Source organism: Carya illinoinensis, chromosome 7 (genome assembly GCF_018687715.1).
Source record: "Carya illinoinensis cultivar Pawnee chromosome 7, C.illinoinensisPawnee_v1, whole genome shotgun sequence".
Classification (NCBI taxonomy): Eukaryota; Viridiplantae; Streptophyta; class Magnoliopsida; order Fagales; family Juglandaceae; genus Carya; species Carya illinoinensis.
In genome coordinates this window covers 6,813,411-6,885,499 of record NC_056758.1, presented here as the reverse complement: position 1 = coordinate 6,885,499, position 72,089 = coordinate 6,813,411, and the positions used below count along the sequence as shown (strand labels likewise).

The 72,089-nt window shown below is 37.7% G+C and overlaps 3 protein-coding genes and 2 long non-coding RNA genes across 8 annotated transcripts in view; 1 reads left to right on the top strand and 4 right to left on the bottom strand.

The window, feature by feature from the left end:
• Positions 1 to 6,364: 6,364 nt before the first annotated feature.
• LOC122315260 lies at positions 6,365 to 8,920 on the bottom strand. Its single transcript, XR_006243979.1, has 2 exons — positions 8,680 to 8,920; positions 6,365 to 6,633 (listed from the first exon to the last, which is right to left on the bottom strand). It is a non-coding gene; the product is annotated as an uncharacterized LOC122315260 (long non-coding RNA).
• A 15,188-nt stretch (positions 8,921 to 24,108) lies between these two features.
• LOC122315259 lies at positions 24,109 to 25,234 on the bottom strand. Its single transcript, XR_006243978.1, has 2 exons — positions 24,928 to 25,234; positions 24,109 to 24,454 (listed from the first exon to the last, which is right to left on the bottom strand). It is a non-coding gene; the product is annotated as an uncharacterized LOC122315259 (long non-coding RNA).
• A 10,190-nt stretch (positions 25,235 to 35,424) lies between these two features.
• LOC122315554 (probable methyltransferase TCM_000336) lies at positions 35,425 to 37,017 on the top strand. The gene is made up of 4 exons (XM_043131529.1): positions 35,425 to 35,627; positions 35,724 to 36,128; positions 36,200 to 36,472; positions 36,588 to 37,017. The coding sequence occupies exons 1-4, from the start codon at positions 35,544 to 35,546 to the stop codon at positions 36,921 to 36,923; spliced, it is 1,098 nt and encodes a 365-aa protein (XP_042987463.1). The 5' UTR covers positions 35,425 to 35,543; the 3' UTR covers positions 36,924 to 37,017.
• A 1,086-nt stretch (positions 37,018 to 38,103) lies between these two features.
• Positions 38,104 to 57,030, bottom strand: LOC122315553 (GPI ethanolamine phosphate transferase 2). 4 transcript variants are annotated; one of them, XM_043131525.1, is made up of 17 exons: positions 56,732 to 57,030; positions 56,490 to 56,583; positions 55,704 to 55,745; positions 55,410 to 55,577; positions 55,243 to 55,327; positions 55,053 to 55,159; positions 47,857 to 47,937; positions 46,798 to 46,850; positions 46,615 to 46,717; positions 44,479 to 44,622; positions 44,251 to 44,347; positions 42,586 to 42,811; positions 42,396 to 42,489; positions 41,208 to 42,212; positions 39,122 to 39,214; positions 38,700 to 38,983; positions 38,104 to 38,403 (listed from the first exon to the last, which is right to left on the bottom strand). In XM_043131525.1, exons 1-17 carry the CDS (start codon positions 56,854 to 56,856, stop codon positions 38,283 to 38,285), a joined length of 2,922 nt encoding a protein of 973 aa, XP_042987459.1. In that variant the 5' UTR covers positions 56,857 to 57,030; the 3' UTR covers positions 38,104 to 38,282. The 4 variants fall into 4 exon arrangements, with proteins under 4 accessions (XP_042987459.1, XP_042987461.1, XP_042987460.1 ...); XM_043131527.1 differs by lacking the exon at positions 56,732 to 57,030 and having other exon boundaries at positions 55,410 to 55,555; positions 56,490 to 56,587; XM_043131526.1 differs by lacking the exon at positions 56,732 to 57,030 and having other exon boundaries at positions 55,410 to 55,582; positions 56,490 to 56,586.
• Positions 57,031 to 70,545: 13,515 nt separating this feature from the next.
• Positions 70,546 to 72,089, bottom strand: part of LOC122315285 (kinesin-like protein KIN-14B) — a 22,816-nt gene continuing 21,272 nt past the window's right edge. The window contains exons 21-23 of the mRNA XM_043131112.1: positions 72,017 to 72,089; positions 71,765 to 71,923; positions 70,546 to 71,195 (exon numbers count right to left, since the gene is read on the bottom strand). The exon at positions 72,017 to 72,089 is cut by the window's right edge and continues 68 nt beyond it. Coding sequence (XP_042987046.1) covers positions 70,740 to 71,195; positions 71,765 to 71,923; positions 72,017 to 72,089 — 688 coding nt within the window. The 3' untranslated portion in view covers positions 70,546 to 70,739. The remainder of the gene's footprint in view (positions 71,196 to 71,764; positions 71,924 to 72,016) is intronic.

The following is a 72,089-nucleotide window of genomic DNA, read 5'->3' as shown; positions in this document are numbered from 1 at the left end:
CTTGGAGCTCAAGGACTTCACCCTCCAAAATCTCCATGTCACCATGCAAGGAGTAAAGTAGCCTTCTGACTGCTCTAGCAGTACCTTTAACTCCTTCTGCTTCTACTCCAGAGCCTCCAACTCCGACCAGTCCGCCCGCCATTTCTTGAAAGCAAGCTTGGTGACATAGCATAGCTTTCGCCACTCTCTAACCTCCTTCTCAAGACAAGCCCAGTCCGCCAAGATTCACACTGCTAAACCATTAATTCCCTATGAAATTTTTTAAAAATTAAAAAAAAAAAAAAAGAAAAGAAAAAAAAGGTGTGCTCAAGTAAGAAACTCCATGCGACTTGGAAAGAGAAAGAACAGGTCAGTTACTAATGATATCTTAGAAAGCCAATCCCTTAGGCAGCTAGCAAATGGGCTGAGAACTGTTTGAAAACAAGGCTTAATAGGAAAAGAGCCCATAGCAAGGTATGCAGAAAAAATAAAAATAAAAATAAAAATAAAATAATTACATTATAATCATAAAAGTATTCTTGAAAAACTGTCAACATAAAATTTCCCACACCATGAAGCGAATGGAATTAGCGGGGTAGCTAGAGGGTACATTTCATATTAAAGCCAAGTATAAAGGTCCTTTATAAGTAGGCTTGAATTGAAAGGCCCAAAAATGATCTACATACTACACGCCACCTTATTCAGGAAGAGATAAGTTTTATGCACGTACGTACTTCAGTTATGTAAGAATAAACTCGGCACAAGATAAGCATCACAAGATAGTGATCTCGTACGAGGATGATCTAGCCCAACAGATTTCCCCTATATATACCAGGTAACTCCCAAGAACAAAATTAAGTTGAATGATACATACTGTTAAGAGATGTTGAACTGATTTAAGTATCGGAGTATTCTCAAGTAGACCCCACCAGAGTTCTCTTACCATTTACAGGTAAGCGGTTGCATAGACAGTGGTGGGACACGTTCTCAACACATATATTTGGTTAGATATCAAATTAATTAAAGATTCTTGTGAGAAGTTTCTCTGATCAGTTAGCTGCCCCACCATCCACTCATTTATTAATTAATAGTCTGCAGGTACATGAATTCCATATGGTTTTGAGATTAGAGCATTATTAATGGATTATGCATATGTAAAAAATATTTTTGATGCATGTAAGATAAATTTAGATTTTAGCTATTTCATTTACATAAATCTTCATATTAAAATATTTATTTTTTTATTATATAACAATATAATAATATAAAATGAATTTGATTTTGGCTATTCACATCAAATCTCTACATTAGATTATCTATTTATTATAAAGTAATGAATAATTAATAATTTAAAAAATATTTAATTTTTTTAATTATTAATTTATTTTATATTGTCATATTTTACTATTCTACCTATTATATATTAATTAGTAATAATATTCTAATTAAATTATATAAATGTTTGTGAATGTAAATGGAGAGAAGAGAGAGTGTATAAAAAAATAAAAAAATTAATATATGTACATTATCTATCAAATTTATTTTTAATTTTAGATTTATTATAACTAAAAATTACTGTAGCTAAACTAGAGATGAAAACCGACCTCATCGACACTGTTTTTGGGTAAAACCAACGCCGACCGACAAGATGAAATAGGGAGAAGCAACCGACTATAACCGATCAATGGAAGGAGGAAAACCGTCCATATCGACTCTAGCAGTCCACGGTCGGTTCTCAATTTCCCTATAGCACTAGTTGTCTAAGAAAGTAGAGAGAGAGTTACAAAGGAGAGAGAGAGAGAGAGAGAGAGAGAGATGGAATTGAATAGCCGAGAAGAAGAAGAGAAGGATGAAGAAGATATAATAATCAAACAACACCGTTTGGTTTTAAATCCAACGGCGTCGTTCTACTTTTTTTTTTTTTTTTGGTACCTCATAAATTAAACGACCCTGTTTGATTTAATACCAAATGGTATTATTTATCTGTGTTTAAAACATAACTACAGGCATAAAATGACGTTATTCCACTTAAACTTAAGTTAAACGAAATCGTTTTAGATGGGTATAAATTAAAAAATAATAATAATATATGTGGTCGGCCGGTTTAGCAGTTTAAGCCGGCCTCAAACCACGACCAAACCGATGTCCATCGATTTTGTTAAAATTCTGTCGTCCGCCGATCGGTTTCCTGTCAATTTTTTAAATTTTTGTACGCCCCTAAGCAAAATCTTAAATAATTCAATATGATGATTTTTTATATCCTATTAAATATTCAAAAATATTTTTTTAATATTTGACTACAACATTAACAATGCTCTTACCTGAACAGCTTCATTTTCCATATAAAAATGTACGTGTTTATCGCTAGCCGTTGGAATCATCGTTGAGAGAACTCGACCTGCTGAGAACTAGAAGAAAGATAACTGATTAATGAGCAATGATTAGGACATTTGTATTATGACTAATGATACATAATACTATTCATAATTTTTTTATAATATATAATATTAAAATGAGGACATTTTTATAAGATGATGTTATTTTTATATAATATTTTACAATAAAACACCTCATTTTAATAAAATATTATTACATTCATTCATTTAACGAATAATTATAACTTTTCATCTGAAAAATACAAGTAAAATTTTAACCTTTTTTACCTCTCCAACCCATAAATTTCTTTGCAACTGATAAAGTTTTGTCCAACGCCTCTAGACTAACCATATGAGAGATAAGCCTCCAGACTAATCGTCTGAGAGACTCAACATAGCCGGCACAATTCTCCCTCCCATGGAGTGGAGTACAAACTCTACGGACCTTAGGTTTTAAAGACAATGTTTCCTAATACTACCTACAACAAACTAAATGAACGAAAATACATGAAAACTACTCAAAAATACACAATAGAAAAAATGAAACACAAGAGCTAAATAAAACACGCTGGGGCCAGCCTAAACAAAAATCCAACCTATTGAGACGGCCCCTTAAGGTTTCATCTCTTTTTCCTGTTGCTCTCTCTCCGTGCGGCACCCTCCCTCCAAGCAAGTGCAGAGAAATACTTCTCCTCCACATCTCACGTCGGAATGCAAGCATCGCTCATAGCAACCAAGGCACACTTGTCCTTCCTTCCATGGGCAAACACAAACTACTCTCGCGGCTCCAATCTCCTCCATGCCGTCTAAAAACCACCGAATACATGCATGCTCTCCAGGGGTCCTCCGCAGGCCACATAGAAAAGTGCTCTGCTCTCTGGTATCCAAATTAGAGAAACGCCGCCTTATGACTATAGGGCAACCTCCTCTTCATTCCATTGCCATTCACTTCTCCAACATTTCATCTTCGTTCTAACCAGCATTAGCTCGTACACCGTGGGCCAACTCATCTTCATTCCATCTCCACCAACTTGTATGTTGTGGGCCATATCCAAAACAGAGTTAGGAGCCAGCTCAGGTCTAGACCTCTCTGGTATCCGAGCAAATCTGCTCTCTTGTTCATGAAGCAGACAGGATCATGCCTTCAGCCCCCACGCTATGGCCTCAAGAACAGGCACCTCCATCTGGACCTCAACCCCCGAACGCCTTATTCAAGGAATATTAAAACACATAGAACCTAAAAACTAATAAACAAGAGGGGAGGCTCCCCCCTCCAGCACGGGGGAGTTGCTGTTTAGAACCCTAGAGAGAAGTAGAGCTTCTCTCTCTAGAGAAAAATGGAAAGTGCAATTAAAACATGATTGTGAAATATATTATGAAAAGTATTGTGTATTTATCATTTTTCTTGTATTATAACTTTGTGTATTTTCATGATAGTAGTACTACGTATGTACACAATTGCGAATAGCGTATGTTTTGAACGCAGTAATTATGGAAAAAAACTAGGGATCCTACTCTAAGCTACCGCTCAACCTTTTTTTTTTTATAATTACTTAGTGATTAAGAAAATATTATTTATTAATATTATGAATTTTTTTATTTTTTTAAAAAATATTTATAAGTGTTGCAAAATTATATGAAAAAAAAATAAAGAAAAACAAAATTTACCTAACGGGACCTCCAACCGTGGGTGTAGATAATTATAATTAGAGAACTCATGTTTTACGAAATTCAGAAAAAATATTTCAGGGAGAGCCCGTTCTCTGAATTTTAGCTCTGAAAAAGCTATTATGCTAAAGTCTAATATTCTTTCCGCAAACGCCACACCATTAAAATCTCTGAGACGTCAATTCTGAAGTTAATCTTCAGCATTCCTTTAGTCCTGTCTTCTCATCCTCTTCCTTCCAATCTTCTCATCTAGATTATATTGCACGTTTTATATTATTAGTGATAAGGTCTTTATGTCGACAAAATTATGATTTTCTCGAAGGCTCATTATTAATAATAGAATAAATATTGGCATCAACCACTGTTTTGAAACATCCAAAAACACACTATATGTGGCACTAGGTAAATGACGAAATTCTCCCCAGCTACCCCCAGCTGCTCGTTCCCTCCATCAGAATTAACCCATTTGATTTTGGGACAACAGAGCGCGAGCTCCCCTCCCCCCGAACCCTGTGAATTTTTTTTTTTATTCTTCATGTCGAAACCCTGAATCCCATCGTGACCCCTTCTTCTTCGCGATTTCCCCCTCTCTTCATCCGCTTCACGCCAACGTTGGGAGTCCAAACACTACGAAACCACCACGTCCAGAAATCTACAAGAGAGGTAATCTTCTTCAAACCGACCCCTTCTTACTCCTTGTTTCTCTATGATGCTAGGGTTTAGGAATACATTTTTGGACTTCTGTGTGTTTTCTCCTCTATTTTTATCTCTAGGGTTTAGGTATATTAACTGTAAATTAACTAGGGTTTGGTTCAAGGTGATGGAATTGGTTTTGGAAAATAATGGAATTTACATCTGGGTGATGCATATCTCGCCACTTTCAATATTGGTTGATGTGTTCTTGGTTGATGACCATAATAATTTCTTCCTTCACATTCTCAATTGAAAATCTCGCCACCATAGGGTAGATGATAATACAATTTTAGCCTGAACCAAAAAATACTATACATGTGAAATCTGCTTCAAAAATTTTAAATTTTAGGACAGTTTCTTCAAATTTGTTAATGGGATCACTTCCATCCCAAAGCATATGTTACTGAATCCAAAAGAAACATAACAGCTAACAAACCTGATGAGGGAGACACGACAAAGTTGAGAATTTCAAAGCATTCTTCTCAATAGCTTTTTCCAGGATAGCATGTAGTTCCATCTCTTCTTGTAACTAACTGCTGCTGTATAAATGGTTTGAAAATTGCAAACTACCATTTGTTTGCTTCTGTGCCTTATAATTGCATACAAGCCATGCTAGATTTATATTGTGGTCTTTGTTATTCATAATTTTGTTATGTAGCTTGTAGGAGTGCGTTCCTCATCTAGCTCTGGTAAAGGAAGAAGCAATGATGGGGTAATAAAGTATGGTTTGAGCCTAGTAAAAGGAAAGGCTAATCATCCGATGGAGGATTATCATGTTGCTAAATTTATACGGAAGAGACATTAATTAGGGATGTTTGCCATATATGATGGCCATTTGGGAGATACTGTTCTTGCCAACCTACAAAAACATTCGTTTTCCAACGTCAGCCTAAAGGAGCTGCAATGTTATTTTGAATGATGAAGAGATCATTGTAACTTTCAGTCTCACTAAGTTCCATATTAACTGTAATGGTCTACATGGCCTACATGGTTTTTGTATGGATCAACTGTAATGGTACTCCCCCTATGTAATGTAGTATTTATATGTTGTTTGCAGTTAGACAACAATTAAATCATGATGTAGCAATTAACAAGAATGAAATGCTGGTTTTCTCATGTTTTCTCATGTACACAATAAGTGTACTTTGGGCTATGCATATTTTAGAATGAAAAAGATCTTTTACTTATAAAAAAAATATATTGCAAATGTAAGCAAGTGGATTTTCTATGCTAGAAGCTATATTTTGGTATATGCCACTTTAGAACACTGATTTGCGCTTATCATAGTTTTATAAAGTTCAATAAAATGAAAGTGGAAGCATAAATCCGAAAAAGGAGAGTATAAGTGTAACATCCTGAGGTTCTTCATAATTTGTCCCAGTTGAACGGCAAACATGACTTCCTTTTAGTCCTCAAAACAAATCCACCAAAAAGGATACTCAAATGTTCCAAAAAGGACCAAGATGGCATGGTAATAACAATACATGGAAAAGAATAATTATTCAGGGCGAAACCCCCATGTCCAAGTTATCTCTGTTACTAGGAATAGAGAAGTGCCATAACCTACCTACTTGTTTCTTAAGGTACCCATCACAGAGAAGTCCATGTCATGTACGTGACAAGAAAATTATTGCAGGAAAACATAAAAATTTAGAGCTAAACCAAAATAACAGAAATTCATATAAAGCTGTTATATCCATCAGTCTGAATTTCAAGTACATATAAGTATATACACAAGGTACACATGGTGGATGTAATCATAGTCAATGAATCCTTTGACAACCCTTTGGATGCAACCCCACCAAAGACAAATACAACTCCCATGGCCACTATTTGGCTGCAACTATTTCCATAAATCTTTAATTCTGAAGGTGTCCAAAGTGTTGTCCAATCTCATTTTCGATCTCCATCATTATTTCTGCAAAATTAAAAAAAATAAAAAAAACATATATGAGGGATGGATTAAACTTCAATTAATTCATCTGGTTTGGCCAATAACAAACAAAAGAGCAAAAATGAAACATTAATGCATTTACAAGTCTAAATAACTTGAAGTTCTACAAGGGGTACTTATATTATAGATAGTAAAAAGGAAAACAGAATAGGCTGTGAACTTAATACCAAAGAAATAGTCAGAAATGGTGCAATCAAACTTTTTAACTAAACTAAAGTTATACATGAACTAAATCTGTAGTGTTATGGCAATTAATTTATTTGTTATTGTTATATGTGATCTGACCCCTTTTCTCTTTGTGACATTGAACGAAATAAATAAGTAGAAGATTCTGGATTGATGAAGTTTAAAAGCCTGAGTTGGTGATCACGTGTTCAGCACGTGACTCGTAAGCAGTATCAAGAGAAGTTAAACTTCAGCCGTAGGATCTGTACACGTGGAGCCATCTGTGTCACCATATATATGTATCGCTATGGGTCTTTCTGCAGACCTAATCTTCATTTTGTGTATGTTCAGCCGATTGAGAGAGAGAGTCTTCGAGAGAGAGAGCAGTGAGGAGAAACTAGGTTTTCACTGTTGTGAAGGAAATCTGTGCGATTCTTACAGTGAGATCAGAGATTTGTAAATCTTTGAGTGTTTCTGAGGCTTCTCTGTGAAGGACACTGATTATCAATAAAGATCTGAGGCCATTCCTGCCGTGGACGTAGACCATTAGGGTCGAACCACGTAAATCGGTTGTGTTGTTCTTTTCTTGCTTATTTCTTGTTTATTTCTGTCATTTCTGTTATTCCTTTGATTATTGATCTTGCTACGGTTTAGTTTCTTGTTAATCTTGTTCTGTTACAATCTGTAAATAATCTGAATCTATCTGTTAGGTTGAATATTTTGTTAGACTGAATCTGTTTATGGTCTGAATCTGTATATAACCTGATACTGCTGTTAGGTCTAATCTGTTGATTAGTTTTGAATCTGTTTGGTTCATGTACGTGGATATATTCTTGTTAAATCTTGCTTAATATCTTTATTTTGAACTCTGCTTATTAGAATAGAATAAAGATAATTTCTAACAAAATCTATAGCATATGAAAATCAACATCTTGTCTTTGCTTCCAATCTTGTTAATTTTAGCCAATCTGAAGCCATTCAAAATCCTCGGTGGAATGTTTACCAAAATTCAAGACCATATCTAAAAATGATAGAAACAAACAAATCATATCATGAAAGTCATGATGAGGAAAATCTATCTAATGATAAACAGAAAAATTAGTAGTCTCTTGCTTGTGAAGGGAAAAAAAAGGAGTAGTTATGTCATTCAATATAGAATTTGGAAGGGAATCATTGTATGTTTTGTTGTTGTCAATCCCGAATAGATTTTAAAACTAGGATATATTTTCACAGGTTTGATATGAATAAAAAATAAAAATCAAACTCAACTCAAATACATTTGACTCCAATTTATTGAAGTCATCTATATGATTTTTATTTTTATTTTTTATTGAAGTCATAGAGCTATGAAGCATATATGAGGCTGTTAAGGGTCATGTACCAGAGGAATGAGATATTACTAGAGTTGGTGTTTTAAGGGTTAGACTGAGCACTTGTGATAAATTAATATAAGAAATTGAACAAGAAACCGAGATAAAGATGGAATTTCCCTTCAAAACGTGATTTACCACAAGCGCAACACAACACAAGCTGCAGAAAAAAGAAAACAAAATAAATCCTTCCCGTGAAATGCGCATCTATAGCATAATGCGCAAAGAATCTCTTTAATTATAGTAGGCAAAAATCCCACCAGCAAATCAAAGGAATAAAGTTTGACAATGATTTTTTGTCAAATCGATCGACATTTTATTCTCTTTATTTTTGAGATAATGGCCTTTTCATTTTTCTATAATTTGCAAAAGCTCTATGAACAACAAAGAATCTTCCTCCAAATTAAAAAAGTTGCAAGGAATCGGATGAAGACACAGTATGGGCAATGCAGAAACTTATCGGATGGAAATTTACCGAATTCTTGCAAAGTTGTTTGTCTTGCAGAGGATGATCGACGACGACACAGGGTGCTGGGTTGAGGATGTGCGATGGCGACGTGGGACCTAGAGTAGAGAAAGGGCAACGGCGGGTGCTGGGCACAAATGGTGACGCGTGGTGGCACTAGGCAAAGGGAGGGCCGTCGCGGGTAGGCAACGCAGGTGCTGCAGACGTGGGATGAACTTAGAATTCGAAATGCATCGGGTATTTGGGTAAAGAGAGCATTTTTTACTTTTTAAAAAATATATATAAAATTTTTAAAAAAAAAAAAAAGAAAAGACATGTGTGGTGTGCTACGGATTAGCCGTGAACAGTGGCTGATCCGTAACAAAACTCTTAATAATAATAATAATAATACATAATTAAAAAATATAATAGTTGAAAAAGATAATAATAAAATGATCTAAAATAGAGAGGCATTTTGGAAATAAGCAAAAGACAAGAAAAGCAAGCAAAAGAAAAATAGCCGGGCCGTATTTGTCAGCCATAACGTCTGCCGCTTCCAAAAGATGTGGCTTTCTCTTTAGTTTTGGTGTTCCTCTTTGTGCGGTGCATATGCCCACGTACTGATTATGATATTATTGGAAATTGACAAACGTATAAGGAAACAGTCCACCCTTTTGTTTGTGCCCTTCAGACTAACTCTTCAGAAGATTTACAAAAAATAAAGTAAAAATGGTAAGGTCACTACTGGTACGTACACAACTTTGGCACAATCACATAATAAATATTAATTTCTTTAAAATTTTGTTGATTATTTCTTTTACTTTGATATGCTTAAATTAAAAAATATTATTTTATTGTAACGGGCGACATGCTCTCTCTAGGAAATACAATTACCAAACTGTTGGAAGCAGCACGTGAAGTTCCCACCTAATGATTGAATGAAGGGTACAAATATTACAAGAAAATTAGATAGTTATTAACACTTATTTTCTATAAAAATTATCTTTCCTGCTAAATAATAAAAGGAGAGAAACCTAAAGCTACGCTCATAATCTTCCATGCTTTCTTCTTTTGAGTAATAAAGAAAAATATCTTTGACGGCATCGTAAGTATCAGAGGCACCCCCAGGTCAAGGAGGCCAAGCTCACCTTTTTTTATTCCAAGAACAATTAGATTGTTTCAAAATAGGCGGAACGCAGTTGTTGTTTTGCAAAACATATCCTTAACAGTTAGTGTCGCCTATGGAATTGACGAATTCAAACGTGCTTTTTGCATGCCTAAAGCAACATCCCCGCTATCAAGAAGCTACCGATACAGGCGAGCAAACGAACGACATCATGGATAGGAGATTTGTAGAAATGGAGGAGAGGCTAAAAAAAAATAACCTTAGAGATGGAGAACCTCCGAAAGGAGAACCAAGCTTTGAAACAAAGAGATGAGGGGTTTGGGGAAGATGTTGTGTCAAGCCTTGATAAGCAGAATGAAGCCAAGTCCTAGGGTGGGGCAAGATAACCTTGGATGACTATGGAAAGAGGAAGATGTATGATGTCTTACGTAACCTCATGGATAAAAAGATAGGCTCATTCTCATCAGTCAACCATTGACTTAGTACCAAGGATCTACCTTACTGCATAAAGATCATGATGGTACCACTACCACCTAAGTTCAAAGTCTCCCAAATTGGGCCATATTACGAATCTAGGGACCCTGTCGAGTACCTGGAGATGTTTGAGAATTAGCTTCCCTACATCAAAACACCACCTCCATTCATGACTACTACAACCAGATTAAACAAATCTGGGATGAACTTACTCATCTCCAAAAATGCAGTGATCTCAAAGAATTTCAACAACAAGCAGAGGATGAAAGAGTTTACCAGTTTCTTCTTGGCCTCAATGATTCCTTCTCTCAACTGAGAACCCAGATTCTAACCATGGAACCCCTTCCCCCCATCACCAAAATTTTCTCTATTTTATTTCAGGAGGAACAGCAGCGGCTCCTTCACCTTCGGCCCACCCCCGAAATCACCAATTTTGCTGCCCACTCTAGTGGCCCCTCGAAACCACTCCTCCGATGCTCAAAATGTGGACGGAACGGCCACACACGTGACCGGTGCTGGCGCATCATCGGCTACCCTCCAGGCCAAGCACCTCGCCCAAAGACCCAGCCTTTCCTTCTTGGTAAACCACCGTCGGGCCCCTCACCGATGGCTCATCAGGCCTCCTCGTCCACCACGAACTCACCGGTACCCGGTCTCACCCCTGAGCTCTATCAAAAGCTCCTAGATTTGCTCAGCCCACTGAATCCCTCCAGCAATTTTGTGGGTAATATTTCTTCCCCTTTCTCTTCCACTTCCGGCCGAACATGGATTATTGATAGTGGAGCTAGCCACCACATGTGCCATGATCGGAATTTGTTCTCTGATTTTTCCTCCCTCTCCAATCCTCCGAATGTTTGCTTACCCACTGGTTCATCACTTCCCATTGAAGGGATCGGCACCATCCCTTTGACCGATTCTCTCATTTTAGCTGATGTCTATTTTGTCCCTTCCTTTCATTTTAATTTACTTTCTATACCTCAACTCACATCAACTAATACTTGCCTTGTTCTTTTTTCTTCCACTCAATGTATTTTTTAGGACCCACAATCGACGAAGCTGATTGGAGCGGGTGAGCTTTGCAATTGACTTTATGTATATCAGCCTCCATCCATCACGGCTTTTTCTACTCAGACTCTCGCTAATAAGATCCTATGGCACCAACGCCTAGGTCACCCTTCTCGTTTAAATATTCCCACTCTTTTTAATAATAATCCTTGTATTATTTCTGATTGCGATATTTGCACTCGTTCAAAACATACTCGACTTCCTTTTCTATTAAATGCTAATAAAAGTACTTTTGCTTTCAATCGCATTTTTTGTGATATATGGGGTGGTTACCATACTTCTTCACTTTGTGGTGCTTATTATTTTCTCACTATTGTCGATGATTTTTCTCGTTCCACTTGGATATACCTCATGCGCCATAAATCTGAAACTTATACTCATCTCCTTCATTTTTTTGCACTTATCCAAAATCAGTTCGATACCATGATTAAAATTATACGAACTGATAATGGACAAGAATTTCTCTCCCATAAATTTCAAAATTTTCTTCATGACCACGGGATCTTATTATTTTCTCACTATTGTCGATGATTTTTCTCGTTCCACTTGGATATACCTCATGCGCCATAAATCTGACACTTATACTCATCTCCTTCATTTTTTTGCACTTATCCAAAATCAGTTCGATACCATGATTAAAATTATACGAACTGATAATGGACAAGAATTTCTCTCCCATAAATTTCAAAATTTTCTTCATGACCACGGGATCATTCATGAACGTACCTGTGTCAAAACTCCACAACAAAACGGTGTTGCGGAGCAAAAACACTGGCACCTCCTGAATGTCGCTCGTAGTCTCCGCTTTCAAGCGCATTTACCCTTAAAATTTTGGGGCGAATGTGTCCTCACTGCTGCTAATCTTATTAATCGCACCCCCAGTCGTATTCTTCAAAATAAATCTCCTTTTGAACTTCTCTTCAATATCTCACCCAATTACGCTCACTTACGCGTATTTGGTTGTCTTTGTTATGCTCAAACCCTTCATGCTTCCCGTGATAAATTCTCACCTCGTGCCTCAAAATGTGTCTTTCTTGGATATCCTAGTCATCATAAAGCTTACAAGCCTTATAACCTGGATACCCACACTATTTTTTATTCTCGTGACGTTACCTTTCATGAACACATATTTCCATTTCAAACATTCTCCCCCCCTCCAGATCCCTCCCTACCTATTATTCCTCTTCCCGTTCCCGAGCCCATCTTACCACCACCATCTCCTATTTCTTCCCCCTCTATTTCCGAAACCCCTCCACCACCCCAATCTTCTCTCTCTCTTCGTCCTAGATGCACCATCACTCGACCTGCTTATCTACAGGATTACGTCTGTCCGACCATACATATGGAGTCCACTGCATCCTCATCCGCTGCATCAGTTTCAAGTACTGCTCATCCTTTATCTGCTTTTCTTTCCTATTCTCATTTTTCTCCTTCTCATCTTACCTTTTTAACTGCTCTCACAACGTCTGTTGATCCTTCCTGTTACTCCACTGCCAATCACCACCCTCATTGGCGTGAGGCCATGTCTGCTGAGCTCCGAGCCTTAGAGGGCAATGCCACCTGGACCCTCGAACCCCTTCCTCCTGGTAAGAAACCCATTGGATGAAAATGGGTCTTCAAAACTAAACTCAAGGCCGATGGTTCTATTGAGAGGTACAAAGCTCGGTTAGCTGCCAAAGGATACACTCAAGTTGAAGGTCTTGATTATTATGAAACTTTTGCTCCGGTTGCCAAAATGACCACTGTCCGCTGCTTACTAGCCGTCGCTGCCACCAGAAATTGGGTCATTCACCAACTTGATGTTCACAATGCCTTTTTACACGGTGATCTTGATGAAGAGGTCTATATGACACCCACACCTGGTTATTGCCCTAAGGGGGAGACTCGTGTGTGTCGGCTACGAAAATCATTATACGGTCTAAAGCAAGCCTCCCGCAACTGGTTTTTTAAACTAACCACTGTGCTTCTTGATGCAGGTTTTCATCAGTCTCAGGCAGACCACTCTTTATTTACTCTTATTTCCCCCACTAGCATCACCATGGTTCTCGTTTATGTTGATGACATCCTAGTTGCTGGCAACGATATTTCTCAGATTGCTATTTTCAAACGCATTCTCTCTACACATTTCAAAACAAAGGATCTTGGTTCTCTCAAATACTTCCTTGGTCTTGAAGTTGCTCGTTCTCAGACTGGCATTTTTCTCAACCAATGCAAGTATACCCTTGATATCTTGACTGATAGCGGCCAACTTGGTGCTCGGACTGCCCTCTTTCCCATGGAACAAAACTTGAAGCTCACCGACCATGATGGATCTCTTCTCACAGACCCGGGAGCCTATCGCCGACTGGTTGGTCGCCTCATCTATCTGACCATTACCCGTCTTGATATTGTTTTTGCAGTAAATATTCTCAGTCAGTTCATGCATGCTCCTCGTGATCCACACATGCAAGCTGCCATTCATGTTCTACGCTACCTCAAAGGTAGTCCTGGTCAAGGCATTTTCTTCTCCTCCTCCAGTCCTTTACATGTTACCGCCTACACTGACTCCGATTGGGCCAGTTGTCCTTCCACTCGCCGATCCACCACAAGTTTTTTTTATTCAGCTTGGCACGAGCCCCATTTCTTGGCGCACAAAAAAACAAACGACAGTGGCCCATTCCTTAGCTGAAGCCGAATATCGCGCCATGGCTGTCACTACTTGCGAACTCATCTGGCTTAAACAACTTCTCACAGATCTCGGTGTCTCTCATCCCGAACCTATCAGTCTTTATTGTGACAATCAATCCGCTCTCCACATTGCTCACAATCCAGTCTTTCATGAGCGCACTAAATATATTGAGATTGATTGTCACATCGTTCGTGATCAAATTCGGGCCGGCCTTCTTACAGCTGTTCACACATCTTCTCATGAGCAAATTGCAGACATCTTCACTAAAGCCTTGGGACAGGAACTTTTTTCTCACTTTCTCTGCAAGTTGGGCATTACGGATCTTCATGCACCAACTTGAGAGGGAGTATTAACAGAATCATATCCCACCAAATTAGCCATTCCATGATCTTAGCATTTTATTATACTTGTAAATTATTTCATTCCTTTTATAATTGTTACCATAGAAAGACAAGGCATGTACTATATATTTTATACAATCCTACACTGTAAATACATTTTAGAAATATTCAATTCAATTCTTGACATAGTGAAGCAACAGGAAGATAAAACCCTGAAAACATACCTTACAAGGTTTAATAAGGAGCGCATGACAATGGATGATTAGGAAGAGAAAATTATACTAGCATAACTCCTAGGAGGCATCTGGCCCAGAAGCCTGTTCATGGCAAAGTTACAGAGACAAACTTCTATGACATTGCAGTAGCTCATGGATAGAGCAAACAACTTTGTCAATGTGGAGGATGCCCTGAGTACCCCGACCACCCCAAGGAAATTCGAGCTATAGCAAGTAGAAAAAATATTGACAGAAGCCAAAGGCAACAAAGGTCATGAAAAGGCAAGGAAGTATTCATACGAAAGCAAGAGAGATAGCAAAGCACCCTTCAGCGAACAAAGCTCTAACAACACATGCGAACCTAAATGTACAAGCGGGAAGTGGGGAGCACCCACGAAAGGGTGGCAAATGAAACAAGCATAACGGGAGAGGCTACCGCTTCTGTGCCTATCACAATACAGAAGGGCACAAGGTAGAAGATTGCATCTACCTCAACTCAAGTGGAGGATAGAGGCAATGTGAAAGAGTGGGGAATTTTAGAGTACTTGGACACCCAGCACACCTCACCCCAAGGGCAACTAGTGGTCAAGTGAGCAAGACAACCCCAGGGATCCCAAAGAAGTGAGAGTCCAAAGTAAAGGAAGATGATACGAGGGAGCGCCAAAGGGAATCCTCGCCAAAGCCCTGTTCGAAACGACACCCATTATGGCAATATCTGAATAATAGTAGGAGGATTCGATAGGGGTGGGTCAACCTCTTATAGTAGGAAAGCGAATGTGCAAAGGGCGAGATAAAAAGAAAGTTTCATTGTAGAAAGACCACTGAAGAAGATAAAAAGGCCCAAAAACCCATCATTAACTCCTTCGATAATGGAAAGTGTGAGGGAATATAATATCCACACGACAACGTTTTAGTGGTGACGATATTAGTTTCCAGCTACAACATCCATAGAATCCTGATTGATGATGGGAGTTTAGCATACATCTTCTTCTAAGACACTTTCACAAAAATGAAAATCGACCCGAACCGTTTGCACCCATTGTCAATACTATTAAAGGGCTTCTCGAGAGAAATGGTTCAACCCATAGGCACTATCACACTACCAGTCTCTATGGGAGCAGGGTTGTACACAGTTGCCACCATGGCAAACTTCTTAGTATTTAAGGCCCATTCCTCCTACAATGAGATCATCGAGCGCCCAACTCTAAACAACTTAAAAGTAGTCAAGGTCCATGGCAAGCAAGTACTGGCACGTGAATCTACATACAAGAACTTAGGAACGGAGGAAGGCATGTGCGTGTAACGAAGACAGCAAAGAAAGCAAGCTTTGACGAAGCATTGCCGCCCCCTCCCCCCCCCCCCCCCCCCCGGCGGCGGGGGGCCAAACTCATCAAGCACAAGGTCAAGATGCAAGATGAGAGAAAATTGAAGTAAGGCGAAGCTGACAAACTCTTGGAGCTCATAAGCTTTAGATCAAGACCTTCCGAAAGCAACAAAGAGGATTGGGATCAGAATGAAGGCCATCGTCAGGTGCCAGCTACAGCGACTCTTAATCGAACACACATATATATTCACCTGGAATCATGAGGATATGCCCGGCATCGACACTAAGGTCATCTAGCATTGTCTCTCTATTGACCTAAAAGCCAAGAAGATTTGCCAGAGGTGGAGTTTAGCACAGAGAAGTACAAGATGATAGAGGAGGAAGTCGAGCGCTTCCTGGTTGTGGGGGAGCGCTTCCTAGTTGTGGGGTTCATCAAGGAAGCTCATTATTTGGAATAGCTCTCCAATGTGATCCTAGTGAAAAAATCAAACAAAAAATTGGAGGATCTACATCAAATTCATTGAGTTGAACAAAGTGTGCCCAAATGATAGCTTCCCTCTGCCTTACATCGACCTGATAGTCGACTCTATGGTAGGCTACCAGATGTTAAGATCCATGAACACTTGCTCCTACTATAACCAAATCTAGATAAACCCAGACAATAAGAGAAATACCTTATTCATAACGAATAGGGACTATACTGCTACCAGGTAATGCTTTTTGGGCAAAAGAATGTTGGAGGCACGTACAAAGGCTGGTAAATCACATGTTCAAAGATCAAAGTGGGTGTAATATTGAAGTATACATGGACAATTTGCTTGTCAAAAGCAAAGAACCTGAACACGACATAGCGGACATGTGTGAAGCTTTTGTCCTTCTGTGACAATACAAAATGAAGCTCAATCTAGCAAAATGCGCATTCAGTGTAGATTTGGGCAAATTTCTAGGTTTCATGGTCTCCAAAAGAAAGATTGAAGCCAAACCCAAAACAATAAAGGCAATAATCAATATGAAGATGCCTGGAAATCTCAACGAAGTATAGAAACTGATCGGCATGATGGCACCTCTCAATAGGTTTGTATCTAGGTCAACATATAGATGCTTTCCCTTCTACAAAGTGTTGCGAAAGGCCCACTCCTAGAATAGCAAATGCGACGAAGTGTTTTGGCGATTAAAAGAGTACATGTCCAATTTTCCCCTACTAAGTGAAGCAAGGAAAGGCGAAGCTCTATACTCGTATATGTCGGTCTCCTTTTACGCCGTCTTGACCACTTTTATGAAGGAAGAAGAAAGCACCCAAAAATAAATGTACTACACGAGCCGAACCTTGAGGGGACTCGAAGCCCACTACTCAGACATGGATATGTTGCCATTTGCGTTAATAACGACAACCCGCTGGTTGAAGCCTTACTTTCAGGTCCACCTTTTCAAGGTACTAGCAAAAGCTCCCTTAAGGAAGGCATTGTGGAGGCCCAATACATCTCGGCACCTCATGAATTGGTTGATTGAGCTAAGAGAATTCTTTATCGAGTATCTTCCTTGGAATGCCATGAAAGGACAAGTAGGGATTTCGTGGCAAGATTTACTAACTTCCCTGAGGAAATACGAGTGTCGCTTATAGATAAGCGTTGGAAAGTTTCCATCAATGGCTCCTCCTGCCACACCGGCCAAGGGTTAGGGGAGGTAGGCATACATGTCATGTTGGGAGCTGTTCTGACACAGAGACGATTCTAAATAAAGGAGGGACAAAATTTAACGTGGTCCGGCAATTGCCTACGTCCACAGCTGCTGTAATTTCACTATAAAAATAATTTTTACAAAAATCTCTCTCTCACCCACTCTGATGCACTTCTCTGCTGCACTCAGTCCGTACACACACTCACCTCATCACAACACTTCTATTTATAATATTGATTGGGAGTAGTCGATGAGAAGGTGCAGTTGAGAGAAGGTGCAGCCGCACCTTTTGAATTTGGTGCATTCGGTGCATTCGGTGTCTTTCGGTGCATTAAACAAACACATGCCACCCACCACTTTTGTCTCCATCCGCAACAATCTCCCACTTGGAGACAAATGAGTCTAAATATAGCAACCATCACAGCAACTTCAAGTCATGCCTTTAAGTACGAAGTCCAATTGAAGCTATACACAGCTTTAGTTTGTCAGCAATAACTACTTTTGTGAACATGTCTGCTGGGTTCTCTGTTCCTTGAATCTTCTCAAGTATCAGCTGTCCACTATCGAGAAGAGATTGGATAAAATGGTATCGTAACTGTATGTGTTTTATTCTGAAATGAAAGGCTGGATTCTTTGCAAGAAAAATAGCACTCTGACTATCACTGTGCAGAATACCTTTTTCATTCTTCTTTCCCAATTCTTCCAAGAATGACTGCAACCAAACCATTTACTTCCCTGCTTCAGTTATAGCAACGTATTCCGCTTCTGTAGTTGAGAGAGCAACAATCTTCTGTAACTTAGAAGCCCACGATACAGCTGTACCACCCAGCGTATACACAAATCCAATAGTACTTTTTCTGCTGTCAACGTCACCTGCTAAATCAGGATCTACATATCCCTGTAGTTTTAAACCTGCTTTTGTAAAGCATAGCGATGTATCTGAAGAGCCTTGTAGATATCTTAAAATCCACTTGACTGCTTCCCAATGCTGCTTTCCTGGATTACTCATGTACCTGCTCACAGCTCCCACTGCTTGTGCAATATCTGGTCTTGTACAGACCATGGCGTACATAAGACTACCAATAGCAGATGCATAGGGTATTCTGTTCATGCATTCTTGCTCTTCCTCCATCTTTGGCGACTGATCCTTAGTTAGTCGAAAGTGACTAGCTAAGGGTGTGCTCACTGGTTTCGCCTTGTCCATGTTAAACCTTCTGAGCACCTTCTTCACATACTCCTCCTGCGAGAGCTTGAGAGTATCATTAGACCTGTCTCTAATAATTCTCATACCAAGGATTTGTTTTGCAGCACCCAAATCCTTCATCTCAAATCGCTTTGACAATTGCTTCTTCAGTTTATTGATCTCCTTGATGCTTGACCCTGCAACGAGCATATCATCTACATATAACAGTAGGATAATATAAGAGTTGTCAAAGTTCTTCATATAGCAACAATGGTCAGCCTACAGTCTTGTAAATCTATTACTGCACATGAAGTTGTCAAACTTTCGGTACCATTGTCGTGGAGCTTGTTTTAGGCCATACAAGCTCTTCTTCAGTTTGCAAACTAGATTCTCTTTTCCCTTCACTGAGAATCCTTGTGGCTGGTGCATATAGATGTCTTCCTCCAAATCACCATGAAGGAATGCAGTCTTCACATCTAACTGCTCAAGATGTAGATTCTCTGCAGCCACAATTGCCAACACTAGCCTGATCGTTGTCAATTTTTTACAACTGGAGAGAAAGTGTCTGTGTAGTCGACACCTTCCTTTTGTTGAAACCCCTTCACGACCATTCTGGCTTTGTAGCGCTTGCTACCATTGTGCTCTTCCTTAATTCTGTACACCCATTTATTGTGCAAAGCCTTCTTGCCTTTTGGAAGCTTAGTTAGCTCCCATGTCTGATTTGACATCAGTGACTCCATCTCATCTTGCATGGCTTTCTCCCACTTGATCGAATCTTCAATTCGTAGAGCTTCATCATAACTTCTCGGTTCACCACTATCTGTTAGCAAGATGTAGTATAGAGATGGTGAGAACCGCTGTGGTGGCCTAATTGTTCTTGAAGATCTTCGAATAACAGTGAGTGGTGTACGTTGTTCGATCTGTGTATCATCATTTTCTTGATCCTCGTTCTGATCAGTGTTGACTCGAGTAACATCAAAATCAACAACCTCAGGTTTCTTTGGTTGTTCCTCAGATTCAGCTTGTGACTTAGCTTTGTACAGAATCTGCTCATTAAATATCACATTTCTACTTCTGATGATTTTGCGATTTTTATCATCCCAAAATCGATAGCCAAATTCTTCATCACCATAACTGATGAAAAAACATTTTCTAGATTTGGCTTCTAACTTGTTACGATCAGTAGAATCTATGTGAACATATGATAAACAGCCAAAAACTTTCAAATGGGAAAGATTTACCTTCTTTCCGCTCCAGACTTCCTCTGGTAGATCGAACTTTAAGGGAACTGAAGGTCCCCGATTAATCAAATAGGCTGCAGTGTTAATTGCATCAGCCCAAAAACATTCAAGCAATCCTGAATTCAGCCTCATGCTTCTGGCACGTTCGTTGAGAGTTCTGTTCATGCGTTCAGCTATACCATTCTGCTGCGGTGTCCCGGGAATAGTCTTCTGAAATCTAATCTCATTTGCAGCACAGAATTCTTTGAACCCTTCGTCGATGTACTCTCCTCCATTGTCTAACCTCAGACATTTTAACTTCAAGCCTGTTTCATTTTGAATCATGGCTTTCCACTTCTTGAAAGTATCAAATGTGTCAGATTTATTTTTCAAAAAATAAACCCATACTTTCCTGCTTGAGTCATCAATAAAGGAAACATAGTACCGCGATCCTCCAAGAGAAGCGACTGGGGATGGCCCCCACAAATCTGTGTGCACCAACTCCAACTTTGTAGATTTTGGAGTTCTACCATTTTTCAGGAAACTAACTTTTTTCTGTTTCCCAAAAATGCAACCTTCACACATGTCAAAATCAGTTGATTCTAACTTTGGTAACTTCCCCTAGTACTTTCATTCCTTTCTCACTCATATGACCAAGCATTTGATGCCATAGGTTGGCATTTGCATCAGCAATTGCAATAGTATCTCTAATACTTGAAGTCATGTATAGAGTACCTGTTTTTGTGCCTCGAGCTACTACCATAGCTTCTTTTATTATCTTCCACGTGCCACCGGTAAATAGTACCGAATGCCCATCAGCATCAAGTTGTCCTACAGAAATCAAGTTCCTCATGAGCTTAGGAACATGTCGCACCTTCTGTAGCAACCATGCACTTCCATTGGGTAGATTGATTGGTACATCTCTCATGCCTTCGATTTCCAACGCTTCACCATCTACTAAGTACACATTCCCGAAATCACCAGTGACATAATTCTACATGATTTCTCGGTGTGTTGTAGTGTGGAACGAGGCTCCTGAATCTAACACCCAAGATTCAATTTGGTTGTCGACTGAAAGGAGTAAGGCATCTTGGAGATCTTCTGTTGTGGCACTAACAGAGTCATGCTCATTCTTCTTCTTTGTTTCCTTGCAATTATTTTTGAAGTGGCCAATCTTGCCACAATTCCAGCACTGTACTTGTTTTCCGGACCTAGATTTACTTCTGCCTCTTCGGGACTTCGATCTGCCCCAATTTGAACTTCTACTAGCTCCTCTACCTCTTGTCTCGAGGTTTAAGGCAGAACTGGAAGTTGATGCTTCTCCTGTATCTCTTCTGCGAACTTCCTCACTAAGAATATGGTCCCGGATATCTTGATACTTCATCTTTGTTTTGCCATAAGAATTGCTAACAGCTGTTCTCATGGCCTCCAAGCTTTTTGGCAATTGAGCTAGAGCAATCAATGCACGTACTTCATCATCAAATTCAATCCCTACTGAAGCTAATTGATTGATGATGGTGTTGAACTCATTCAGATGCTGAATAACTGGAGTTCCTTCTGCCATTCTCAAGTAGAATAGCTTGTACATCAAATGCACTTTGTTATTGGCTGATGGCTGCTCGTACATGTCCGATAGAGCTTTCATCAAATCCGCCGTAGTCTTCTCCTTTCCCACATTGTGTGCAACTGATCTTGACAATGTTAGTCGAATGACTCCCAACACTTGTCTATCAAGGAAACTCCAATCTTCATTGCTCATGTCATCTGGCTTTCTTCCTAGGAGTGGAAGATGTAGTTTCTTCCCATAGAGATAATCCTCTATCTGCATTCTCCAGTAGGCAAAGTCTGTACCGTCAAATGTCTCGATACCAATACCTTTAGCTTCTTCTCCAGCCATAACTTTACAAATAAGTTCAAATTCAAACAAACAAAGATCACCGTTGCGTCCGAAACACTCGAATTAGCTGGAAACGAGTCTGGAATGATCCAAATAGTTTGTCAGCACTATTTGATCGTCGCGATGGAACTCCAACTGGCGTGATCTAGCCCAAAATGATCTGCAACACGTGGATGGTTCAGATCCAATGTACTGATGCCAAATCTCAAAATTTTGACTATACGGATGAGTCCGGAATGATTCAAATTGTTAGAAAGCACTATTTGATCGTCGAAATCAGACTCCGAATGGCTTAGATCTAGCCAAAAACAGATCTAAAAAATGGACGGTTCTGATCTATCTGGCGCGTGAGATACACGCGCTGCACAGTGCGCGTGGGCAAACGCGTGGGCGCATGTAATACACGCGCTACAATACTGTGTGCGCGTGGGGGAGAGTGAGGCGCGTGTGACACACGCGACGAACCTCTGTAGGGCGCGTGGGCGCGTGTCCTTCACGCGTCTTCTACCTCTGGAGCACGTGAGGGCGCGTGGGCGCGTGTGGTGCATGCGTCTTCAACCTCCGGAGCGCGTGGGGGAGCGTGGGTTGCAGCAGATGCACGCGCCGATCTTCTAGGGGCGCATGTAGGCTCGTCCGACCTCCGTTTTCGATTCCGTTTGCGGCAACGGATTCGTCTCGACGCGAGGAATATTGTGGAGTTGTCAAAAATTGATTTTGAATAACTTGAATTTTCGGACAGCTCGAACCAGTGCTCTGATACCAGTTGTTGGGAGCTGTTCTGACACAGAGACGATTCTAAATAAAGGAGGGACGAAATTTAACGTGGTTCGACAATTGCCTATGTCCACAGCTGCTGTAATTTCACTATAAAAATAATTTTTACAGAAATCTCTCTCTCACCCACTCTGATGCACTTCTCTGCTGCACTCAGTCCGCACACACACTCACCTCATCACAGCACTTCTATTTATAATATTGATTGGGAGTAGTCGATGAGAAGGTGCAGTTGAGAGAAGGTGCAGCCGCACCTTTTGAATTTGGTGCATTCGGTGCATTCGGTGTCTTTCAGTGCATTAAACAAACACATGCCACCCACCACTTTTGTCTCCATCCACAACATGTCAAAACCGATGTTGGAAATGAAATCTATTTATTCGAAACTCGCATTCAAGGCCAGTTACCAACAATGAGGCATAGTATAAGGTGTTTCTAGCAGCACTCATCGTGGTGGAAGCATGAAGGGCAAAAGAAATCAACATGAGGGCAGATTCTCAAGTTGTAGTCATCCAAGTAACGTGAGAATATTTGGCAAAAAGAGAAAAACTGAAGATGTACTTGCAACGAGTATAGGCAAGGCGCAATCACTTCCAGTATTTCGACATGAAGTAAATAATGCGAGAAGATAACTGGGAGGCAAATAAATTTGCGCAAGTGGCCTCAAGAATGAATGAGTCAACCTTACCATGGGAAGTGACGACCCAACCGCTAGAACCCCTCAGTTGGACACAAGGTCAGGAATAAGTTTGGGAACCCCCGAATGGGCTCTCGGTTTTATGAAGTATTTGAATAGCGACGAGCTCCCTGACGAGAAGTCAGAGTTGATAAAAATAAGGAATGGAGTAGCTCAATTCACTCTCGTGGATGGGATATTATACAAGCAGAGCTACCTCTTTTAAGGTGCATCTCGTTAGAAGAACCGTAGTACGTGATGGCAGAGATATAAGAAGAGGTATGTGTAAACCACTTTGGCATAAGGGATGTTGTGAAATTTTAATTGTACTCACACACGAACTGTACTGAAATTTAGTCTGAGCAATAATGAGGTTGAACTCACAGGGATTTGTAAAAATGTAGGAAACCAATCAAATATAAAGCAAATAAATTCTAACTTAATTTAGAAAGATGAGTTGTAAAATAAAATAAGAAATTAAGAACTAAACAGTCAATTAATTAAAGTAAGAAATAATTATCCGACCTGGATTCTAAAATCTGGGCAATTATCCTCCTGGATTAATTGAGATTGAATCCAAGCGAATAACCAAGTTCAATCCAGATTATAACTCAGATTAAATCCGGATTTGATATAACCGGATTAAAATGTGCTATAACTGGATTATTAGTGTATTCTTTTAAAGACTTCTTAAAACTTTTAAAAATTTTATAGCACTTTTTTCTTAAAAAAAAAAATCTGATATCATGTTTAAATTGCCTAAATTTTTTTTTAAAAAAATAATTTAAACACTTTTTTAAATTTTTTTAATCAAATAAATTAAAGAAAAAAATAAATAAAAATGTAAAATACATAATATTGTTGTTTACATCACAATATGCAAAACATAAATTTATAAAGAACAAAATAAATATTAATACATCATAACTAATTAAACTAATACAATGCTACTACTCTTCACATCTTGAATTTTAAACATCGCATCCATCCCCAGGGTGAACATCAGAGGTCAAAACAATATTCAAACCCAATAATATTTGCTCACTTCCAAGATCTCTGCCTCCACCAGTAGGATCGGTTGAGAACAATTCATTTACCATCACATCAGGTTTAGGTTCATCTATTTTAATAGATAAAGAATCAGCATCCCCTCTATTTATCTTGCCTGTAGGTAAAAAATCAGCTATTCATTTAGTTAAGGACTTTCTTTTCAGACACCCGGTGCCAATAAATATATATATATATATATATAATAATTGGAGAGTTTGGATGAGCAATAAGAATGGAACTGAAGAACCCAACTACAAAAAGATGATCAAAAGGCCATTTTGAATAATGATTACAAATGAAACCCTAGGTTCTGAATTACCAGAGATCACATAGTGGCGATTTTGAGACGATTCACAGAATTTATGAATCAAGCTTGCCATCACAAGTCCCAAAAGCACAATAAATGACATGATGGATTCAACATGAGCACACACCAAAACGATGAATAAAGAAGAAACATCATTCTTTTAAGTCCCAAATCCCCACATATATCCTACAGATGCAGGTAGTTTACTTTCTATAGATGCACTAATGGGGAGGTGGGGAGAGAGAGGAAGGGGCAGAATTATTGATACTTAAAGTAATTACCTCTCTGTCTCAAAGCTATCTGTACATCTCCCAGCAATTTCTTTCTGCGATTTTTCCCAGTAGATGAAATATAAGAACCGTTGGGCAAATCAATAGAAATATCCAAGTCACCCCATCTTGTGAACAGACTGGAAACAAATGAACCAAACGACTCCACTGTTGCACCTTTTTGAGCCAAATCATGATTTCTAGTTTTACTCTAAAAAACTCTTACCATGGGGCAACCTTATCCCTCATGATACCATGCTGACTCAACAAATGAAATGTGGGGAAATAAGAAACGAGAATGAAAATTCACTTGTTGATGTATCTAAAGGAATATTCTCTGTTTGTTTTTTTTTTTTTTTTTTTTTTTTTACTAGGGGACCAAACTAGAATAACCCCATCCTGTCCACCTTTATCAAGCCAGAAAAGGGATCTCCCTAATGGATGACTGAACTTCAAATTAGTGTGCCAGCCAGCTCAAGACATTCTAATCTCTATGCATATTGGGGTGAAGCTTCCTTACCAAGAGCAACATTTATAACTACTATAATTCCTTTAAGAAAAAATCAGGTCATCAAGACTGAATCACAAAATGGCTGGAGACAAGTTACATTAATTAAGAAACAGATTCATTCACAAAAGAGTAAAAGTATAGGTTCCCAAGAATTCTGCGTATGCAATTTAAGTGTATAAAGTTCTAATCAACAGAAGAAGTTGTTCAATTTTCCAAGTAAAAGAACAAAGTCATTATTACTTTTGGCACAAAAACTAATCACTGTGATTGTAAAAAAAAAAAAAACCAATAAAAATAAAAATAAAACTTTCTTGCCAGCTCCCTCTTCATGCTTCTAAGATCCAACTAAGGATCCAACAAATATGATCATAAAGGTATGTGCTTATATCAACATTATTGAACTCAAAACAGCATTTCAACATCTTAAAGAAAATCATAGTTCACCATATTGTCAGTAAAATATGGTGACTATGATTTGAGTCGGTAAAATAATACCAACCTTAGGATTCTGCAACTTGAACTGGTCTGCAACATTTTTCCCTTAAACTAATTTCTGAAGTTCTAGCACATTTATCTAACCGTTTCCCGCCAATGAAAGTTTGGCTTTAAACACAAAAAGTATACATGATCAGTCAACTCAACTTATATAAATTAAAATCCCGCACGAAGAAATTTGGGAATTGATACAAAGTAAAGTCTTATACCATGATTGAATATGGAGTGTATGCAAAGTCAGAAGCTCCAAAGTTCACACCATCAAGAACAAAAAGTTAAGTTGCTGAAGTTGAAGGAAGATGGTTACCTTAAGAAGAAAAAAATGTAAAGGTTAAGTTAAATGGATAAACTAGCAATAAAAAATCAAAATTAACAAATAAAAACATTTACCTTCAATATCAACGTCTTTTACATACTCCTCCACCTTCCAAGAACTAAGTAGTTCACAACTCAACTAATTTTGCTTGCAGATTAGTGCTTGGACAGTCTCCAGCGCTAATGAGCTTTGGTATGGGTCTATTACACATGCACTGGTGCTGAATGCAGAATCAGATGTGACAGTGAAAATAGGGATGACCAACATGTCACATGCGATCTCCATAAGGATGGAATATCTAAATGAGCTCCTCTTCCACCAATCCAAAATCTCAAGTCTAGGTACTTTTAGTTCAATCACATCCAACATATACCTCTCTAAATTTGAGCTAAATATCGAATTATTTTACCCCTCAAGATATTGATCTAGAGATGTATCAAAATCTTCATAGTCCAAGTCGTCAACAATAATACTTGAGGAACTTGAAACTTGTGCCGTATTTGATCTTCTACTATCTAGCCCATAAAACTTGTGGTATTGCTCAATCAAACAATTCATGAGCAATCTTACATTGGCCTCAATTCTGTCTTCATATTCATCCCATTTGTACCTTTTTAACCAATATGACAAGGTTGTAATTTTATATCGAGGGTCAAGGATAAAAACTACATAAACAATCATGTTCATTTTATTCGTGTTCTCCCAATATTTATCAAACTTAAGTTTTATATTAGACGCCATCCTCCTCAACATATCATCCTCATTCTGACCCATTTTGTTCAAATTGTACTCAATTGTAGAAATTTGTTGAAATATCATATTAGATGTCACGTAAGATGAGCCAGAGATTTTCAAAGTGACATCATAAAAAACTTTTAGAAACTTAATAAAAATACAAAGCCTTTGTCAATCTTCAAATGGAGGCGCCGCAAGCTGTGACTCTCTCACTCTTATTAGCACAAAAGTTTTTTCGTATTTTTCAGCAATACTAAGCATTAGATATGTGGAGTTTCATCTAGTGGAAACATCTAGACACACCATTTTTTCACACACAATATTTAGCTCATTTACACATGTTTTAAACATATCAAAGCTTGCCGGTAAGAATCTCACAAATCTTATTGTTTCTCTAATATTATTTAATAGTATCATATATAATTTTTAAACATCACATACAATAAGGTTTAAAATATGTGCAGCACATCGCACATGTATAAACTCGCTTTCCAAAATTGTAAATTCCTTATCTCTTATGTTCCTTCTCAAATGATCAATAGCAACATTATTAGAGGTGGCATTGTCTACAATGATCATACAAAGACGGTTAATCTCTCAATCCATCAAGCAAGACTATAACATCCAAACAATGATCTCACCTCTATGATTAGGAATCTTGAAAAATATTATGATTTTCTTGTGTAATACCCAAATTTGATCAGCATAAAGCCACGTGACACAAATATAATTCTTATTTTGCACTAATGTCCATATATCGGTGGTCAAACAAACTCTTTGATTACACAACAAAGCTTTCAACTTTTGCTTCTCCTCCTTGTATAAATCAATATACTCTTTTTGGAAAGTGGTTCGGGATGGCAAGTTGTGTCTAGGCTCTAACTAATCCAAGAGTTTAACAAATGCCGGATACTCTATAACCTTGAATGGCAATTCATACTAGATAAACAAATTAAAAATCATCACCTTTAATTTTTCACAGTCATATTATCCTTATATTTGAGGACTAGATCCTCTACCATCCATTCTAATTTCAGTGTGTGATGGTGATTTATCTTTCTCAAGATTTTATCCTATCTAATGGGAGATTCCAAACAAGAATATCCTAGGTGGTGTGACATTAATGAAGTACCATTTTTATAATGACATCCATAAATCTTAAAACAATAATTGCATTAAGCTTTAGGTGCAATAGGATCAACAAGTTCAATCTTTGTAAAATGATCTCATACATGAGATTGCTTGGTAGCCTTCTTGGCTCTTTTTAGCTTTGGGGGGAGAGATGTTGCTGGCTTGGAGTTTGGGGTATTCATGGGGGAAGACACTAAAGGACTAGTGTCTTCTTTCATGGCTAATGAAATATGAGCTGAACTAGAACCACCAACATTATCACTAAAACTACCTTTCATCTATTTTAAGCATAAGAAAATATATATATATATATATATAATAAATATTTGTCAATTTAGAGCTTTAATAAATATTATGCAAACTTTGGTTCAGCAAATATATATGAATACAGAGAGCAAGGGAGCTAGCCACAAATGAGACATCATACTCTGGGAAATTGGTCCCCTGAGATTCACCCCTGGACTGGAAATTAATAGCAATGGATGTGCATACAAATTAGGCAGGACGGCTAGACTTCCACATCCACATTAAGAACAAAACAAGAACAAGAAAACATAGCAAAGGATATGCACAAATGTATTTAATAATCCCAATGAAATTAGGCTTGGGGACGGCTTATTATTCTACATCTACAAATTACAGACTTTCCATAATTTCCATCTAGCTACACCTAGAATTTACACTTTTACAACAAGGGTGCAGCACATTTATTTTCACAAGGCAACCTCTGAAGAGGAACTAATATTCCAACGAACAACAACTATAAACTCAAACCCATTACAACACTATAAAGCATTCTTCTCCCACTAATATATCCATAACTAGAGAATATTATCTTCGTGAGATTTTTTCCTTTTTACTTTAAACTCGAACCCATTACAACACTACATCACATCACCCATTACAAACAGGTTCATTACACCAGCAGGTATTTTACTTTACCAAATGATGGGTACGAGACCAAAAGTAGAAAAAAGCATAATATAAACCACAAAAATACTAAACCCATAACATCAAACACAAACCCAAACAAACCCAATCAAAAATTAAACACAAATCCAAACAGACCCAAGCAAAAATCAAACACAAGTTCAAAAAAAATGAATCCAACTAAATCGAGAGAGAGAGAGAGAGAGAGAGAGAGAGAGAGAGAGAGATTAACATAACATAGGTTTTGCAATTGCAATTGCACGGCTAGGGTTTGGATTCAAGAAATTTCCCTTCCTTTTTTTCACGTCTCTCTATCACCTTTTACTTCTTATTTCTTTAGGTTCCCACTTTCCAAGCCACCACACTTCCCTTTCTCTTTTCAACTCTATCCAATGTTTGACATTATGGCCCATGCTATAGATCTTCACATTTTATTCTTATTTCCGTCTATCTAATGAGCAGTGCCATTTTGTTTCTTCTATCTCTTCCTTTTACATTCACCTTCAAAACTTAATTTTTATTATCCTTGTAGGAAAAATAAATATTTCAAAACTAATAAAAATATAAAATTTAGTACTACAAAATTATTATAATGTATTATTTAAGCTAGTAAAATCATGCACAATTCAGCTACTATCAAGGGATATGGCGGGAAATGTCTTGAGGGCAAGCTACTATAGGCCATACACCCATAAGAATACAAAAGAATTCGTTAGGAAATGAGTATAAAGTGTCAACTGCACGCACTTGTACCCTATTGCCCACAAGAAGAGCTGGCATCGATCACCTTACCCTAGCCTTTTGCACAGTGGGGGATTGGCATCGTGGGACCCATGCCCGCAGGCAAAGGAGGAGTAATGTTCACTATCATTGTTGTAGAATATTTCACAAAGTGGTTGGAGGCAAAAGCTTTGTCAACAATCATGGCAAACAACATCAACAGATCTCTCAAGAAAGCTATTGTATACCAATTTGGAATATTTAGGAACATAATCTCCAACAACGGACGGGAGTTCAATTACGACCATTATCACGATTGGTGCTTAGAACTCGAAATCAAGGTCAGTACTCCTCTTCAAGTAGTCCCCAAGCTAATAGGCAAGTCGAGGCCACTAACAAGATCTTGCTTAGTAATCTAAAGAAAAGGCTAGAGAGTAAAATAGGAGCATGGGCCGAGGAACTCCTAGGAGTCTTGTGGGCATACAGGACAACTACGAAGACCCCAACAGGGAAAACCACGTTCGCCATGGCCTACAAAAGATAAGTGCCTAAGCGGGCACATTGAACAAGCACACCAAACTGAACTCTGCATGAATGGTGGAAAGGTCAGACGAGCGAGCAGCCTAAGGGTCTGTCACTTAAAGATAAGGGAATGGCTACCAGGGGAAAGCGATAGACCACCTCCTCACAAGAACACGTTGGCTGGCATGCAGAATGAACCTGCCCTTATTAGGAAGGACTCACCAACATCCTTAAAGGGCACACAGCATTAAATGCACCACCCTCTCAAGAGGGCAAGTCTGGGATAGGTAGGAATGGTCTTGAGGCTCGAAGGGGTTACCGTAGTATATGCAATGGTATGATCTCTCTGGGAAGTAAAACTACCAAAATGTTGGAAGCAGCATATGAAATTCCTAAGATAAGATGGGTACAAATAAGAAAAATAGAGAAACCTAAAGGCATGCTCATAATCTCCTATGGTCTCTCCTTTCAAGTAATCAACAAGAGTACCTTTGGTGGCAGTTAACTTAGGCATCCCCCAACCAAGGAGGCCAAGCTCACCTTTTTTATTTCAGGAATAAGTTGATCATTCTAATCGACGCAGATGCAGTTACTGGTGTGTGAGATACGTCCTTAACAATGTCTTCTAGTCTTTTGATTTTATTTCTCTTTGCTCCCTTCTACCAGAAAATAAAACTTATCAAATCTCTGCACAATCTTAATAAAGATATAGTACGGGACAATGCTCAAACCCGAGGGCTAGCAAATAATGCTTGCATGGAAAAATGATGGGAGAATATAAAATAAAGGTAGGACGGGAAAATGAAGCTCGGATGAAAAAAGAAAACAATGCTTGCCAAGAAGAAAATAGTGCTCGCTTGATCGACTAGGGGTTGAGTGCTTGGGTCAAACAAAGGCAATGTTAATCAAAAGCACCCATGGCCCTCCTTTGTTGCTCGAGATGGCGAGCAAAGATTGCTCAGTCAAACTCATCATAATCCCCACATTCGAGGCCATAGAAGCGAATAATAGTGCTTGTACCCTAGAGGGGCGCGAAATGGAGCGAAGGAAGATTAGAAAGGCAAGCAACAAAGTCTCACACCCAGCAATGTGCTCTAACGCCGGGGCGAGTTTCAACCACATGACCCTAAGCGAGCAAGCTCGTACCCCAGGGAAGCAAGCGCACTCTTCATTCTAGGGGTGAGCAATGAGAGTCCTTAGCTCGGGGCGAGCAATAGAGTTCTCAACCAAAGACTTTGGTCACAACCCTGGGGAGGTAGGTGCTCGCACCTCAGAGAAGTAATGCTTAGACCCCAGGCGAGTAATAACAGCTCACACCAAAAAGGTGAGCATACTAGTCACCCAAAATGACACATAAGTGAGCACGAACCCGAGGTGAGCAACAACATACCCACTCAGGGGAGATAATTCACACCCCATGCAAGCATGGGGTGCTCAGACTCCAATTATAGCAACACTATGAAGATAACAATGCTCACCCAATTGACAAGAGCGAGCAATAGCATCTCGTACCCTTGGGGCAAGCACTTTGCTCGCATTATTTGTTTAGGAATCATGTCCAATCAAATTGCTCGAATTATATAAGAGCTCGACTCTAGAGCATTTTTACATGGAAGCTCAGCTCCCAAGAATCGTACCCAATCAAATAACTCAGATTACATGGATGTAACATAATCCAATCACACCCACGGGAAGCAATGCTCGAAATCCGAGCGAGCAATAACAACTCACACCACGAGCAAGGATAGAGTGCCCCTACAAAGGGGCAAGCAACACTACTTGCATAAAGGCAAGCACAAGCCCGGGGCAAGCAACAACATACCCACCCCAGGAAGATAGCTCGCACTTCATGTGAGCATGGAGTGCTTGAACTCCAGGTATAGCAACACCATGAAGACAGTAGTGCTTGTTTGAGCTACCAAGGCGAGCAATAACACGTTGCTTGCATTAGTTGCTAGAGAGTCGTGCCCAACCAAATTGCTCAAATTATATGAGAGCTTGGCCCCTGAAAATCGTGCCCAATCAATTGCTCAAATTACATGAGTGTACCAGTATTCGATCCAGTCCAAATCTAGTAATGTCGGCACTGTTGTCCATCTCTATTGTGGCTAGGGATGTAAATGAACCAATCTGTTCGATAGCTCACTTAGTACTCGCTCAGTTAAACTCGAATCCAACTCAACTCGTGAAAAAAAAAAAAGTTCGTTCATTAAAGAAAATACTCGCTCGATTTGTAAATGACACATACTCGACAAAACTCAACTCAATTTGACTAAAACTCGTTTAGGCTCGCTCGTTTATGCTCGAGTCAACTCGTTAGCTCAACTCGATTAAAACTCATTCATATATTAATAAATATATACATACACCTATGCATATATATATATATGTATTAGCTAATAATATAAGCATACCACTTTTATAATTAAATATATAATATGTATTCTAATTGCTTATGTCTATATAGTAAATATACTTTATAGGTATATTTTATAATTTGTATAATAATTAATTAATAAAATTTAATAATTTTATATATTAATATGTGAAAACCATATATGAAATAGATATATTCTATCATATTAAGTGTATGTATTAATAATATATGTAAGTATATATAATATATTGTTATTTTGAATAAATATCAATTAGTTAGATATTAATTATTTATAAATTTTTTAAAATTTTATAATTAAATAAAAATTTTACTTGTTAGTTGTATAAATTTAATATTAGTTCTTTTTTATTTATTTATTTAATTTATTAATTATTAATTCTTACTCTAAAAATTCAAGCTCGAACTTATTTGTAGGGCTGAACTCGATTAGAGCTCTAATCGTGATTCGCACCATGGTCCATCTAGATGTATAGAGGTGCCCTGGGTCTATCCGTAAGTTGATATCAACACGTGGCGTTGTATTGTCATGGGACTCCACACCAGAGACCCAGGTGCTACAAGGGTCTACACACCAAAGACACATAGCACTGCCGTTGGTCTGGTTTGATTGGGCTGACACACGACACTGTCTTGGATCACTTGTTCTTGTACCGACGACACCACTTCGTGTTTGGTCTTGATGGTTCTAATACGGATAATATTACTAAGGGTGTTTATGTCTTATTTGATCCGTTGTAGGGATAATTTAATCCGTTCAAATATATAGCATAGACATTTTAATCTAATTCGAGAACTGTAACAAGTGCAAAGTGGTCAATATATATCAGGATATTGCAATCCAACATGAATATGTGGAGGAGTAATTTGATCCAGATCATCACTTGAGTTCCTACATTCTAGTCCAGAAACTCACTCTCTTATCATGTAAAAAAATAACATGGAAATTCGTAAAACAATACCACTTGATCGAAATTCATAGGTAGGCTAAATAGCTTATATATAGGGACATTCATAGGTCAGTTGTGTCAGAGAAAGTTAAATGATGCATTTGTACTTAACCTTGGGGCCCAGCCGCTAGTCCCACTTTAACAAACAACTTTAACACGTGTCGATGCACTTGTGATTTGGAGCCCTGCATCTACAGTGTTTGCTTGCTTGACTTGTATGTGCGGTGAATATCTTCAATCGAGAAAAGGCCAAATTTGAGAGGTGGAATAATTACTTAAAACTGTAAAAATTATTTTGTATGTAGGAATATGAGATAAGTTCATGCACATAGAAAGTGGAAATGTTCAAATTGTGGTGCCCACAAATCCACTAAGCGGTCCTTCAGACTCATATTCCCTAAGTTGACATGTAGCTACGTGGATGGGCACTGCACCACTCTTATGCTAATGCAAGAAAATAGACAAGAACCGAAGAATCTCTTCTTCTTCTTTTTTTCTCTTTTTTTTTTTTTTTTTTTTTCCACCTAAGCCATTTTCCCTGATAAGATATACTCAAAGTTGCTTTCGAATGCTGGGGAGAAATGGAGACAAAAGCTGACAGATTACAAGAATCTCATTTTTCCAACGCAGGGTAGACTGATTTGATCAACTCAAAGTAGCTTTACTAGATCACTAGCTAGCAGGGAAATCGAGACAAAAGTAGTGCTGTTAGGGGTGCGAAAATGTATTGTAGGTTTTTGTTTTTTTCAAAGAAATGTCCATTCGTATAATGAATGACGAGAGTTAAAAGGTCTTAAATGAGCTAGCTTGGATAATAATCGATCCATTTCAAAAGTATAAGATAGCTTGGATTATCTTCGATAGATCTCTTTAGGCAGTACAAGTCGTTAAAAGGTCTTAAATGAGAAGATATTCGTTACTTTAACGTAAGCTGGAATATTGATATGAAAGTAAGTGATTATTTATGATAAATACGTCATCTCTTATATAATAAAATAAAAAGTTAAGATAGAAATATAATATTTAATATTATTATAAAAATAAAAGATACAAGGTACCTACCTGTGGCGCCCCAATTTACCACAGTTTGTACTGGAGTTTTGTTCATTTTTATACGTCTCTTTGCGCACCAACGTAATTAGTTCTATTATATAATGAAACTCGTGAGAGTGATCAATCTATATCAACTCGTCAGAGAGCACCCAAGAGGCCACATTATAAACGCCAGCTTTCTCCACCAATGAGCTCGAGACAGACCCCAAAAATGGCCGACAACAAACTTCATGACTTGAGAACTTCGGCGTGTGACACAATTTGTAGGGGTGAAACGCTTTGAGTGGAAGATTATCTGCCAATTCATGAGGGATTAATCTTAACTCAGATGGTAATTTGGAATACCTCAGATTGAGCAAGTAAATAACTATGAGCAAAAGAAAAGAAAATATATTAATTATTTGTGCCTGGAATTCAAATAAGAACGTACACGTACAAGAAGTTCAGCTTCCATGCTAGCTAGTTTGCATCGATGACCAAGCTTAGACAAGCCAAAACTCAAACTAGCTAGGTTGTGAGCTTGCCCTCAATGTCAACCGGCAGTGGATATCCAAGATCAAATTGTAGAGTGGATAAATGTGTAATTTTCTTTTCAAAAAAATAAATAAATATAAAATTGATATAAAAATTAATTAATTTTTTAATAATAAATTTTATTTATTTTTTAAATGATTACGTCACACTTACCCTATAACATTCGTATTTATATGGCTCATACCCGGCCACGACAGTACTGTAATTGTTATGACACTCAAATTAAATGTATGAAGTGTAGATCAAGCCTAAAGGAAAAAGAAAAACGTCATTGTTGTTTGTTTTAAAAGGACGCCAATTCGCACCAAGTTGAAGACAAAGCGAGCCAAACCCTTGATGGTACACATGGATGTGGAGAAAGTCTTCCGCATGAATGGAGGAATTGGTGTCACTAGCTATGCAGAAAATTCCTTCCTCCAGGTCTACCTTTCTTTTTCTTTTCGTTTTTTCTGTCATAGTTATTCTTTTGATTTGTACCATTATTTCCTTATCTTTGTTTCCTTTCTTTGTTGACAGAAGAGAGGATCTGATATGGTGAAGCACCTAACCACAGGAACAGTACAAGAAATTTTTCTTTCCACCACTCCAAAGAGCTTGGGGATAGCTGATTTGGGTTGCTCTTCTGGACACAATTCCTTGACCATTATCAAAGACATCGTGGAAGCTGTTCAAGGGACAAGCAGCAACATGTTGCACCCAACGCCAGAGTTTCGAGTTTACCTTAATGATCTTCCAACAAATGACTTCAACTCAATATTTAAGGCCTTGCCGGAATTCTATAAGGGTTTTGACAGAGAAAAAAATGGTGGGGGTCCTTCTATTTTCATAGGTGGCTACGCTGGCTCTTTTTATGGAAGACTTTTCCCCAACAATTGCTTGCACTTTGTCTATTCATCCTACAGTTTGCACTGGCTCTCAAGGGTGGGATTTTGTACTTCACTATTGAGGGAATGCTCATCATGAACTAGAAAACTAACTACCATTTCATGCAGGTTCCCCCAGCCCTTTACGATGAACAAAACAGGTCCATAAACAAAGGAAACATTTACATATCTGAATCCAGCCCTCCACAGGTTTCCGAGGCATATTATAAGCAATTTCAGGATGACTTCAATGATTTCCTTTGCTCACGGTCTCAGGAGCTAGTTGCTGGAGGACGAATGGTGCTAATCCTGCTGTCTAGGGAAAGTCAGGATCATGTGGACAGAGGCAACTCTTTCTTGTGGGAACTTCTCTCAAGGTCCTTCGCTGAATTGGTCTCAAAGGTATGCTCCATTAAATTCTAAATTAATGGTATCACTGGGAGTATATTGCTCCCATTTTTATGTATAAATGGAAATTGTGACAATAATGTTTCCTTTTTTGGGCTAATTTTTGAAGGGTGAAGTTGAAAAAGAGAAGCTCGATTCTTATGAGGTGCATTTCTATGCACCATCAAAGAATGAAATAGAGGATGAAGTGAGAAAGGAAGGTTCTTTTAATGTAGACCGAATTGAAATGTTTGAAATAGAGAGGGATCATGACAGGGATGGTCGGAGCTATGGGACAGCAATCGCCATGACAGTAAGAGCCATCCAAGAATCAATGATTTGCCACCACTTCGGAGAAGGGATTTTGGACAATCTGTTTGAGATTTACGGAAGAATGGTGGATGAAGAAATGGCTGTGGAAGAAATCAGACCCATCACTTTTGCTGCTGTTCTAAGAAAAGTATGATATAAATGTAAGGTAATGTAATGAGTTTATGTTGATATTACAGCACTAATGTAGCCAATTGCCTCCAATATTCAATGGTAGTTAATTTATCATATGCTTTGGTGGTGTGCTCATTTTCCGTCAATGGATCTTTTATTATTGAGCCAATTCAGTTATTGTAATAAAACCTGTATACGTTGGCGTTACTTTGACTAAATTCAACTTCAACCAACGCGAAACCGAATCTCTTTTTTTATCTTTTTAGCCCTGTTTATATGTTGAGTTATACGAGTTTAGCTTTTTTATAAATAACAGTGAGTTAGATAGGAGAATAAATTTTATAGAGTATATTTAAGATAAATTTAGATGTATTTAAAGTAATAAGATAAATTTAAATATATTTAGAAGAAGTTAAAAAATATTATAGATTTCATATGTAAAGAAATTTTTAGCTCATTTGTTTTCGTAAAATTTTTATTTCATCTCATCTTAGGCGTCATAATTTTTTTAAATTTATATATAAAATAAAATAAATAATTTAATTTTTTTAATTTTAATATAAAAATAATATATTTTAATAATATTTTATTTAATTTATCTCGATTTATCTTTTTTTTTTTTTTAAAATAAACGGAATGTTTGAATATTAAATTTAATTTAAAATTAATTACCAGCTATCATTACAATTGCAACATTTATAAATATATATATATATATATATTATATATGGAAGAAGCTGGCCAGAGGTCTCCCACCAAAACTCAAGTTGTATTTCGTAGTAAATCTAAAACTTTATTAACGACTCTTAAGCAGTGGGCATTAATCATAAAAATCAAGATTAGTCTAAATTTAGAGATTCGAACGACCATCATGTCCTGGTATTTCTCTGGCTCAAATAACCAAAGCAGCTGGTGGGTAGGAAAAAATAGATGAGCAGTTTCTGGCCACAAATAAGAAGGGTACAATTCTTTAATAAGTTTTCTAACACAAACTCTTTTTATAGTGAAAAATATTTTAACCGAGATTTTACAGAAATAAATTATAAATAAACGTAATTTGATATATTATATTAAAATAAATTATAAAATCATATTTATTATAAAATAAATATAACGTATGATATAAACTACATCAATTTATGAATTTCTTTGTAATTATAATACTTTATCTTATATAATTCAAAGAGATATAGACACCGTCCTTGCAAGTTCTACTAAAACTTAAATTTCTCAAAAATTCTCAAATCTAATTCCTTGACTTCATTGTTGATACCATATATAGTTTTAAAGTAATGAAACAATGGGAACAAATTGTAAATTGGTTTTTTAAGCATCAAAATTGGGTGTTTTCTTGGAAGCCAAGTTCTATCTTGCGTCAGTATTAAGATGAGCACTGCATGCGTTTCCGGAAGGCCAGTACCAAATATGAATAGATCACAGTTAGAGCCACAGAAGATACACCTATATAGACGCATACAGTTGTAGCGCAGACATAGAGATACCTGCAGGAAAAATGCACACAATAAGTTTCATCAAGGCAAATTTAAAAAACAAAAATAGAATGGAAAGAGCTAAATGTAGACATTAAACAAGCAAATCAGTATCTGACTTTTTATGCCAAATAAAAAGGTCGGGAGGCGCAGAGGTAGTAGTAACAGAAGGCAAAAGGATGGGATGAATTTCAATTGGGATAATGGAATGAAACCCAATCCCTTAGCCCATGCTTACTACATGCCAAGGTTCACATTCACATTTCAATAATTTATTCACGATCAGGTTGGATCCGATGAAAACTTACTTTGGAGAAAAGACACTCCAAACAAATAGATGATTCCTCATCAACAGCAGTAGGATGGTGTATGCAGTCAAGAGAATGGAATTCACGCCCATTGGAACCAGACAAGGCAATGCAAGCATGATCTTGAGAAGATATCCTGAATCTGCACTCTGGGTAATTAGGAGATAGCTTGTGTCCTTCACTGAGATGTACATCACCATGCTAATAAGAAACAAGATGGGGGACGCATAGGTTATGATGAACATCAAGATGCCAGATAGCAGTGTCGAGTAACTTGACATGCCCTGGCAATGGAAAATTCAATTAAAATTAGATGTTCATTGCCTCTTGGATCACAAACACAGTGCAGACAATAATGTTTGTACACGACAAAGTACTTGTTTCTCCTTTTAGTAAACTGCATAGACAAGAAAGTGGCATACAATGAAAGCTCCAGCAACATCAATAGTAGCCAAAGAATTGCTGTTCCCGAGGGCAAAATGGCCCGCCATTCCCAAATAGTAAAATGCAGCAATCTAGGAGGAAAGAATAAAATAGCACAGCATTAGTACCTGAAATGTATTTCTTTAACATAAACAAAATAGTGTATACATTTTATCATCATATATACTTTTGGAAACAAGACGCATTGCTTGTTTTTTCAGCTTCATGATCAATTACCCCATTATGTGATTAAATGAAAATTAAATAATACATGTAATCAAATTAAAGTTCTTAAATGCAAAATAATATATCAAGTTACTAATCTTCATTCCAAGTTAATAGTCTTTTAATTTTCCTTATCCGTGTCTTTTTGGTCTCAAAAGTCAAACCTCATGTCTTTTTAGTTTTGTAAGCAATAGAATTTTTTTTATAAGTTTTTTTAAGCAATAGATTCATAAAGGCAACTTCTATGGAGACAGTAAGTTATGACTCTTGATAGTCAGGTAAATAGATCTTGTTCTCTCTATAGTGTCTCCACTCATGCAAAGTTTGTGAAACAAAAGGGAGAGGAAGGAGAGAAGATCAAGATGCTCAACCAAATTTTGAAAATCACTAGCATTGAAGCTCTTTCAAAAGTTACACCTAGTTTATGGTGCTCCAAGCTATGCTAACTTGGTAACAGTATTCTGATTTGATAAATTCAGCTATCCTTGCACATCACACAAGTTTGGTAACACATAGCATTCTAAATTTAATAAATTTAGCAATTCTTGCACATCACGCAAGTCTGTGACTAGATACAACGCAATACTGCATCTAAGCTAATTTGCAAGAGTGGTACAAGTTCAATTATGGCATCAATCTCAAAGCCAACCCTCGTATACAATAAAAATACTAGATACAAGAACGTGACAATGCTACAATTCCTCCATTGAAACCTAGAAAGAGCAAGGTATAAACACAAGCACACAACTTCAGATAATAATACTTACGTATACCAAATATTCCAACTTTTGTCACCTTAATTTATATTCCCTTCCCAACTTCTGAATTTCAAATATATTTACCCAATTCATTCTAAAAAGAATGACACATATGAAACCTATATTTTTTCTGTGTATACATTATGAAGCCATATACAAGCTAAATTGTACACCCTAGAATGCAAATTTAACATTCAATCATATATTGATATTAGGAGAAACATGATTACATATAAAACTTATCTAAATTGGCCCTCAATCTCTCTTTATAATTCCAACTTTTCTGGAAACTAGAATTCACATTTAAGAAAAGATATCATATATGGAACCTACAAAGTGCTTTCGAGGAAAGAGGGGCGCACACAATAACATTTTCAAAGATCTTACAATGCCTCCATGAATGACACATTTGTTAAGTTGAAAGCCTTCTTGATCAGGAAAAAAACAAAAACCTCACAATTAGCACCATCATCCCTACCTATCAATACCATTAAACTAGCAGGGGCCCCATCCCAAATAAAGCAAGATTATCAGCTCTCAAGAAATTGAATTTTTGGTGAAAATGATTTACACGTTGAACTCATCTTGATTGCTAGGTTTGAGTTTCAACACTCTGATTGAATACTGCAATTACTTGCATTTTATGGTGTCGCTACAAGTCAAAAATGCAGGCATTCACTTGGCGGTATGAATTCAATCAATATGTAGAATCTATCTAAATGTTAGTAATAATGCATTTTATACTTTTTTTTCTTTTTTTTTTCTTTTTTTTTTTGATAAATAATAATGCATTTTATACTGATAAACCCCATCAACATCTGAACCTGGATTCTTAGTCCTTGTTCTGAGATAAGACCCATCAGCATAGCTGTTTTGAATACCATACAACTCTAAATTCTCTTAATTAAACCTTAAGAAACTCAAAATTTGAATATGTCACCCTTAAGCCTGCTCCTTCATATTTCTCCCCTTAAAAATTTTCTAGCATGATTACCTTTATTGATTGAACAGTCTATCAGCACCAACAATAAAAATTTGATTTCAACATATACAAGAGAGGCAACCAATATGTACTCATTAACCAGATGATAACATAACTGACCTCAACCCACTGCTTCTGATGTAGACCACTATAAGAAGAATAAATCATGCTTGCCAGAATTTGCATCAGAATTAATAATATAGGCACTGCATTAACTGGTTGTTGGAGCATTAGCTGCAGAAGACACCAGTAGCCAATGTATGTCCATCCAATCACATATAGAGAATCTTTTAATTCCACTAGTGGATACTTGTATTGAATTTCAATAGGATCAGGAGTTGACGTGTGGCTATCATGACTTGAGTGCTTCTTAGATATGCTAATAGGCATAACCAATGGCAAGGCGATGAAAGTTCCAATTGGAGTAATGCCAAGAACTGCAAAGATGATTTGTACCATTAAGGTAGCAGTAGAACTTGATTGCACAATAGTGTTCTCCTGATATATCATGATATGTTGCAACACCAACAGCCCAAACACCAAAAAGGTAAACCCAACCACCAAAACAAATTTCCTCCTTGATCCCAGTACAGAAAGAGTGAAAAAACACAAGCTGATGATCAGGAGGCAGGAGACTAGCTGAACAAGTTTTACATTATTGCTCCCAGCCATCTCGAGCCACTTAGAAACATCGGGAAGATGGGTCCAATTCACGCCTCCTTGATGCCAGCCTCTCAAAGTTCTTCCAGAAATAATAAGCACAAAGATGGAATACACTTGGAAACCAATTTTCTTCGTTCCCTCGTACAATCTAAACGATTTTTTCACTGGGAGTGACTGCATCGTTTTACGGAGTAATAACAGGTCCAATGTGGAAGTCACAAAATGCCAAATATATTGCTCTTCCTCTACCATAGAACTTGAACCCATACTTATAATAACAATCAAGATGACACCCAAAATAAAAGCCTCATCTAAATTCCAATTGCTCATACCATCAACTAAGTCAAAGTTTTTCTTCTGTCTAATGCAAAATTCTTTGCAGACATGAAATATAAGGCACGAAAGAATCAGGCATGACAGCAGCATTGCTGCAACTCCAAAAGCAAGTAGGTTAACAGGTTTCTGCAAAACAGTAGAACTTTTTAGTATGAGGAATAAAATAGGAAAGCATATCATCAGGATGAAAAAGTCAGTAATTTGCATGCATCCCCTCACACGGGAAGGAAAAAAACAAATTTTGTTCATCTTCACACTGGAAAAAGGCTTTCAATCAACTCAGAAACTCTTAGAAAGGAATAAACATACATCAGTGACTCTGCGTGATAACCATTCACTTCCAGTTTTCAGAAACTCATAATATGCTGCAACTATGCTACTGTAATCTGCCCTACTATAAGACCTACAATCATAATAAATGAAGCAGCACTGGGCATCAGCCATGTTTGCAATGAATTTTGTTTTAATGGTTAATATGAAATATACCATATGAACCCACCTGGAGACATTCTTAGACTTCCATGAACTGTGAAGAACTGTGGCATTCAAGTATAAACAACAAATCATATTCTCCAGATTCCCGTTGCACTTACTTTTTCTAGGCCCTTGATCATCAATAAAGCTCTCGCACGGGGAATTTTCACATGATAAACCAGGTAACTGTGCTTGGAGTAATCTGAATAACTGCCAGGAATTCAACTCCAATGCTTTCAGATGTTGTTCATCTGTATTCATCACAAACAAGGAAACAATGTTAGGACAAAAGTTCATATATTTAAGAACACAACTCAACGAAGCCATAATCCCCATTAAGTTTGCATCCACAAGTTCACAATTATATGAACATAAAATGTAGTAATTTTCCACATTGGCCTTTAATCCGACCAATCTAACAAGATTTGATACTACAGAAATTATTAAGAGTCTATTCTTCATTCTGGTACACTAAACGTGTAGAGTGTAGACATTATCTATCATTTCCAGATGCTCTTGCTTATCAAAAAAAATATACCATTTCAGATGTGCATATGATTATTAAGGAACTGAGTTTACATTTAATAAACATTTGATTCATTAGAATGACAAATCAATTGACATCAAATCAGCATGGACTTCAATTAATTAAACAAACCAAAAAGAACTTCACTTTAGAAGAATGCACAAGAAACCACAAAAGGCATAAAAAGCATCAAGCCAAGCTCCTAAACACATTGATCTGTCAATGATCTACAGGAAAAGTTTCAACTGTTCGTAAACAATTTAGACATTGATACATTCCAAAGAATGATGAATGGTGTCACATTATCCATGCAACATAAAATGCCTCCTGATATAAACATTTAATCACATATTAGAAGGAAACAAAGAGTTACATTAGACATGGACAGCATTTATGAAAGTAGAGCATGAAATCTAATTTTTGCAAGGATGATGAGTAATGAATCTTTGATAATTCAAGTAGCTTTTTCCTTTCATATTCATTTCATCTATATTCTTTCTTTATACTCCTTTATATAAGGGTAATTGGAGAGTTCCTGTGGCTCCCAAAGTTGCTTTTTTCACTTGGACAGCAGCTTTAGGAAAGATTTTGATAGCTGACAACTTTAAAAAAGGGGGGAGTGGTGTTATATGTGTAAGAACAATGGCGAATTGATTGACCATCTTCCTCTTCATTGCGAGGTGGCAAGGGAGTTATGGGATGGCCTACTTAGTAGAGGCGGGCTGTCTTGGGTTATGCCTAAGAGGGTGGCGGAGCTCTTAACATGCTGGAATAGGCATCAGGCATCATCAGAGTCCTCAATTGGCTGCGACATGGAGGATGGCCCCTTTGTGCTTATTGTGGTGTATATGGATGGAAAGAAATGAGAGATGCTTCAACAACAAGGAGAGAGGTAGGGGGGAATTATGGAATTTTTTTGCACTTTCTTTGATTCAATGGCTTTCTGCTATAGTTTTAAAGGGAGTGAATGTTCATGAGTTTTTGCTTTCTTTTCAGGTTTCTAGAATGTAACTAGGTGTCTCTTTTGTTTACTTTCTGTGTATATGGGCTTTGCCTAGTTTTATTCGATCAATGATAATTCTTACTTATCAAAAAAAACAATACTCCTTTTTTCAAACTTTCTTTTCTTCTTGCAACCAACCCTGAGAAAGGGGGAGAGATGACCTGTAAACGAATCGAAAGTTCCCAAGATAAGGACGCCTACATTGTTTTTGGGAATTGGCACGCCAAATATAAGAGCTAATGTGGGTGCGATGTCAACCTGGATCACAAGAATTAGAAGCAACTAATGATATTACTGTCGTGAATTGCAATTATCTATTACAACTGAACATCTACTCCAGTGAAATAAAGAAAGAAAAAAGCTTAAAAGAAACATGAAATGTGAGCTACCTGGTAAACAGTGTTGACGGTGTATGAAGCATGCTCAGAGCCATGATTTTTTAGGCCAATAAAAAGAGCAAGGGAGTCGGTCTCATCATATGAAGAACCACCATGATTACCGTTGTCTGTCATGCCATGGTCACTAACTACCACCTATATGCAAAATTCAAAACAGAGGCAGGTTTATAAGAAATTTAATGTCTTCTTTATGTATAAGTAACTGAATATTTTATTAAAAAACATTAGGTAAACGGGAAGTTTACAAGAGGATTACCAAAATAGAATTAGGAAAAGAAATAACAAAATCATGGAAGTTCAGCTCATTTAAAATCTAGAGAAGTTACCCATAGGAACAAAGTATTGAAAAAGAAAGTTCTAAGCTCCTTCATATTCCACTCTCACTCCCCAAGATTTCTATCATTCCTTTCCTTCCAAATACACCACACTAGACATTAAGGACCATCTTTTACATTGTTACAATCAAGGCTTGAAACATCAGAATCGGGTAAGAACCAATTCAATGAACTGGGTGATTCAACAAACTGAATCAGGCGATTCAAGACAATTTTGAATCAGTTGTTTCAATGTGATAAGATTATTAAAAATCACATATAATGCAATTCAAGCATTTAATCTCATATATAGAAGAGCATATAATATAAATTAATTGACTAGTTTCAGTCCACTTTCTTTTTTGCCTCATATATTAAAAAGATGGAGACCATTAAGTTATAAGCACATGACAAAGGTAGTATTTTATGCACAACCACAAATTTAATACAAAATACTCATTTATCTCCTAATTGTTTCTGTTCAACTAAAGAAATAAAGAACTAAATATTTTATATTTCAATTTTTTTACCATTCTTATTGAAAACAATGACAAAAAAATTAATATATGTTTAGTTCTATCATATTTTTGTACAAGAAATTTAAAAAAACAAAAAACAAAAAATCAGTTATCAGACACTTAAAAATTAATACAGCTTTAAATCAGTTGGAATCAGCTCAAATCGGTCTAAAATTGGCTAGAATCAGTCTAAATCAGCCTATTGAAGCAATTCAGTGAACGATTCAAAAACTTCCCTAAAATCGGCTTGGTTTACGACCGATTCAATTTGAATCATCTTGAATCGAATTGTTTTTTTTTTTTTAAGCCTTGGTTATGATTTGTGGGATACTACATAATCCTCTCCAATTCGATGAAGAGATTTACAAATCTTTAGACATAAGACAAGCCAACCCAACTGGACTGAAAAGATTATTCCACAAAGTACTGGTAATATCACAATGGAGTAAAAGGTGATCTACAAATGCTCCACTCTTTTTGTATAAAGCACCATTCTGTCACAATGTATGATATTTCCTTAGGTTGTCTATAGTGAGGATCTTCCCTACCAAGGTTGTCTAGAAAAAAAAGAAAAAGATTCTCCCAAAGGCATCATAATCCACCAATATTCCTCCAATGAAAGGAGTTATTATCCAGACGTATAAGGACCTCTATAAATATTGGACAATGAAATTCGCTTTTTTGGTAAAGCCCAAAAAATCTTATCTGTACCTAAAAGACAATCTATAGAGTAAATGAGATTGAATGACTCGTTGAACTCTCAATTATAGGCAGCTCAGTGCTCAGGAAAAACTAACATTCCACAGGGGGAGCCACTGGAGAACTCAAATAGATCAGCACCTAAAGCCTCGTGCACACGTTATAGTATACAGCTGTAGAATAACCTATCAAAAAACAGTATACAGCTCCAGAATAGCTTTCATGAGGCCCCTACCACCACACTATAAGTCATGCCAGAATCTAATCCTAAAGCAATCACCAACCTAAGTCTAGTATGGCTAGAAAACACTCCCCATAGGACCTTCGATCCATCACCTTCAATATACTAAAGGGGCAATCTTAGAAAATTGTGGCCGACACTCAAAAAGACAACAATTTTTAAATAAAAAGATTAGAGATATGTCATCCCAAAAGCCTAAGCTCTTAAAACGTGGCCAAAGAATATTTATCAAGTTCACAAACTACACTGACATTAGTAATAAAGAATTTGCATATTCATTAAGTGATATACATCATAGCAATCTGAATTACATATCAACCAAGCAAACTCAAAAAAGGAAAGAGATATCACAAACCAAAAGTGTCCGTCCTTGGCCATTATCTTGATTTGCAATAATACTTGTATGAATCATCTTCACCACTTCATCCATCTCCAAAAGTTTTGGGGCCATTAAGATGCTGAAATGGTTTCACAAAATCCAAAATGAGCTCAAAAATGATATCATAAAAACATGTGGATAAGATTCACAGTGCAATACCTGTTACGCCCACCAATATGTCCAACATGATCCAAGCCTAGATAATGTAGAATCTGAAACAACAGCTTCAGTTAAATTCAAGAAAATGAAGTATGACTCCAAATGGAAATTAAATTCCTCATCCAAATTTTCAATTTTATCTAAATATGAAGAATTATGAAACACAAACATCAACCCGAATGAAGTACATTGGATGCTTTTGCAACACAGAAAGTGCAAGTCTAGGAGAGTCTGAAGATTTTGGATATTATAAATATGCTTGGTAACTAGTACGGGTAGGAGGAACAAGACAGTCAAACCTAGAAAGAGGGCCAAACCAAACACAAAAAAGCCTTATCTGAACAAAATTAGAATGACAACACAAATCTTTTCATGATTCTGCCCAATGAAAGCTGTGCATATTGCCTGGAAACATCACAGTCCTTACAACACAAGAATGGACCTTCCATTTGCTACAAATTATGATTTTTTTCATTGGCTTCTTTGTTATAATAGTCTCATCTTCCTGAGGGTTGGCTCAAAAGATATATTTACATATTCCAATCGTACCATATGAGCAAATTAGGGAAGAGTTGAGAAATTCTCAAGTATCAGCATGGAATCATTATCTGCCACAAGCTACCAAAATTGCATGACAACATAGAAGATGACATTCAAGTCCTGAACTCACAGAAGTAAGCCAAATAATAGATCTAGCTGATACAGACCACTCCATTAAGACAGCAAAAAAGTAAAAAAGGAGAAAAATAACAAGCACTAAGCCGAAGAAAACAAGCAGATGACTAAATTAAAGACAGGAAAAATATATTAAGGCTCATGCAGCAGTCAGTAGAAATGCTTTTTTTTTTTTTTTTTTTTTTTTTTTTTTTTTTTTTTTTTTTTTTTTTTTTTTTTTTTTTTTTTTTTATATATATATGTAAGGTAATCATACTAAAAGCACAGAGGCAACCCATTTTGCCAGCAGACATGCTAATTTAAAGATCATCACCAGGAAAGTACTATTGTTCTGGACAAAACTATTGACCATATATTACTTATTTGTAAGTAACAAGTACTAACCAAAAGATGCCAGTCATCTCTGCTTAACTCATCACCCAAATGTCGAGAAACATTATGATCTACTTGTACAGTATCTTTTACCTGTAGAAAGAAGAAACTTGAGTACTACTTTCATATCTGAACCAAGCGTTCAAAAAACATCATTAGTAAACAGCAAAAAACAGGTTGCTCATTAACTGCTGGACAAAAGGCAGCCTACCAGAAATTACCTGCCAGGGAAGAATACTGACCTAACTGGATATCATGGTAATATAACCAAGCCCACACGAGCACAACATAAGACAATATCTCCACTTTATTCAGGTATTAAACAATTTTTCTAAAAACTGAATAGAAGCAATTCAAATAATTATAAGCAAGCATGCAACATTCTTGTGAGGGATAAATATCAAGATTCTGTCAATCATGATGTTGATGGTATGGGTGCCTCGAAACAGCTTCTGTTAAGAGTCTAAAGGTTTTACAGTCAGGAAAAGGCAACTCCATTCATATCATTGAGAGTAGGAAAGTCATGAAGGAGGTGTCACTGGGGCTGTATATGGTGAAATGGTTCACCAAAATGTTGGACTGTGCCTCAAGTGATAAAAGGGAATTTTATGCTTCTTTAAGGGACAGACAGCAATAGAAACTTTATAGCTCAAAGATGTTCTAATGTCTACGGGCATTTCATGGCACTAGTGGTGTAACAGCCCGCTAGAAATTCAATTAAGGAATTTCTATTGACTTTAGGAACCTCGTGAAAACTCTGTAAGTTTACACGAATCGACTAATCGCATAAATTTTAGCCTGTCAACATAGTTAGTGTTATCACTCACTATGGTGCCGGAAATGCGATTTTAATTATTTGAGATAGTTAAAAGTGTCAGAATACATTATAGTCTACACCACTAGGCTTAATTGAATATTTAGAATTTTTCAGTACTAAGTTTATTACGTTTATTTTTGGAGTGAATAGTAACCTCGGTAAATGTACTGAGCGCAGTGTTTTCAAAATCATAGTGTGAAATGTCCAAATTAGGATAGCGATATTTTATTTGGACACTTGGCAAGATCTTAACCACACATAATGAATAGTATTAGATACTTGGCACAAAGAGAAACCATTAGATGGAATTGTGAAGGAAATCAAGGTGTGAGATCATGACACCTAAGCAAAATACACATTTGGAAAATATCTTAAGAATAGAGATTTAAAATACACATAGAAAGATTTTAGCCACCTTACTCTTCCAAGTCTACTCCACATTTGGAAAATATATTGAGCTGATTTTTTATAGATATTATTGGATAGAATATTTTGAGATAATATTTTATAGATATTTTGGGTAGGAGAAAACCACACTCAACTCTCAACTCCAGCCTTATCATCTCCCTTATCTCTTCCATAAGCATCTCCAGCCATCACCCACGAACTTATCTTCATTTACACGTTTCTTTAAAAGAATATCAAACATTCTCTCTCGGACAGCTTTTAGGAGTTCTTTTGCATGCCCATTTCGAAGCTGTTGTAAGTGTTTTATCATAAAGTCTCCTTCATATAAGTTGTTCCTTTTTTAGTCTAGTTTACATGGATATCTTATTTGTCCCATTTGAAGATCATTTGGTCAGTCAAATATTGTGTAAACTATAGAAAGGTAATTCTGGGAGATAAACTGGAGAATATGTTATAGTTTGGAGTTTTTGACCAAGCTAATGGATAGATATTGGTTCGAAATTTTTATGGAGTATTGTTAACATGTATATATGACTATTGGTTGAGGATTTTTGCATGATTGAAGGTTTTGATGAAATATTTGCTTAGATTTAGAAACTTAGAAACTGGAAGAAGAAAAACAGTTTCTATTTTGAGAAAGTTTAACTCTTTGGTGGTCTAAACCTATTCTAATGACTTTGATAATTTTATTGGAGGATCCTAAGCATCTTATATACATGTTATATTATTATTTTGAAGATATTTGATGTTAGTTTCAAAGATATGAAATTTTATGTAAAGAGATATTCAGATAAACCAAAGTGTGGATGTTCTTGGCTAAATTTATGTTTTGGTTAATTTTTAACCATGTGATCTTGAATTAGAAGCTTATATATGTTTTAGGACATCTTTTTAAACCATGTGATGGTTTGGTTTGAAGATCACATATTTATAAGTCATAGATCAAAAGGTTGATCAAAACAAGTTGGAAACAAAAATCAATAGAAATAGCATATGAGAATTTCAGCCCTATGGAGTTTTAATAGTTGTGATTAGTTTTAAATTTTTCTAAATTGATATTTGAGTTGAGGATAAAATTTACATGAGGCATGTAAATTTTGGTGACTTTTGGAGTTAGTATGCAAAATCCTTAAGTTATGGGTAAAACGGTCATTTTCCTACATATAGAAAGTAAAATGGAAATTTTACTCTTTAAGTTAGTATTTTTCCATATTTCAAATTATTAGTGATTTAGTACTAACTTTTAGAATCACTAATTACAGTTCCTCGTGATCGCGCTTGAGGTTTTATAAGAAACGCGGAGATCGAGGTAAGTTAGCTTTTAACTTACTAGCAGTCTACTGTGTATGTATGCTAAGTAAAAGAACTACAGTGTATGTATGTATGTTATCATATGTGTCATGTCATGTCAAGTTATCATGTAATTGTCTATTATACAGAATTTATTCTGTCATCAATTTTTATCTGTTACATAATATATTCTGTTATGTATTACTGTACATTGCAAGTACGTCATGCTAAGTATGTCATCTATTACATGTAAGTCAAGTCATGTAATATTCACTGTTACAAGTATGTCATGTTAAATATGTTGTCTATTATATGTTATGTCATGTTACGAAATGTTTCTATCTTAAGTTGGTCATGTATTCTAAGTTATGTTCAAGTCACGTTATGTTACGTCAGGACTTCAGTCCTTTCGTATTCCAGTCACATTTCATCTTGAGTACATTATGATGTGTAGAATACATGGGGCCACAACAACTGTGGAGTATGTATTTAACTGCATTGTGATGTGTAGAATGCATGGGGCCACAACAACTGTGGAGTATGTATTTACACATAAAATACATGGGGCCACAACAACTGTGGAATATGTATTTTTCATGTTAAGTCAAGTTTGTGTAGAATACATGGGGCCACAACAACTGTGGAGTATGTATTTACACATAGAATACATGGGGCCACAACAACTGTGGAGTATGTATTTTTAATGTTAAGTCAAGTTTATGTAGAATACATGGGGCCACAACAACTGTGGAGTATGTATTTAACTGCATTGTGATGTGTAGAATGCATGGGGCCACAACAACTGTGGAGTATGTATTTACACATAGAATACATGGGGCCACAACAACTGTGGAGTATGTATTTTTCATGTTAAGTCAAGTTTGTATAGAATACATGGGGCTACAACAACTGTGGAGTATGTATTTTTCATGTTAAGTCAAGTTTGTGTAGAATACATGGGGCCACAATAACTGTGGAGTATGTATTTTCATGTTAATTCAAGTTTCAGAGCAAGTTCATGCTAAGTCAAGTTGCAAGTCAAGTTCAGTTCATGTTTCAATTTAAGTTATGTCAATTATGCTATGTTGTACTCCAAGTTATGCTTTAATTTCTTATGAATTTGATTATGCACTTATGCTTTTACTGACATCCATGCATCATTAGCTTGTGTGGAAGTTTTTTGTTAACTTACTGAGATTTGTAATCAAATCTCACTTTGGTAGTCCCAACTACCATTCCCCCCGAATGGTAGATCTTGTTACAGGACCTGAAGGAGAATCAGGAGCTGATCAACTAGACACAGTTGACTAAGTGACGGTGCGACATAAATGTTGATATAGTAATTAACGTAAATTACTACTTGTACGATTGAGTTGCATCTCTACTACTTTTTGGATCATAACCATTTTGGACTAGTGTTGTGATCTTAGTTGTTCAATGGATTTTTATGTATGAAGTATGTTTTAAGCATTTGGGATATTTTCAATTTGGTGCATAGTATTGCTAAAGACAAAAAATTTATCCGCTGCAAATATTGCATATTGTTAGATGCATGTTAGGAATATTGCATCTTATATGTCATGAACGGGGGCAGGTAACCTTGTGTTGCATGTCTCGACGCTTCAAATGTCCGTCCGATCCCAAACGGAATTTGGGGGCGTCATAAGTGGAGTATGGAGGTGGTGGCAGACGAAGCTTTTTATCCATACTAGAAGAAATGGACGGTAGGGGATGGAAGAAACCGGTGGTTACTCTGTGAGAAATTCGAGACAGTTTGGAGGTTGAAGGTAACGCGGGGCACAGCAGAGGAAGGTTGGGCTCCAGTCAAATGGAGGAATTCTATGGAGGAAGGAAGTTGGCTCTAGTGCCAACGATGGAGGCTCATCACAAGAATAATTGTTCCTACAAGGAGGCGCTAAAGCAGCCGATGGTATTGGCCCAGCTCAAAACAGGGGAGGAGCAGAAAGGTTATAGGGATTTGCCGACCAATGGAGTGTCAGGTGCAATGAAGGCACAACAAACTGCAGGCCCACCCGTTGATCAGTTGGAAGGAGGTAGTGGTGTCAGGAATGATGAAAATTTGGCAGAGGAGGGTGTCTATCATACACTACGGGAGATGAAGATGCAATTGGCAGATTTGCAAGAGAAAGTGAATAGTTTAATTCGAAGTGTAGAGAAAGGAACGGGAATGGGCTTGGCTTGGGCTCCTCAGACAATGGCCCAGGGCAAACAAATGATGAAACCATCCATAGGGACTAGTCCACCCAATGCTACAATCTAGTGGAGGGAATCTCAAGCTTTGATAGGGGGAAGGGGAAACAAACCATGAAGCCTAGGGTTAATATAGTGGGCCACTCCAATGGGCCTCAAGCAAGGGGCTGAGACAAAGGGAAAAAAAAATGGAATCGGGCCTTGATATATCCTAGTCTATGTGGCGGTTCCAAGGAGAATGTGAACTGTCTACCACCGAGAACTAGCCACCCACGCCGAAAAAGCTTCAAATTGATTCGCGACAGGCCAACGTAATGTTGTCGATAAATCAAATGGAAAAAAACAATAGAGGAGGAACTGCCGACAGAGCTGGTAATAGCCACAGATGTGGATATGGAGAAGGTTTATGATCATGTTAACTGGGGCTTCCTACTATAATTGTTTGGGAGTTGTGGGTTTGGGGAGAGATGGTGCTAATGGATTAGATATTGTATCTCGACTGCGAGGTCTCGATTTTAGTGAATGGCAATCCAGTTGGTTTCTTTACCAGTTCATGTAGTCTAAGATAGGTAATCCATTGTCCTCGCTTCTCTTTGTCATTGTTATGGAGACGCTTAGTATAATCATGTACGCTATGGTTGACAATGGCTTTATGGCTGGATTTTTTATTGGTGACACCAATACTCTTAACATTTCTCATTTGTTGTTTGCAGATGACACTTTGATATTTTGTAAGGCTTATCCATTCATTAAGGGCACTCCTACTTTGCTTTGAAGCAGTGTCTGGATTAAAGGTAAATTTATCCAAGTCAGAGTTGGTTCCAGTTGGAAACGTTCATAATCACCGAAGGTTGGCCAACATTCTTGGATGCAAGGTCTCCTCATTTCCCATGAAATACTTGGCCTTCCTTTGGGGCCTCTTTTAGGGCTAAATCTATATGGGATGAAATAATAGAGAAGATTGAACGCAGATTGGTAGGTTGGAAAAGATTGTATTTGTCAAAAAGTGGTAGGACCACCCTAATCAAGAGCACGTTGTCCAATTTACCAACTCATTTCTTATCTTTGTTCCCAATTCCGGCAAGTGTGGCGATCCGAATAGAGAAACTCCAGCATGATTTTCTTTGGAGTGGGTTGGGGGACAAGTTTAAATTCCACCCGGTCAAGTGGGATAAGGTTTGCTCTCCAATTTCTACTGATGGGTTGGGAATTAGAAACTTTAGGGGATTCAATCGGGCTCTTCTAAGAATATGGTCGTGGTGGTATAACATTGAGAGAGAAGCTTTGTGGAAGTTGGTGATTGATTTTTTAAGTACGGGTGTAGGTGGAGGGGGCGGAGTACTAGGGAGGTACAAGGGGTGTGTGGAGTGGGAGTTTGGAAGCACATACAAAGTGGTTGGGGGGTGTTTGCTCGACACACTAGAATCGAGATGGGTGAAGAATCGTGATGGATGATGGATCCTGAATAAAATTCTGGAATGATTTATGGTTATGGTGTGGAGATCAAGCCCTTAAGGACACATTCCCTACAATTTTCAGGATTGCATGTGAACAAGAAGCATCAGGGGTGGATCTCATGGAAATGTCCAATGGCTCAACCCAATGGAATGTGAACTTAAGGGCAGCCCATGATTGGGAAGTTGGCAGCTTTGCGGATTTTTTCAAAACCTTGTACACCATGAGATTGAGCACTCAGGGAACTAATTAGTTGTGTCGGATACCCACTAGAAAAGGTGCTTTTTCTGTCCACTTCTTTTCATCAATCTGCAACACGAAAGCTTTCCAAGGAAAAGTATTGGAGAAATAAGGCGCCTATTAAGGCAAAGCTTTTCACTTGGACAGCTTGTCTGAGTAAGATTTTGACTATGGTTAACTTACAAAAACGCCGGGCGATGTCTTTCTATATGTGCAGAAAGAATGGTGAGATTGTGGATCATCTTCTACTGCATTGTGAGGTCGCTAGATCGCTATGGGTTGATGTCTTTAGAAGATCGGAGTTAGCCTGGGTTATGGCTACAACGATGGTTGAGCTCCTGGCCAATTGGAAGAATTTGGGCGGAATTCCACAAATCCAACTATGTGGAAAATAGTTCCTATATGTATTCTTTGGTGCCTATGGAAGGAAAGAAATTATCAGACTTTTGAAGATAAGGGGCGAACATTGGAGGAGATTAGATTGTTCTTTGTTAAAACTTTGTTCCATGGGTGGGGAATGTTTTATATTGTAATGGCCTAGATTTTCATAATTTTCTTGCTTCTATTTCTTCCTCTTAACTAGGTGTAAACTCTTGTATAACCCTTGCGTACTTGGGCTATGCCTATTCTTATTAATATAATCTGCTAAAAGAAAATGATGTTGACGGTAGTCACACAATGAATTTATGAATTCAATGGGTGCAACCCATGGAATGGACTTATGAATACCTAAAAAGGTATTTAGCACAAAAGGATGTAATCTGCATGCAAATAATGCAGGACTTACAAAGAAACTGCTAACTCCATCATGCCTCATAAATAATCCTGGAAACAACTTAAGCCACGTTTCATCACCAAGCATCACCATCTTCCAACCAACACTAAAAAACTGGCCTTCACATCAGGAGAGTGAACATGTCAATTGGATTCATAGACAGGTTTGTGAAAACTATTACAACATGATTGTATCAACTAACCAAGAAGATTGTCATCTAGCAGGGCCTGTGTATTAAAATTGAAAGCCACGTCCAAGAATCCCCCAATTGCCCCAGAAACCATAGCCTGCAATTTTACACCAAAATAGGGTGAATTAAAATTTGTTTTAACAGTTTATGCATATTTAAAAGATTGCAAACACACCCACTTTCAGACGAGGCATTGTTACAGTTGGAGGTGCAGCCTTCGCATGGTAGCCAATTGCCACTCCATTTGCTAACAATGACTGAGTATACGGCATAGCTTCCATCAAAGCCTTGGGTGGAGGCTGATGGTCCTTGCCAAGGACGAATTCTGCTGGAAGACCATCAATAACCTAAACTGACATGGTTGTAAATGATGAACTGATTCTTATTCATTTTATCACATTAACAGCCAACATGCATTGATTTCCAAAGCAGCCAATTTGACAGATTTGGCTCACAGAACAAACTTTACGTACCATTAAAATTAGTCGGTCAAATGGGTGGATTCCTGATAGTTCCTACATTAAGACGCATAACCAATTTCCCAGTTAGTAACAAAAGGATAAATAGCAATTCCACTCACTTTTTGCCCCCTAATATTGCATCAACAGGAATTTTAAAAAATAAAAAGAAATACTTAAGCTATACAGAAGAAATCATTTGAATTTTCTTGCATGCTCCATTAAGAACAATGCGATTCAACCATAGAGAACTAAGACATCATTATGAAGTATAAGAATTGTCAAGTTGAGACCCTCAGTTGAATTGATACAGCATTAAGTCAACAACAACATCAACAGAAACCAGCATACTCCTGTGAGGTATACAGAGCTTTTATAAAATATTTGACATTGTAGAACTCTTTTATTACCATCATTTCCAGCCAGCAGCTGCATCTGCTACAATCCCAATTTTCAGCCAGAATTTGAAAATAGGAAACCATTATTTTCTTGGTTGAATTGCATACTCGCACAACATTTTCAACAATGTGGAGCCCATTTAAAACCATCAGTCAAAACACTCATGAAAAGAAAATGATCGTGATATATTATTCCATATCAAACAACCCATTTATTCATAACTGAAATAATCAATTACGGATAAGCTCTTTACAGTACAAGAAATTACAGCCTTGGAACTGAAAACAGGCCCAACTCCAAATCCAGAGATTGTTTGCTGCATATGTTAAGTGATTTAGAACTAAATACAGGTTCCATAGAGCACAAATCAATAAGCAGGGCTCCTAAACACATATGAAGTACCTCATAGAGCGCTTTTAGCTGGTCCGGAGGCAGGTCTCCCTCGCTCTCATTGTGAACAGAGTTACACCGCGGCACACGGAAACTCTCCGTACCGCTGAAATCACAAAAGAAATAAAAGGAAAGCCAAAAGTATACGAGCTTATAAGTCTCAAAAACAGAAAGAAGATTAACCATAATGAGAAAATGAGTTTGTACATAAATGTGACGTGTTATTTGCAAGAGGGGGTAAACAGAATTTAAACCTGATGCCAGAGAGAGCTGGTTTGACGGGAAAGAAGCCATAAACGAAGAGCGAGAGGCCAATGATTTGGATAACAACTCCAGCTATGGAGAATAGTATAAGTTTCGCGCACGTTAAAGAAGACATTTGCAGGGTGAAAACAAAGATCAAAATGAAAACCCTAAGCTACGACACCGTCTCCTTCGTAGAACTCCCTTCTAGCTCTCGCTTCTTCGAAATGTCTCTCTTAAGCTTCAAGCCTTCAAGCCACAACTCTTTTTTCTGCTCTCTTTTTCTGTTTTTTTTTTTTTTTTTTTCCCCAAATTCTGCGCAGGGTGTACATTTTATACTCTAACCAGCCATATTGCACGATTACATATTGAGCAATGATATATACAATTGTGAAAGTGTAAATACTGTATAATCGCTTTGAAAAAGAGTAGGGTTTACGATTAAAAAGTTAGTTTTTTTTCATATAAGTCTCATATTAATTCATTTTTTTCAAAGCGACTGCACGCCGCCTGCACAACCACGACTGTAAATATCATTTCTCTTACATATTTTTATTTACTATAAGAGAAATCTAACAAATTAGTATAATTTGATATGTTTGTCATATTGTAAAATTAATTTTATTATAAAGTAGATCTAACAGATCACATAAAATTACGTTAATTTATATGATTAATTTTATATAATCCCTCTATAGTTGTAGTACTCTTCTATAACTACATTTCTCCGTACTTTTCTTTATAATTTTCTTGTAAAATTTTAATGCTCTTCAACAAGCTATATTCAACCAAATCCCAAAGCATTACCTCTTTCATAACTACAAACTGGTTATTATTTATTGATTTCTACTCCTTAATTCTTAATCATATTTATTGATGTTATATACTTCACATCAATCAGGATTTAAAAAATATATATATCACATCAACTATTGTGATTATATGTGATAAATTCCGCATAAAAAGTAATATTAGTCTGGTAAACTATCATCACTTTTTAATATACCATATAAACAAAATTTGACTCCTTATTAGTATTTGTTAGTCCATACCTTCTATCGAAAGTTATAATACAAAACTCATTTAGAAATGGTGCAATGTGCTTTTTCTCTCTATCTTTAAGATTTTATTTGCGTACACTTTTTTTAGGAGGAGTGCTACAACCACAAAGGGATGACACAAAAGTAATCTCACAAACTGACATAGTTTCATGTGATCTGTTAAATCTGTTTTATAATAGAAATAACTTTACAATCTGACAAACTACATCAAGTTACATCAATTTATGAGATTACTTTTACGTAATCACTTTGTGGCTAGAGTATTTCTCTTTTTCAATGATGATGGTTGCTGGTGCTTAGCGAAGAGATTTTGAATTTAATTCATATTTTAATCATGGGATTCTCGAAATAGATTCTCATTTAGTCTAAAGTATTCGCATTATCAGATGAAGGTAGTCGATGGATGCATATAGCAGAGAGAAGTTAGAAGGTTATGAAAAGGATGATCCTAAAGATGTTCATGATAAACGGGTTCATTAGAGCACTTGAGGAATGTTCGATTTGAAAGAAAAATTACAACCTCACGGGTCAGTAATAGAAGCTATATCACACAAAGATGTTCCAATGCTCAAGGTCGATACGTTCATGGAATATGGAGGCTGTGCAGCCAGAATTTTGTTTCCATACCTAAAGAAATGGAGGGGAAAGGATGGAAGAAATGCCAATGTCATCTAACCATCGCCCAGTGACCACATAGAACCAATTGCCAGGAGCAGGCGACCTAGAGGGTGGGACTCGGTCAATGGGTTGCTGGATCTGAGGTTGTCGATAAGGTTAGAAGTCGAGAATGGCAATTTCAGTAGTGAGATAAGTTCTCAAGCAAAGGAAGATGGTCAGAATGAGCTGGTGAGCTCCTCTAAGACATTTGGAAGTCCTACAACTGCTATGAAACATTGGGTGTAGGAGATGTCAAAACAGATGCTGGTACTTAGTAGTATTTATGCCCAAAGCCTTTGAACACAACGAAAAGGAGGGGAGCTCTAATCAGCAATGAACAAGGTACTAGAGGTAGTAGATGGTATGGACACTAGTGTTGACGATCCTCAGGATGAGCCTACCCCTTTGAAATCACTCTATTTGTTGAATGATCATATACAAGCATTAGATTGGGCACTACTTAAAGCCAAGGAGATTCAACTATGTGTATGACTCCTCTACATTGATTTTGAATATCAATTCTTAGACTTACTCGCAGCCATTGAAACTGGACATTCCCATTTAGTTATGGAGTGTCATTTAGTCAAGAAAATGGAAAGGGAGTCAAGAGACTTATTGGGTCAGTGAATTATGAAGGGGTGCAAGTCATGGTAGGACAAAGGGTTGGGGAAAATCAGTGGTTTTATGAAGCCCAAAATCGTCTCTAGGAATGTAAGGGGTTTGAATGAGTTATAATAGTGCATTAAAGTAAGAAATCAACATTGTTGTTGGAAAGTAAATGTTGTATGTTTACAAGAGACAAAATTGGAGCTCATCTCCCTTAGCATCATATGGAGTTTGTAGAGTTGTTGTTAAATGGGATGGTTGTATTAAGAGGTATCTTGATAATATGGGATAACAAGGTGGTGGAAAAGACGGATGAGTCAATGGGGGAATTTATGGTGGCCATATCTTTTGAGAATGTTGAAGATAGTTATCAATAGTCTTTTGCTGGTGTTTATGGCCCTAATTCAGATATTACGAGAAGAGGCTTGTGGGATGAATTGTCTGCTCTTTGTAGCATATGGAAAATTGCCTGCTCTTTGTAGCATATGGAACCTTTCTTGGTGTATTGGGGGTGATTTTATTGTCACCTACTTCCCAAGCAAACGATTAGGAGGTCCTAGCTCTAGTTCTGCAATGATGGATTTTTCTGACATCATAAATGAGCAAGGTCTTTTGGACATGCCTTAGTCCGTGGGAAGCACATTTTCTAGATCTAATCCATAAATGAATTCCAAGGTTGTGCTCAGATCACTTCCTTATTAGCATTGATTGTGGAGGTATCCAATGAGGTAAAAGATATTTCAAGTTTGAGAACATATGGCTAAAATCAAAAGACTTAATTGAGAAAGTTAAACAATGGTAGTTATCCTATCTCATAAAAGGCGATCCTAGTTACGTGATGGCTTGTAAACTGAAGGCTTTAGAGACAGATCTAAAGAGGTGGAATTAGCAGATATTTAGAAATGTGGAATGTCGAAAAAAGTCCCTCTTTAGCAAATTATAGGGTTTGGTGGGTGTGAAGGAAGAGAAGGGTCTTTCAAAAGAAGAAAATGTTTACAAAAAGCTTGTGACCTCAAATATTGAAAGGAAGACCTTATTAGAAGAGATTTCCTTGAGACAAAAATCAAGGAATTTATGGTTCAAAGAAAGGGACAAATGCACCAAGTCCTTCCATCACTTAGCTAATTCGTATAGAAGGCACAATGTAATTGAGTCATTGTTAGTAGATGTGAGGATTACATCGAATCCTTCTGAGATCATGGATCACATCAACTACTATAAACAACTACACTCAAAACAATTTTTTGGGAGATGGAGACTAGATGGTCTTGTTTTTTAGTTGCTTGACCATCAAGAAACAAATTGGCTAGGGAAGCTATTTGAAGAGGTAGAGATTTGTACTATGGTGAAAAGCATGGCAGGTGACAAAGCTTCAGGTCTAGATGTGTTTATTATGGCTTTCTTTTAGCCATGCTGGGAGTTAGTTAAATATGATATCATGAGCTTCTTCCATGAATTTCATGAAAGAGGTAACTTTGACCATTAGCTTAGTGAGTAGGATGTATAAAATCATTTCAAGAGTGTTGGCTAATAGATTGAGTACAATGTTGGAGAAGATTATTTTGAAGCTCCAAAATGCATTTGTACTTGACTTGGTTTTCATTGCTAATGAATGTTTGGATAGTAGAATTAAGTTGGATGAACTAGGGTTACTATAGAAACTTGATATAGAGAAAGCCTATGGTCACGTTAGCTGGAATTTTTTTTATTACACATGCTTGAGAGGTGTGGCCTTGGGGAGAAATGGTTCTCTTAGATTAAATTCTATATATCCACAATACGTTTCTCTATATTAGTGAATGGTACTCCATGGGTTTCTTCGGAAGCTTGATGGGTTTAAGACAAGATGATCTCCCATCTCCATTACTTTTTGTTTTCATAATAGAAGCTTTTCATAAAATGATCACCGGTCTCATGGAAGACGGATTTCTATCAAGATTTGTAATGGGGTAAGCAAGAACCAGCAATCTTGAGATGACTCACCTCTTATTTGTGAATGATATTCTTCTCTTCTATAGAGCTAGTCAAAATCACATTCAAGTTTTGAGGGCTCTCTTACTTTGCTTTGAATTTGTGTCGGACTTGAAAGTGAGTCTCAGCAAGTCAAAACTAGTTCCTGCAGGAAATGTTCCAAGTATATTAAGCTTGGCCAATAATATGTGGTGCAAAGTTTCAACCTTGCCAATGACGTATCTCAGTCCTTCCTTGGGTGTTTCATTTAAGTCAAGGTCTAATATGGGACGAGGTATTGGAAAAAATGGAGCGTAAATTTGCTAACTGGAAAATGATATACTTATCCAAAGGTTGTAGAATTACCTTGATAAAAATAAAAAAAAGGAACTATTTCCAACTTGCTCACTTATTTTTTATCACTATTTCCACTACCTTGCAAGTTGGCCCACTGGTTAGAAAAACTTTAACAAGATTTCTTATGGAAGGAATGGATGAAGAATTAAAGTTCCATTTAGAAAATTGGGCTACGCTTTGCACTCCGATACATGGATGTTTGAAAAGTCGAAACTTGTTGGCTTTCAATAAGGCCTTATTGGGTAAGCGGTTGTAAATATACCAAAAAAATAGGGGTGCTTTGTGGAGGGTTTTAATAGTTCTAAAATATAGTGGATTGTGGGAAGAATGGTGCTCAAATGAGGGGAACAGATCACATGGAGTGGAGCTTTGGAAACACATAAGGCAAGGATTGACAATCTTCTCTTGATACATATGTTTTGCAATTAAAGGTGGTTCCAAAATTAAATCTTAGAATGATTTATAATGTGGTGATCAAATCCTAAAGGAAGCATACCCAGCAATCTATGGTAATTGCATAGAGACAAGAGACTTCAATTGCAAACCATATGGATCTATCTAGTAGTTCTCAATGGAATGTCATCTTCCTTAGAGCTACCAAAGGTTAGGAAATTGATAACTAGAAAAGGGATTTTTGGTACCCAGTCAGACTTGGCCCAGACCCCTCGTGCCAATGCTCAAGGCCCCCAATTGAGGGAAACCCAGGTAAACCCAGGGGCCCATGAAGGGGTAAAGCAGCCGATGATCCCTCTTGTCACCACACATTAATGGGAAACAGATAGATTGTGATATTGTCCCCTGCAGAATTGGCCATATTAAATGCGGCTCAGAGTGGACAGCCCTGTAGCCAACAGGAGCAGCCACATTAAATGCGATATCAAGCCATCTGAGACAAATGCGATTTCAAGTTCCCAACAAAAAACGGTGTAGGAGCGGTGCGCAATGAGCAAGTAGTAGCCAGAGAGTGCTACGTGCAAGAACTGTGGGGTAAGGAACCTGGCAAGCTCAAGTCCACATAACATGGGAGGGAAACCGACTTCTTGCTTCCTAAAACCGCCCTGGGCCAACCAAGCCAAAGTCTCGCCAACCAGCTGTCCAAGGCGTTCCAGTGCAGATTAAAGCTCCCTTTTTTCCTCCTTTCTTTTGCATATGATGACTCCCCATGTAAAGAACTAACAGTGGAAATGATAAAAAGTGATGTTTTCATTTATAAGTGTGTAGATGTGGAATGAATAGCTCAATGACCCCCCTCGCTTGCATCTTGGCATCCGAATTCCACCCAGTGCAGTCGATTTCAAATCCTGCCTGGTTACTTAGGCCAATGCTCCGCACTCGTGCCTCAATGTTCGAACACCACCTAGTGCGGTAAATTTCAGATCTCCTTTGGTCACTTGGGTTGATTCTCCGCGCTCGAACCTTGACAAGCACAGGGGGAAACACCTCTCCCAAGTGCCCCAGTCCCCCCTCACAACTTAGCACTGTCGATTTCAAATCTTGTCCAGTTGCTTAGGCCAATGCTCCGTGCTAGCACCTCAGTGTCTGAATGCTACCCAATGCAGTCAATTTCAAATCTTGCCTTGCTACTGAGCTCGATGTTCCACACTAGCACCTTGAAAGGTGCAGGGAAAATACCTATCTTAATTGTCTCAGTCCCCCCCACCCCCCCCCCCCCCCAGGCCACCCAGCGCAATCAATTTCAAATCCCACCTAGGCATAGCCTCTTACCCAAACCTGTTTCCAGAGGTAGCATGCCACAGCTATGCAGACCCCCATAAATCAAAAAATGACAACAAACCAAGAAGACACAGACTCACAATCACAAGCGAAAAGGAATGCCAAAGAAGAAAACAAAGAAGGTAGACAAAGAACTCGAGCCGATACAAGGTACCCCTGGCATCAGGCTAGACAAAGAAGTAAACAAATAAAAACAAGAAGAAAGTCATCTCGAACAGTCATGGGTGGAAAGTGGGATCGTGAAAGGCATCAAGCATTAGGTCACACCCCAGGGAATTAAGGGATCTGCAGTCCTCTCAAGAAGGAGCGAAGTGGGCCGAGTCCAAATTCCCAAGGGCATCATGATTACTGCCAAATGTTCTCTCATCCTTTCTAGCCCTAGGGAGTATCTGTAGCTCTAGGCCAGGTTACAAAGATGTTTAGTTGCCTCAAGTTGAGGAGTAATCTGGGCAAGTTTCTCAGTTGTGACAGCAACCTTGCTCTCTAATCTCCTTACCCTCTCCTTGCAGGACCTCGACTCCTCTTTGAGTTGCAAGTGGGACTCCAACAACTTCACATACTGCCCTCGACTTTTTCCTTGTCCCTTTAGAGCACTACATTCTGCATTGCGAATGCATCCCTCCTAAATTGGTGATCATTGAGGAGCGCATTCAGGTCTCGGTGAATGTCAACAATTTCAAAAAGGGTAGCGATGTAATCCTAACAACACCACTTGGCCTCCCTCATCTTCTCTTCCATTTGGAGAACCCATGACTCCTCCAGACACCGCTCTCGAGGTGGGACATCTCCTGCCTCAGTGCTTGCTTGAAGATCAAGCCCCCTTATGCGAAGGTCCTTGATGATCAGTCAAAGATGCCCATTCTAGACTTCAATCTCCACGTGGACCATCTCGACAGGCTCCAAGTCAGCTCGGATCTTGAACATCTCAAGGTAGGCCCGCCTACACAACCTACGTAGGACCTCAGCCTCCCTTTCTATCTCAACTAATCCATCCATGACCCAGGCCACCAAGAATTCAAACCAATCAAGGTAGAAATAATTAGATTGCCAAAATCCGAAAACAAAATTGCACACCAAACGAATGAAGGAGAGTCTTAACTGGGAAAAGAGGTTGTTGAGTTGATCAGCCATTCCTCGTATCACCTTCGCCCTAGCCCTATCGGCCCCCCTTCAGCAAGGCAAGATGATAAGGCGCCATCCTTACTCTGCAATCTCGTCCCACCTGGGTGCCCAAAGGCAAAGGCATCGGAAGTGCCAAGAGTGCATACCGTAGTGGGTTCTTTTGTCATGAGGCCGCGAGTCGCCCAGCTCTCAATCGCACGGAAGGACCACTACCCAAGGGGGTAGCTGACTATGAGACGCTACCAAAGTCATTAGTGGAGGAAAAGTCATGTTTGACCAAAGCATTGGTTAAGGAAAACGAAGAAGATGATCCGTCTTCACTCAACAATACCAGATTCTCATGGGAGAGACCCTTGGAAGCGGAATGCTCAAGTGGCGTCATGTCGATAGGAGCCACACATGAGCCAGTGCTAGCAAAATGCAGGATATCATCACCACCATCCTGGGTGATCCTGTCACAACCCCACCCTATCAAGAGCGAGAACGTGATCCCGTACCTATTCTTTTATCCTATTATAACAATAAATTTATTTATAAATAAATTTCCATATTGTTATTAGTATTATTATTATTTTATTAAAACTTTTTTTTTAAAAGATAATGCGAGACGATTCGAACGCATCACGCATAATTTCTAATTTCTAACTGAAAGAAACATCTAATAGACATACCTTTACATTCCTTTACAAAGGACTCTCAGAGTCTATCATCCATTTATTTAACATAACTACTTTAAATAAAAAGGGACTCAGTCCCTTCAGTCTTTACAAAAAGAAATTAACTTAAAACAGGAGGGGTTTCCATTACCCCACTATATATTTTATACCCAAATGTATCTTGTCTAGAAGTTAACTCAATAAAACATCCCCGTGTGGAGTCCAGTATTAAAACATAAGAAACATATATCTTCATAAAAAGAAACCAAACTACCCAGGGACTACTAAACGTCGGCCCTCCCTCCTCAAAAATACTCAGCTCCTCAGTAGATTCGTCTGTACCTGGACGTTTAAAACATAAACACAAAGTGAGTCTAATACTCAGTAAGCAGTACATCATACTGTTAACTTAATAAGCATATAGTACTTTCTTTTGAAGACATGCATCCATAAATCAATATTAATTCTGGCAATACTTCCATACATATACTTTCTTTATAACATCATGCATACACTTACTTCTTACTATCATGCATATACTCACTTCATACTTTCATGTAAAATCTTTATTTCTTATTTTCATACATACTTATATATCATATCTTCATACATACACTTCATTTAATCTTTCACTTTCTTGTGGCCAACACACTATTATGCCCCGTGTGTTAGGGTTAGCAGTCCTATTGGACCTGGATTCCACCCGTGGTCACAGGTTAGGAACCCCTTTCTGTCAGGGAGCAACACTGGATGCACTACCAGTACTACTTACGTGGCATTGCAATATGCCCATTTCTTTGATATCATTTCCTTTCATGTGGCTATTACATATTTTCATACATTAATTCATTCTTTTTCTTTCTTTGAAATCAACATTTTCAGTATCTTCCTTAGTCCGATGAATATGCTTTTATTTTGGAAAATAGCATTTTATGTCATGCTTACATATAAATAAAATCTTAGTTATTTCAAGAAGCATGTATAAAAATTTCATGACTTAGGATCTACATGCATGCATTACCATATACGCATACAATCAATTATAATCGATAGGATAATTAACAGGGGCTACCAAGAAAGGCTTGTACATAATATAAACTCATTTATTCTTTAATTAGAGAAACGTTTGGAAAGAGATAGAGATATATTCTTCCACAAGAGAACTTGGCGTGGGCGTATGGTCATAGCTACTTACCTCGATCCGTTGCAATCCCTTTAACTTCAAAAAATCCTAATCCAATAAATAACAAGTGTGTTAAAACTCATCTAACATCCTTTAGATCCCCTTTTAATGATGGCTAAAATATTAAAAAATCTAACGTCATTTTCTACCCTTAATGTTACCTCAATTAACTACCCTCTCGACAAATCCTTACAAGAGTAACATAAGAAGATAATTAATTTAGTTAACATAACATCAAAACAACTCCATATATGCATTTAATCACTTAAAACAGAACATAATTATATATATACACAAAACAGAACATTAAAACAACCTTATATATATAATTAATCCCTTAAAACAGAGCATATATGTAGATATATAAAACATAACATCAAAACATAAGCTAAACAATTTAGTTAGCTTCCAAAATCATATTAAATCACATTAAACAATTTACCTTAAGCTCCTAGATTCTTTCAAGAGGTGAAGTGAAGGTCCAAAGCTTGAAGAAAATGAGAGGAATTTGATTTCTTGAAGAGGAGAAGAAAAGAGGGAAGTGGCGTTGGCTAGCATGAAAAGAGAGATGAAGAAGACTTGTTCTTCATTTGTTAGATGTAGACCGATGGGTTTGAAGGGGTTCATTTGTTAGGTGTAGACCGATGGGTTTCAAGAGGAAATTCTTCATCTATTAAGTGTAGACCGATGGGTTTAAAGAGAAAATTATTCATCTATTAGGTGTAGATCGATGGGTTTGAAGAGGAAATTTTTCATCTATTAGGTGTAGACCGATGGGTTTGAAGAGGAAATTCTTCATCTATTAGGTGTAGACCCATGGGTTTGAAGAGGAAATTCTTCATCTATTAGGTATAGACCGATGGATTTGAAGAGGTTTATTTGTTAGGTGTAGACCGATGGTTCATAAGAGAAGAATGCTTAGTTAAATTTTTGGTCATTAAAAGCTTAAGGAAATGGAGGGTTAGGATTAGATTTAGGAAGATAACTATTCCAACTACCAATCCAATGGTGGGAATCATTTGTGCTCTTTCATAAATAATAAAATTTTAGGGTTTAAAGAGAAAATACTATAAGGCATTAAAAATCATGTACTTAATTTATTTTAACAACCCACATAAAAATAAAAACACACCCATCTAAAATAAAAATAATAAAAATCTTTACATTAACATATTTAACTTAAGGAATAAAATAAAATGATGTAAAGATTCACGTAGTAAGATTAGGGTATTACAGATCCCCTTCTAATCAGTCAAGGCAAGAGGTATCCGTCAGGGCCAACGCAGCCTTCTAATCACCAACCCCCGAAGAGGCGCAAGTGTGTCCAAATGCCTCCAGACGCTCAATGACGACTAACTCCGGGGAGGCGCCTAAGCCAGACTGATGTAGAGCCTCCAAGAGCGCAGCTTCCTACTCTTCATCATCCTGATTGCGACCTGGCTCCTCACCTCGGTCGCCCAACAGGATAGTGGAAGTGTCCTAGGAGAATGGCGGAGTGGGAGTTGTCTTTGGAGGAGTGGATTCGGACCGCCCTGGGCTACCTACGAGTCCATCCAATTCAGTAGGGACTGTCTCGCCCTCTGAATGAAATATTTTCACCGCACTACAGTCCGACAAGCCCTCCTATGGCAACTTAACCCATCAGGGTGTCAAAGGCCTCCCTAGGAAATCGCAACCCTCCACATGCAATCGATCAGGCACGACGAGGAATTGGATGATATTCTCTTCAGTCAAGAGGACGTCAATCCCGACCTCTTCCTCACGTTCATGAACCCACGAGTACACCAATTGGATTCAGGCTTGCTCATGATTGAACAAGTCGAACATGATCCTTTTATCGTCGGGAACAATCCCCCAGTCGGATTGAATGGGGAACTCCTGAGCGACTAGGGGGATCATTCAACCGCCACAGAAAAGAACTTGTTCTGCCACTACTTGGCATTGAGTGGTGGCTCTTGAATCGAGCAAGTCAAAATTTGTCAGGACCGAAAGCTGCAAATGTTGCCCTCCTACGCATGGACCATGTGGGTGAACAAGAATTCCCAAGCAGTTAGATATGCATACTCCTCTCCAAAAAATTCCAAGACCATATACCACACCACATAGCATGACGTCGGGAACCTCCAAGCATTAGGGTGCACTTAGGCTGGGGTCATGCCCAAGAAGTCCAAGACATCACGACTCGGGCTGTAGAAGGGGAGCCTTACACCCTGCACAAACATCCCAGAGCACAAAGCCACCCTCTCGGTGTAGCCCCCGGAATTGACAGCCCAACTACCTGAGGCTAAGACCTCCAGGACCACGGAATCCAAGATCCCATACATACATTGAAGTGCATCGAAGGTCATGGAGTCAACGACCATGGACCATCTGTGTCCATCATTGGAGGTAGAATCGCACAGAGAGGTAATTTTGGAAGCCATTGTAGTCAAATATGGAATAAAGTTAGGAGCATAAATGCGAGAGCAGTGGGAGAGTGAAAGGACCAAAAACGCAAGAGCGAGGAAAGTAACAAAGGGTGCTTCGGAGCAGGAAAGGGGGAATAAATAAGGAGGGAGCAATGGTTCAAGAGCCCTGACGAAAAGAGTGATGGGATGTGGGGGCGAGACTGTTACACAAGTTCCCGTGGCAAGGAAATTTGTAGCTGTGCAGAAAATTCAAAGGGAAGAGTGTGCGTACTAGAGAATTAAATTCCCAATACATCCACGTGACGAAAATTTGAAGGGTAACTTGAAAGGGTATTTTTGTTACCCTGTGGGGTTAGGCTCAGACCCCTCTTGCCAAGGCTCATGCCGGCAACAGGGGAAAGTCCAAGCGAACCCAGGGGCCCATGAAAAGTTAAGGAAGCCGCATGTTCCTCCAGTCACCAGGCATCAATGGAGAATTAGCAGGTTGGGATCCTGTCCCCTGCAGGATAGTCCGTATTAAATGCAGCTTAGAGTGGACACCCCAAGGCTAGACCCTTATAACTGACAAGAGTGGTTGCATTAAATGTTATATCACGTCATTTGAGACAAGGACAGTTATTACCACAACAGAAGGCTCTCATGTGATATTGACTATAAATACAAGAAGGCTGACAACGGAAGAGGTTTACACACTCAGTACATTTCTCTAAACTGCTTTATGCTGGCTCGAAACCTGAAGAAAGGATTTGACTTTGGCATCGAAGGTGACACCACTACCCTTCGCCACCCCATTTTTCCATCCTCACATGTACAAGGAGCTGTCGTTGCCTAGCGGCTACAAAACACGCGTCAACAAATTTACAAATTTCTTCAATCTTGTGTATACTTGTAGAGTGAATAGAGGATCTAACAAGATCTTGTGGTCTTCGTCCAAAAGGGGAGATTCACTATACAATTGTTCTACAGGTCCCTTACGACACAAAATAAATCAATTCCAATGGGAGAACATACGGAAGACTAAGGCCTCGTTCGGGAACTCATTTTATCATTTCTTTTCTCATCTCATCGCATTCTCAAGCATCACTCAAATACAAACATTTTTCAATTTCAATTTTTCAATTTTTTATCTAATCATTACCTAATCATTATAATTTTTCCAAACATCTAAACAAAACACAAAAAATAATTCATTTTTTACAAATTTCAAAACAAAAATTATATTAAAAACTATATTCTAACAATATTTTAATTTTATAATATTTTTGTTCAACTTTTTCTCTCTTCTTTTCCAAAACCTAATAAAATATATTAACTAAAACAATTTCACTGCAATTCACAAATTTATCATCTTTTCTCATTCTGCAAATGAGGCCTACGACCCCATTAGAAGCTTCTTTGTTTGTATGGACAACGTCATTAAGGAAGATTCTCACGGTAGATAAACTAAAGAAATACCGAATCATTGCGTTGGAAGACCCCATATTATTGCATTGTGATGTAGCCTTGAGCTTGTGAAATGATATCTTTGCTAGAGTGGGGCTCCATTGGGTGATACCACTTAGGATAGTTGCAGGCTGGAGAGGCATCCAAGGTAACTCTCAAATAGCAACCATGTGGAAAATGATCTCGATCTGTTTATGGTGGTTCATATAGATGGAAAAGAATGGCCAAAATTTCAAGGATTGTGAATAGACAATGAACATGCTTAGAATAGTTTTTTCTTAATACCTTATTTCATGTTCAATTGTAATAGATTTTAATAGCATGAACATTCATGATTTCTTACATTTTTAGACATTCATGCAAAGGTGCTGCACTACCATATGTCCTATATACTTTGGCTATGCCTATTTTTTAATAAAGCTATTACTAAGAAAATAAAAACATGGTGCAACTCTAATTATTGTACTACAACAGTCTAGTGGCACGAGATCGTGAGATCAAAACCACTCCATTACTCCCAACTTCCTTGTTTGTTTTTAGTTTTTTATGTTTGAACTCTCAACGCTTGGTTCTAGACGTTCTATGGCAATATAGTGATCTGAGTCCGCTCCTTTTGGACCTTAAATATCTATATAATAAAAATACTAATTGCCTAAAAATAGGTGTAGACAATGCATGTTCATTATGGAGAGAGCAGTTGCAAATACAAAGATAATGTTGGCGAGGCAGAGCATGCCATGAATTAGATAATGCCAAACTGTTTCAACAAACCCCCCAAAATTATATAAACACAGAGCTCGCATAAGTGGAATCTAACACAACTTCACAACACAATCTTGCACTCAAGACCTCACATCTTTCAGTACTCCCCCCTTTTCAAGCTCGCCAACTAGATCCCTCAATGAGGGAACTTTCATGGCCAAAGTTCTGTAAAGTCTAGAATAACGAGCTCGAGTACCATCGGCAGTCCTTGCGAGGGAAAGCAGGCTCAGAGCCTCGGGGAGTTGAGAGAACACTTGTTTAATATCTTCCAAGGTCATATTTTCCAAAACTGATGGTCTCGGAACAACCCTCACTATCTCATCACCTTTAGGTTCCTGAACCCGGGCATCTGCTTTAATAACAAGTTCTGAATTTGAGTTTGCCCCACACTTAATTATAAATGGGGTTGTTGAGCCAGTGTTAAACTGCAAGACGTTCCACTGAGCCACATCAATTTCAGTACCAGAAGCCAAATCGGCAGATGCTTTTCGAGCATCTGATAACTCTGGAAGGCGGTCATCTTCTTCAGGAATTGACTGCAGCAGTGTAGGAAAAATTGAAATTATCGACCAGCAACAGGGAGAAAAATCTACCAAGTACAGTCTCGGACAAAAGCCCGAAGCAATGGACATAGAAAGGGTATACAAGGGTTCCACACATCCACATGCTCTTATTATCATGTAGTATTTGACCAAAATAGAAAAAAAAAAACAAAAAATGTCAAGAGCATCACTGTTCCAGATGCATTTATAACATGTCCATTGTCTCTGCTCCACCAATTGAATTTATGTTTCAGACCTATACAACTCAGATCATTGCAAATGTAACTACATGAGCTCATTCTTCTGTTTTATCTTCCCGGAGATGCATGAAAAGGAAAAAGATATGAACATTATTGCGTATTGGAAACATGCCTGGTTTCACGATAACCCTGATATATTTTTCATACTTTCTCCGTAAACTTCTTATACCTTATTGTAGCCAAGGCTGCCAGTAAAGCATACACTAATAGAAAAATATATACAATCAAGCTATTCTCTTCCAACAAACAGGAAACAAGAATTGAATACAAATTTTCCCTTGAAAATGTAGAAGTTTTACATACCTCAACCACACGACGAGCATCAGCAATTTGCCTCTGAGCAAATGGATGATCAATATCAAGAAGGGAAGGCATCCGTTCCATAAGTTCATCTAAAGATGCAAGCAATACTTTCTTCTTACTTTTGCTGAGGGTGCTAACAGAGGATTGCCTCAATATATCCTGGTTGGTATATGTTTACAAACTTGCTTATTTCCATACCACATAACCAATCATCAATAAAGCAACAAACTAGTTTCAAGAAAGGCAAAAAACCTTGATTTGCTTCACTATGCCATCAAGGGAAATAAGAGATGCTAATCGTGCATCTTCAGCTGCAGTAGAAGGA

Coding starts and splice junctions, on each gene's coding strand:
- LOC122315554 (XM_043131529.1), top strand. CDS start 35,544: ATGGTACACATGGATGTGGAGAAAGTCTTCCGCATGAATGGAGGAATT. Junction 36,129..36,199: donor GTTTGCACTGGCTCTCAAGG/GTGGGATTTTGT, acceptor CATTTCATGCAG/GTTCCCCCAGCCCTTTACGA. Junction 36,473..36,587: donor TCGCTGAATTGGTCTCAAAG/GTATGCTCCATT, acceptor TAATTTTTGAAG/GGTGAAGTTGAAAAAGAGAA.
- LOC122315553 (XM_043131525.1), bottom strand. CDS start 56,856: ATGTCTTCTTTAACGTGCGCGAAACTTATACTATTCTCCATAGCTGGA. Junction 56,584..56,731: donor CCAGCTCTCTCTGGCATCAG/GTTTAAATTCTG, acceptor TTGTGATTTCAG/CGGTACGGAGAGTTTCCGTG. Junction 42,490..42,585: donor AAGTCTAAGAATGTCTCCAG/GTGGGTTCATAT, acceptor TTATGATTGTAG/GTCTTATAGTAGGGCAGATT.